At 46.2% G+C, this 71,741-nt stretch overlaps 1 long non-coding RNA gene across 1 annotated transcript; it reads left to right on the top strand.

Moving 5' to 3' along the window:
* Positions 1-11,789: 11,789 nt before the first annotated feature.
* On the top strand, positions 11,790-69,430 carry LOC118982923 (uncharacterized). Its single transcript, XR_005065617.1, has 4 exons — positions 11,790-11,940; positions 23,868-24,039; positions 24,143-24,215; positions 68,871-69,430. It is a non-coding gene; the product is annotated as an uncharacterized LOC118982923 (long non-coding RNA).
* The last annotated feature ends 2,311 nt before the right edge of the window (positions 69,431-71,741 follow it).

Genomic DNA, 71,741 nt, shown 5'->3' with positions numbered 1-71,741 from the left:
AAGGCTTTGAAAATGTTTCTCATGGGCACCAGATAGAGGGAACTTCAGCCTAGTTTTTAGATGAGGGCAACAAGGCTGAGAAAGATCTAGTGCCCCAACTAAGGTCAGCAGCAGCCTGGTGGGGGGCCAGGATCAGATATGGCCTTTGGCTTGCTTCACAGTGGACCCACCTTCCATTGTCCTCCTTGGGCCCTGAGTACTAGGTGGGAAGAGGGGCTCAAGGAAGGTGCACACGTGGGCTTGCGACAGGTGGATTAGAGGGAAGTGAGGGCCGAGGCAAAAGCAGCCGAACCTACAGCAGTGATTTAGAAGAGACCCCTGGCCTGGCTGGGGCAGGATCAGCCTCTGTGAAATTGGTAGGAAGCAATGGAGAGTGGATTTGAATTGAGTCTTGAAGAATGAGGAGGATTTGGAATAGATGAGCAGGAATGAAGAGGGCATCTTTTATCTGTTAGGATATTTTTCTTGTTATCATAGCTGTTTAAGATGGCAATCAGAACCACATATTTAAGTTAATGCTTTAAATTGTAACATACCAGATTTGACCAGAATCCAAACGATGACAGAACAGAGAATGGCAGAAACATCTGGAAGTATTAAGCATCTATAAGCACTGTTTTTTCTGATAAGCCCAAATCCATGGGGCTGACTTACAGAGAAACTAGCAATTTTCTAGATGAAGAAACCGAGGCTCAGAAAGAATAAAAGCTGCCTAAAGCTGCACAGATAGTGAGCGGCAGAGCTGGTTGACCCGAGATCCATCTGGCTGCCATATCTGTCCTCTTTTCCTCCCCCATGACGCTGACACTGGGTCCGTGTGACACTTGGATATCAGGTATCCATGTGGTAACTATATTTTCCAAACTCCAAATAGGGACACATGATCTGACAAGTGTGAAGGCACTTATGGGGACAAGAGACTAGAATGTTTTAAATTAGGACCCTCCCAGCAAATCCAGGACATCTGGTAATCATAGCTGTCTAGGGGCTGCCCACACCCTTGGCACGAGGCAGGTTTTTGCCATTTAATACTCTTTCCCATCCTGAATGCCCAAGGTCTATTTTTCGGTTGGAGCATATGCCACAGACAAGTGAGAGACATTTAAAAAGATCAAACAGCTGGAGAGAGATTGCCATGGGCATTCTTTTTAGGGCAACCTAAGGAGGGGAGAGAGCAGGAGAGGGCAGGGAAGTGGCAGAGGGTCAGAAGACTAACCCATAGAGTCTGAATCCTGGGAGGTGTAAGGCTCTGCGAGCTGAAGGCAGATTAAAGCTGGCAGACAGTTCGCCAGTACCAGGAATGTCGCTCTCCTTCCCCCCGTCTCTTCTCCTTGCCCTTCTCTTTCCTTGAACTCTAACTGCTCCCTTCCTGCCTCCCACTGGAGAAGAAGCATCTGCAGCTGTGCCGGTGGCCCCTCAGGGAGTGGGCAGCTGGCTTCTGTGGAGTGGAGACAACTTACTGGCTAGCTACGTGACTGCATTGAACCCTCTTTTGAAAAATAGGCCCAATAGTAACAGATTATTGTAAAATTTTGTGGGACCATATGTGAAACTGCCCTGTAAAGAATCAGACACATGTGGTGCTCAGTTTTGTATTTCGGGGGACTTGGGGTCAATATCATGTTGAAATTATTAGACTAAAATGCTAGTCTTAATAGCATTCACCTTGAGGGGCCTAACAGCAGTAATTTGAGGTCTCTGTGTTTGAGGTCATGGGTTTGCCTCATTTAAGATGGTCAGTTGCATCCTGGCTGGTGTAGCTCAGTGGGTTGAGTGCGGGCCTGCGAATCAGACGATCGCCATTCGATTCCCAGTCAGGGCACATGCCTGGGTTGCAGGCCAGTTCCCAGCAGGGGACGCATGAGAGGCAACCATACATTGATATTTCTCTTCCTCTCTCCTTCCCTTCCCCTCTAAAGGTAAATAAATAAAATCTTTTTTAAAAAAAGAGGGAAAGAAATGTGTTTTTTAAAAAAGATGGTCAGTTGCCTGCTAATTCACAAATATAGGGGGGAAAAGGAGAAGTGAGGTGGGAGGTGGTGTGTGTGTGCAGGGGAGCAGGATGGGAGGCGAGGAGATTTGGCATTTGCTAGAAATCAAATAATCACAGAGTATTAGGGACAGGCCTCAAAGAGTGTATTGGGTTGGCCAAAAAGTTCATTTGGTTTTTTCTAGTAGATGGTTCTAGTAAATGTTTAGTTGTCTTTAACTTAAAAATCAAAATTGGTGAATTTTTGTGTAGCCATTTTAATACTGAAGATGGAAGGAAATTTACAACATTTTTGACATGTTGTGCTTTACTGTTTCAAGAAAAGTAAAAAAGCAACAGAAACACACACAACAAAAGATTTGTGCAGTGTATGGAGAAGGTGTTGTGACTGACTGAACTTGTCAAAAGTGGTTTGTGAAGTTTTGTGTTACAGATTTTTCACTGGACAATGCTCCGTGGTTAGGTAGACTAGTTGAAGTTGATAGCGATTAAATAAAGACATTAATTGAGAATAATCAACAGTATACCACATGGGATTTAGCTGACACACTCAAAATATCCAATTGAATAAAGTTATTGGTGAAAATAAAAATGTGTCTTTTATTTTATGGAAAAAACTAAACAGACTTTTTGGCCAACTCAATAGAACCCATCTTCTTCACTTTATAGATGGGATGCTAACGTCCAGACAGAAAAAAATTACTTTTCCAAGGTTAATACTAGTCAGTGGTCACAGTGGACATGGTCTCCAGCTCTTCCAGTCCAAGTCTAGGGCTTCCCCTGGCAGGCCTTGCTCAGTCCATACTGTACAAACAGCCCTATTCTAGGAGCAGTGCAGGAGGCAGAGGAGAGAGGAAGTGTAATCTCTAGTGTTGGGGTCTCATGGACTAATTGGGAAGACCATGACCCAACCAGAGAAAAGCTCCAAACTGTACTGGGCGGGGTGTGCAATCCAGGGATGCAGCCCAGGGGGCTGTGAGAAGTTAAATAAGCCATCCAGGCTGGGATGGTTGGGGAAGCCTTGAGGGAAGAGTTGAAGGGGTGACTTTGATACTTGGGATGATGTAGCATTTCCCTCAATGATCCTTTTTGTTCCAACTCTTGTCTAGAAGTCATTAGGCTGTTGTTAGCATCTTTGTTTTGAATGAAAATATACTAGTACTTTGCTTTCCTTGAAAAGCCCATTAAAGTATAAATGAATGGCTCCTAAAACTTCTCTGCAAAGGGTTAAATGTCTGTCTCAGAGACAGAATCTCACCAGTTAATCCCTATTTCTTAATCAGTCCAAGGTGCTGAAGGAAGGCCATTTAGTAAGTGGCTGGCAAAGCTTATGTGTCATTCCAGTGTTCTCATCTATTGTGCTTTTAAAGTATTTCAAAAGTCTCTCTATGTAGTTTCTCTAAGGAACGACCTATTAGCAAGCAGTCTTTACTTGCCACACGCAATGAGTTGCCCTTAAAGTCACTCATGGAATATTCTTTTTCTTCTGGAAACTTGGTTGGGAACCTCTGGAAGAAGGAGACTCTGACTTACTCATCTCTGTGTGCTCCATAGCACCGCCCACGAGTTCTTGTCCAGGCTTGGCTCTGAGGCTTGAGTGGATAAGCTGGTGGAATGTCTAAGTTGCCACCAACCATCTCGACTGCCAAATCTTGAGTTGTGAGCAGGAAGATGTATCTACTGTGAAAGTGTGGCTGTAGTAATACCTTGTGTGAGTTTTCACTGTAAGCAATGTCTTGAGGAAGGGGATTCAGTCGTGTTCATCTTGCTATCTTTATGTTTAGCTTAGTGCCTGACATAGGGTAAGTGCTCAATACATGCTTATTGGTTTAGACAGGAATGGAACACATTTTCATTGGGCAACTTCTGTTCCCAAACTCAATCCACATATCGTTATAGATAAGAGAGATTTTTAAAAAACAATTTCCTGCTTTGGAAACTGTACTATCAGCTTCTTTTCTTAAGGTCAGTATTTCTGATCTGGTCCCTATAGTTCATACAAGAAGTGACAACTTTCCAGTTACTTCAAAGTCACTTTCTCTTACCTGGACTGATTTTTAATTTAATTTTAATTTTTTAAAATACAGACCCATCATTGATGTATGCAGGACAATGTGTCTGGGTTGACAACCTGTTTTCCCCAGTTTCCTCATTTAAGCAGGCTTTAATCAGCCTGTTCCTTCCTTGTTCTAGTCCTAAAATAATCTTTATTTATTTATTTGTTTGTTTGTTTTTCCCAGAGTTTGTCGTGGAAATTCACACAAGAGAGTATTTCCCCATCTTTCTGAGATTTTCGTGTCTAGATTCCTAGGATAAGCCCCCACCCTACCCCAGTTCTATGGGTGATATCTTTACTTAAGAACATGACCTTGGGCTGCATATTCACTCATGTGACTAGTAACTGATCCAGATGAACTTCACTGGAATGCAAATACTGTAGCTAGAGGGCAAGATCAAAACCATCCCCAGTACAGAAATGTTCATCTTTCCATTGCCAAGGAGAAACTGGTTAACATGTCAGGTGATTTCATGCATTTTTCCAGTAAGCAGAATTTTGTGTCCATTTTGCCGGGTTGAGATCGCTCCCAGGGAACAGGCAAAGGCCAACGGCCACCGCATTGCAGGGTGTTCCCCTTTGAATGTCAGTCCCACCAGAGATGTCTGGAGAAGTCGCTGTTCTGACCACAATATCAGCAGACACCACCTACTAGTATTTCATCCATCTCATTTATGTCACCAGAGGTTGAAAGGAAAAAAGCCCCTTTTTCATTCTTGTGCGTGGCGTGGTAGTAGGGTGATGGTTCTTGGACTTTCCTGCAAAGGAGAAAGAAGCTTAAGCTTCATGAACAAACTGTAACAGACTTTTTTAGAAAAAAATGAAACAAACTCTAAATTTCTTCTGTGTATCAGGAAATGGGTAGATCCTTCCATAAAGAAAAAGTAAATGTTTTTTTGACTTGTAAGAATGTTTGGCCTTTCCCTGGGTACCTGTGTCCTTGTGTCACATTTAGAGGAAGAGCTTTGAGACATTTGCTTCCCTCTATCGAATGCCAAGCGGGGAGACCAATAGCACGTGAAATGGTCCAGGGCCTTGCGGAATTCGAAGGGCTCCAGGCTGACCTCTCATCCGGACTTCCATACCTCCACCACCTTCTGCTCAACCCAGCCTCTGAGGCCAGGTCTTAAATAGGCTGTTTCCTAAGAACGATTACTATTACCCGTGGGTTATATAAATATTTTGTGTGATCTCTTTCACCTGGTCAATCAGTTATTGGGTCAGATTGACGTAGAACCTCTGGTTATTGTAACTCTCTTCTGTCTCTATCCTTGAGAAAGGAAATCATCTATTGTGTCATCAACAACAACATACACACACACACACACACAACAGAACATTTTGAAGCTATGAGACACACTTATTTAAGCAAGTTACACAAATAAAGAGCTCACATATGTCCTGAGATGGACTCTGGTAGCACTAGTGTTATTGGAGTTTAGAAAAAGGAATTCCAGTTACAGCAGCTACAGTTATGAAAGCACCACTGGGGTAGATGAAATTGGAGTAGTTCACCAGGTTAGGTCAATATTCCATCCTGGCTCCACATTCACCGGGGGAGCTTTTGAAAAATACTGATACCCAGGCCACATGTCAGACCAGTTAAATCAGAATCTCTGCAGGTGTGGCCTGAGCAACTGTATTTTTAAAAGTTCCTGCAGAAGACTCTAACGTGCAGCGAGTGCTAAGAACCCCAGAGGTAGAGAAATGGACCCAGGGAATCCGAAGAGCAGTGATAAATGCTATGTCATGTCTAACACCAGGCTGAAGAATCCGAGCTTTTAATTTAGGATAAGTCTTTAGATGACAGAGTTAGATAGGACTTTAGAGATAAGGTGCCGCGTTAGACAGGAAAAACTGAGTCTCAATGCCTTGTTAAGGTTGGGTGGCAAGACAAGATAGGCAGCACTAGCTCTTGAAGCTGGTCCTTCTCACTGTATGCCTCTTCCCTTAAAAGTCATATTGAAAATGGGAGGAAAAGGATCAGCTGCACCTCTATGTCCCTAACCATCCATTTACTTAGAAATAGTTAAACGTGGAAATGGTTTATAGTGGTGAAAAGAGCCCCCAGCTCCCAGATCAAGTGGTGAGAACATCAAGGCTACATCACTTATTAGTTATCAGTTATTCTCTTTGAGCCTGTCTTCTCGTCTGTAAAATGGGAGTTAAGAATAACTACTTCCCAATATTATTGCAAATGAGACAAGTCAAACATGTAGTGTGTGCTCAGTAAATTAAATGATAATTATAATTATTAGCTCCATTGAAAAAATCTTGGGCTTTATGTTAAAATAGCTGCAGAGGAGAATAAAAAGATGGCTTGGTATTTCTTTGCACAAAATACCTTAATCTTGCAAAGGTTGTTTTTGGTTTCCCTTGGTTGAAAACACAAGTAAACCCCAGCTAAAGTACTTACAAAGGAATGAATGGATTTCCAATCTGTGTTTTCTTGTTTACAATGGAAAATATGCAATCCAAGGAAAACACAGGTGGTTAAACTGTTCAGTGCCTCTATTTTTATCATACGTGGAAGGCTCTAAGCATACAAATGCAAACATTTTAAGCAATGGAAAATGTAGACTAACTTTCAAGGTTAAATGGCTTCAGGTTTCCTATGGCAAATGCAGGTTTTTCTCTTTCTGCCATTTATTGAAAAAGAACTCCATATCCAATAAAATTCCAAACACGTTTTTTTTTAAAGCTCCCAATTAGCATTTGTAAAGAAGCATTTCTTTTCACTTAGAATTTTTAAAAATAATATCACAGAGGAATGCCGGCTCTATGGTGAAACCGAGGGGAAGAGAGGCCAGGCAAGTCCCTGGAGAAGGTGACGTGCGCCGCGTCCCCCAGCCTTCATGCCAGCTGCCCCCTCCCCCGCCTCCGGCCTGTGCGGACGTGTCTCGGGCCTGACCTCCCAGCAGAGCAGCTGCGCCACCGCCACCGGCTCAGCCTCGCGGCGGGAGAAACCGGAGCTCCCAACAAAACAGTTCCATCTTTGGCAAGTCCTCTGGTATTTGAGGCGCTGCCGGTGGGGAGAGATGCCGCGTGCCTGAGAGGCTCTGGGAACTCACAAGCCTTGGCTTCCCTGGTTTTACGTTTCTGAAGGATCTGAACATCTGCAGCGGAGCGTCCAGTCCGAGGCAGAGGTGGGGGTGAGCGTGGGTCAAAACCAGCAAATGGATTTTCAGGGAGGCTCCAGGGAGCACCTTGGTCATCGCCCGCCCTGGGGTGGGTCCTTGGCCTTAGTTTTTCATTTCTTCTTTTTTCTAAAAATATTACCTGGTCAGCAGGGGCTGTGAATAAAACCTTAGAAGACGAACCCCCCTGATACAAGTTTTCACAATACTGAGCTGCCTCTACCTGCCTGAAGTGCTTGGAGGTGCAAAGGTGAAGTTGACAAAAAAGAATGGGTGGTTTCCTGCCGCCCCCACCCCAGGAAGTTTCCAGGCTACTTAATAGTAGTTAGTATTTATTGAGTGCTTACTTCATGTTAAGCACTTTCACGCAGTAACACATTTAGTTCTCACAACAATCCTAGGAAGTAAGAATTATTATCCACGATTTGCAGGCAACAAAACAGGCACAGAGAGGTTTGCCGACTTGCTCACGGTCACACAGCTAGTAAATGGTAGAGCCGGAGCTTAAATTGAGGCAGTCTCACCCAGGTCTCACACTGTAGCCCCTGTGCTCGCTGGGTGAAAGATGCTGCCTTCTAGAATCCGTCTTCTAGCCCCTCGGCTCTCAGCACGGTGAAGATACAAGTTCTGGAAAGTTGGGAAGTCAAACAGGGCAAGCTAGGAGCTTTGTAAATGTTCTGATTTGGTCAGAAAAAGCCGGGGAGCATGGGGGCGGCATAGCCAACATTCGCTGGGGGTGGCGCGCATGTTGTCTCTTTGGGACACATTGGCAGTCTGTTACCGCTCATCCGTTCAGTCTCAGGAAGGGCTTTGGGGAAATATGACTGAAAAGGGGTGGGGCACACAGGGAGAGGAGGTAAGTAAGGGTTGCTGTCAGTCTGTTGCAAGTGGTCTGAAAAGAGAAGGCAGAGGTTTGGGGGTGACCTGCCTTACCTGAGAGTTGGGGGAGGGTCTGGTCTTACCTTCCTTGCCCCTGGAAATATGCTGGACACATAGAAACCCCTACTCTGAAGCCCAAGTCTGACAGGCTTGCTAAACTGTCCCCATCTAGGACATCCCTTCCTGGTACGATGATATGAGGAGTGGATCAAGTCACTTGAGGATGCTTTTGGGGAGAGGGCAGTGAAACAGCCAAGATTCTAGGACTATTTGGGGGCTCATTTCTCTACAGCGTGGAAGAGCTAGGTGTGCCGCCTCTCACATGCGCATACCGCAGCAAGTTCCCTTCACACTGGTCTGCATGTCTGTCTAGGCGAATCCCTACTCTCTGGTTCCACTGTTTTTGTGCTCACTGCCCCTACAGTGACATTTTATACCAGGGAAAGTACCCAGCACATTTGCCTTCAGTCTGCAGGGAGAGCCTGGCACACAGAAGTACAGAAAAAGCACCCTCCACACCTTCAAAGGACAGTGATTAGCACACAGAACAGTCCTGGGACTGTATCTGAGTCACCTGGACTGCACCTGGTGTTCCTAGGCTAACCCTCAGAGTACAGTATCCCTTCAGATGGGGACACTGCTGTGGTGAAACAGGCACAACTTCTGTGGGATCCTACATGGCTCTGCCACTGCCCCTGACTTGCGTGGTTGCTGTGTGACCTTGGGCAAGTTACTGAGCTTTTCTGTGCTCTGGTCTTGTCATCTGCAAAATGGTGACAATACTAATAACCACTTCGGAGGGGCGTAAGAATGAAAATGAGTTAGTAAATATAAAGTGTCTGGTGCACGGTAGGTGCTTGATGAATATTAGCTCCTGTTTTACTACTACAAATAGTATCATTATGCAACTCCAGGCAGCTTACCATACCTCTCTCAATCTCCTTCTCTACTGTGTAGGGTGGTGTAAAGTATCTATTTTATGGGGTTATTGTGAGAGGTAGATAATGTTAATTACTGTTGTAAACTTTTCAGTAGGTGACTATTCTTTACGTATTGCTTTAGCCTGGTGTATGTCCAAGGGGATGATTTCATTTTCAGAGATGAGGACGTTTCTTGTAAGGGCTTCAAAATCCTGAGCATAACCAGCGAGGGTACTTGGACATTTTGCTTAAACTCAGCCACATTCCTTTTCCCAGCTGTAAAATGGTGTGATAATAACCATCCCTAGGAATCTCAAGGACATTATGAGGGAAAACTATACAATAATGTACAAAGCACTTTGAGGTCCTCTGAAGAGAGACGCACATAAATGGAAGGTGGTATTACAAGGTGGAGTAATCACTGGTTTCTCTCCCCCTTTTTTATTTAATTAGGAGAAAACTAATAATTAGGAAGCATGGTCTTGTTAAAGCTGTGGCCTGGGAAATCCTTCTCTTGGCACCTAATCAGGACTTGTGACTCGGCAAGTTTCTGCAACATGTGGGCAACAGGGGACCTTCCCCTAGGCTCAGTGACAGGTCTAGCGATTGTGAGGAATTTGCTGTCTGAAGGCCATGGCCTGAGGTGGCTGATGCAGAGGTGGCTGGGCAGCCTCCCTGGTCTCTCGCTCCTCAGGTGGTTTCCCTCCAGGTGAGCAAGGCGACTCCACCCAGCTCAGTAGCCTTAATTCCTGGGGGACTGAGGTCACTCTGATCTGCAGGTTTCAGCTGGCTGAAGACCTGGATCCAAGCTTTTCCACCACTAGGCTCTCGGGGCCCCACTGGGGCCACTTCAGGGCTCTGAAAGGCCCTCCCATCTGGCTTTTTCTCTCTAACTCAGGAGGAGAATCTGCTGGCACTTCTGCAAACGGGCCATGGCGGAGTCGGTGCCTGGGCCCTACGCTTGCTCCCAACTCTGCCTCTGTTCCTGAAGCTGTCCCCAGCTGGAGAAACCTACCCTCCTCTCTGCCAGACCCCACCTGCCCATTCCTGGATCCTGCCTGTGGGCTGCCTCTGCCAGGAGGCCTTCTCTCGTCCTCCCAGTTTCCATGACTCTATTCATCTTCTCCACTCTGTTGCTTTAGCACGATTTTTGTGTCAGCCCTTAACTTGCCTCACCTTTAACTGTGAGCCACTAGAAAGAGGGGAAAGAAAGTAAGTTAGAGAAGCGAAGTACACGCAGCCAGAACTCGCAGCCAGAATCCCTAGGCAAACTGATTGTGCTGATTTTCTCTTATGCACTGATGAACAAGTGAGACTTTCTGATAGATCGTGAGCTAAGCAGTTCTTTTCAAAATTAAGAATTATTTTAAACATACACAAAATATAACAGACACCTTCATACCCACCGCTCAGACTGCCAGATGCTAATAGTTTACCATATTTTCCTGAAACATCTTCTCACGTATTTTTAAAAGAAACACACCTTTTAGATACAGCTGAGGTGTTCCTTCTCCCCTGGGGTCACCACTTCCCTTTATCATTTGATAAGGGACCCTTCACCTAATCTGTGGAGGTGGGTGTTTAGGAGATGGGCAAACTGCTGCATCGTGGGTGTGAAATTATATATATATAATGCATGTGCATGCACATCTTTCTTGCACACAACACAGCTATTCAAGAAATTCTCTCGACTCAACCTTCTCAAGGTCTCCACTGCTACCACTGAGATCACGTTACCCCTTTGCTCAAATCCCACTAATGGCTCCTGATTTAACTCAGAGTCAAAGTCCTTGTGACCTACAAGGTCCTACGTGATATCCATCCCTCCTCACCCCCTTGCCTCCCTGACCCACTGAGACTGCCTCCTCCCTCACTCTGGTCTAGCAATACTGTTCTCACTTTCCTCAGTGGAAGGGCAAGCCCTCACCCTCAGGCTGTTACCTCTGGCTGCTATGCTCTTTCCCCAGATACCCACATGGCGCAATTTCTTACAGTGTTCAGTTCTCTGCTCACATTTCACTTTTCAGTGAGGACAGCCTGGCACACTTTATTAAAATTACAACCTTGGTCTTCGCTAATCTTTTACCCTGCTCGAGTTTTTTTCCGTAGCACTTCTTAGTAAGTTGAGTGTTTACTTATTTATCACATTTATTATTTAATGCCTGTCGCTTCCTGTTAGGATGTAAACTCCGTAAGAGTAGGAATTTTTGTCTATTTTGCTCACTGATCCTTGCTTAGCACCAAGTAGTGCTTGGCACACAGGTGCTCCATAAATATTTGTTGAATAATTAAATAAATAAATGGAACAAAATTATGAGTGTTCCTTGCTGGAGGGGGTCCAGAACTTTCATCAGACTTTCAAAGGTGTCTGTGACACTAGAAAGGGTAGGAACCGTTAACATAGTAAATCATCAGAAAGTTCACTGGAAATTCTTTGCTTGCCAGGTAGCTTGCCTAATGAAATAGAAACTCGTGAGGGGTTTTCCCCTTCTCCAACTGTGTCTCCCTGGACAGCTGCTGCTGGCAGGTCCTGGGGCCTCCTTCCCCAGGACAGGCATTGGGTCTTCCCGGATGCAACCCTGGTGCGAAGGAGGTCCAGAGCCAGGGAGGCATCGATGGAGAGTGCGGGCAGGAGCTCTGGTGGTGAGCCGGCTCCAGAGAAGCTGTAATTTTCCTTGCTCCTGTGTCTGGGGCAGAGGCTGAGCTGAAGGCGACCACAGGCTCCTGAGCTCCCTTGGGGGAGCTAGGCAAGATGCCCAGACCAACAGGAGCTGCTTCCTGCCTCACAGGCTCCGAGCGAAGGCAAGGAGCAAGACCAGGAAGTCTCCGAGAAGCGCCACTCAGGGAAACCAGACGTTGGCCTGTGATGCAGAGAGAGATAATAAGCGAGTGGGGGGAACCTGGAAAGCAGAAAGATCCCAAAGGCCATTTGGAGGTGATAGTGGGAGGGAACTGGAGGTGAGTCAGCCCGCTCTCAGGGCAGTTAAAAGATGAGTGGGTAATTTTGGGTGCAGTCGGCGGGTCACACAGAAAATGAGAAATAAGTGCCTAATTGGACCCACAAGCCCAGGATCCTGCCTGTAATTAGCAAATTGTAGGGCTTTGATACTTGGCTTTGGTAACAGCTTGTGGAGTGGATTGCCGGGAGAAAAACTGCACCCCCAGCCTGGGAAATGACCCTGTGTCTGTGCTCCTTGAATGATTTTCTCACAAACATTTGTAGGCAGTGTACACGTGAACATACTGCCAGCATTGCAGGTGCGGGCGCGGGGGACCTGCCCCTTTCTGAAGGCTGACAGCAGCCCACGACACTTTCTGCGTTCCCCTTTGCCCCTAGCTTAAGTTCTCGCCAGCTCAGGGCAGAAGCCAAAGCCTGGTTTCCTGGCACTGTTGACACTGATTCCTGTGTTCCCTTAAACCACAGCCCCTGGGGCACAGCTCCTCCTGCCAGATATGTGACTTAGTGGTGGACATGGGGAATTTCCACGCAAGTGCTGTGGCTGGGGAGGGGACAGACAAAGGAGTTCTGTTGCAGTATTGTTGACATTTTGTTCATGAGGACTGCTGAGGCTGGTTCCTGATCAGAGACTGGCCATCAGTGATGGGGTGGTTTCAGATCTGTGTCTATCTCTGCAAGTATCTGGCAGGTTCTAACTGAGGTGCAGACCAGAAGTACAGGGAAATTGCATTGGATTGTCGTGGTAAAATTGCCAAAGACATGGAGAGACTTGTAAGCACAGGTAATAGAAAGAGCACTGTGTGAAAGGGTCAGGAGACCCGGGTTTGAAGTTAGACTCTGTTCTAGTTACTTAAATACTTGTACATCATCTCGGTCATATACTGGCCTGTTTTTATTTACTGGTTTTTCTCTTGGTTGTAAGTAAACATTTTTCTGCTTCTTTAAGTGTCTAGTAATTTTTATTAGATTATAGATATCGTGAAACTATATCATTAAGAATTTGGACATGGCTGTCTTCTTTTAAAAAGTGTTAGACTTTGTTTTGGCGGGCAGTTCATTTACTCATGAAATAGTTTGGTCTCTCTGAGTCTTATCTTTATGCTTTGCTATGGAGGGTTGAAGATAACTTTCACTTTAGGAACAGTTTAGTCCCTGTACTCAAGTGTGGCCCCTCTGGGCTTCCCTGAATGCCCTAGGGGATCACCAAGGACTCTCCACTTTGATTGGTTGGTGCAGAACCATTTTTCCACCTTGTGAGAGCTCTGGGTTTTGAGCTTACTACTCTGTGCTCACCTCTTTTGCCTGGTTTTGTGGTGTTTCACTTTATACACACATGGCCTGAGACTCAGCAGACTCAGGAGGGCATCTCAGCAGACTTACAGTGCTCTTTTTCTGTCTGTTTTCTCTCCTTTCTGGAACTGTGATCCTCCACTCCCAGCCACCTCAGCTTCCCCAATCTCTGGTCTTTGTCTCCTCCAGTTACCGAAGCTGACAGACTGTGCTTACAATTCCCAGATGGAAATCGCCTCCAAGCATAAGCCCAGGGTTGTTTTAAGGCTCATCTCATTGATTCTTTCTCTCAGGGATCACAGTTTTGCACTGCTTATTTCCCAGTGTCTTAAAGCAGCTGTAATTCTACCAAGACTAGAAATTGATGTCTTCTCCAGCTAACAAAACTTTGATTTTCCCAAGTGTAAAAACAGAGTGCAAGACAATATTTTCTTCAAAAATTAGTTATATAACTAAAATGCATAATATATCTGAAAGCATACACAATGATGCACAAACTAAGCAATCAAACATACAATAAGAGCTGTTAATAGACACCATTTCTTTTTTTAAAGGTTCATTTTATTCTCATTCAAGAGAGAGGAGAAGGGAGAGAAGGAGAGAGAAACACCAATTGGCTGCCTCTTGCTTACATCCCAACCAGGGATTGAGCCCGCAACCCAGGCATGTGCCCTGACTGGGAATTGAACCAGTAACACTTTGGTTATGGGATAAGACTCCAACCAACTGAGCCACACCAGCCAGGGATAAACACCAATTCTATCTGTCATTTCTTTTGACACCAATAGTATAAATAAATTTAGCGTTTTCATGAAACTGTAGAATTTTAAAACTGTGAGAGATTGACATCCGAGAAGATAGGCTGGTCCAAATGCCATGTTTTACAGATGAACAGACTGAGGCTTAATGAGAAGAAGTAATTTTCCCAAGACCTCATGGCCAGTTAGTAGAATATGAGACTGGTACTTAGGGGTCCTGGCTTCCCGTCTACAGAACATCCATTTATTCAGCTCACATTTATTGAATATTTACTAAGTTCAGAGCACCAAACTAACGGCCCTATTGCCTCTATAGAATGTCCTCGTTTGTAGAAATGTTTAAAAATTGATTTTGGAATATTATAGCAAGTTCAATAAATCAGCATATAATTTTGGGCTTCTCAGGAGTGGGTGGATCTGACTGACATTAATTAGAGCAGCCTGCATTGTCCAATGCAAAAATGCAAAATGCTTCCAGTGTTCAGCTCCCATGGGATGTTCCATTATAGTACTCCAGACATATGAACATGTCAGGTAATTACTGTGGTTTTATGGCTCTGTCAGTTGTGATTATAGGGAAACTAAAGATTTACTCTGCTTGCAGTCATTCCAGGGACTCAGTGCAAAAAAATGGATGATAAAACTATAAGGAAAGTGTTGGACAGTAACATCAGGCTTGAAGTCCACAGGGGCCTTTTCTTGGGAGAGGCAGGCTTTGGGACAGTGCCCCATGGAGCTGCACATCTTCAATGTGATGAGCAACACTAGGCATTATTCCTCAGGCTCTGATCCCTGCTTGATTTGCACATTGCTCAAATCGGCCATTCCCTTCCACTCTGGCCTCTTCCCTTTTTCTCAGTTCCAAGGGACCAGCATCCTGGAGCAGGTGAAACCCTTCACTCAATTCTCTAGTGATGACTGGTGCTGAGAACAGCGCTCTCTGCCAGTCAAGCAAAGCTGGGAGCCAGGAGCACTGTCAGACCAGGGGTTTTAGCCATGCCGGGGCCCTCCTTTCCCAGTGTCGTCTCTGCCCATGTCCTAGGTCACAAATGCGTTGTCCTGGCAAAGCAGATGCAGCTAGAGTCTCATTCAGAGAAAGCCTACAGGATCTGATTTTCCTTCTTTGCTTCTAACTCAAACTGGATGTTGTAATTTTATGGACCCTATCTTTGAGGGGTTGGATCTAAGTCCCTTGCCCTAAAATCTAAGTGTGCTTGTGGCTGCTTTGACAAGAAGTATGGCAGAAGTGACACTATGTGACTCTAAAGCTAGGTCATTAAAAAAACATGCAGCTTCTACCTTGTTCACTGGAGACTTGGTTCTCTAGTCAACAGTCACCCTTCTAGCCATGTTCATCCATGAGCTTGAGATGTGAATGAAACCATCTCAAACTCTTTAGACCGGCCTGTCTGCCAGCTGAATACCTCCAAGTAAATGTAGCTGATGCCATGTGGCACAGAATTACTAAACCAAGTGCAGCCTGAATTTCCAACCCACACAAATCAGGTGACATAGTACAATGTTGGGACGGTTTGATATGCAGGAACAGGTAACTAGAACACTAGATATAAATAGAATACATTTTGCTGACAGCTTTTAATAAATTTAGGCTGATTTCATGTGATTTATCCTATCCATCTGTTCCTGACCATGATCATTCATTTTGCTTAAAACTTGGATCAAGTTACGTCTTGATTGAGCCAAAACCTCACCTGGGTTCACGGGGACCTGAGCCACAGCAAGGCTTTCAAGCTTCCCAACTCTGATTGTCGGCAAACTTTCACATCCAGCCACACACTCCACTTATCCCAACAGAACGGCTATGTGCTACCTCAGTCCAAATGATCTGTGAAAATTGTCATGGATTAGAAATGTGGCTTCATCAGCCCTGTTCCATGGGTCGAGACAAACAATGGAGAAAGAGCATTTTCTCAGCATCTCCACACACAGAAAGGATCCTGTCCTACTTCTTGGCTGACACCTACCCTCACATGTGGAGCACAGGATTTCCACATGGCTGCTTTTCTCCCCTGTAACCACCATTTCTGTCCTTACACTGAGAGCTGGGACTGAGATGTTTCTAAATGAACAGGAAGTCAGTGAGAATTGAGTGAGACCAAGTCATCAGATTACTTTCAGCCTCAGTTTGGGGAAAGTTCCCAGTTTCCTGAGTGAGGTGATTATAGAAATAGGGGTGGGCTGTGTCCCCAAGATCTAGTGAGACTTGTCAGTGTGCTAACAGGGCAGGCGTGGACTTGGAGTCAGAAGGATGTTGGTTCAGACCTCAGGGCTACCGCAGGCTTCTTCCTTGGTCTTAGACAGTTATTTAATCTCTTAGAGTCCTAGTTTTCTCACTTGTCAAAAGAATACAGTTTTACCCAATTTCACAGGAGATCTGATATAGCTGCCTTAGTTTGGATTTGGCCCGGAACATACCCATAAATGGAGAGTTAAGTGCAAATGTTCTGTTTGGGAAGGGGAGGGGAGCACAGGTAGAAGTGTGGGCAGTGATAGAGGGAAGGAAAGGCAACCAGGAATGGGTCTGTGATCAAGCCAATTACCACTGTGGGCAAGTGCAGCTCCATCCCAACAGAGACACTCTTGGAAAGTTATACAACACATGCCTCAGAAAGGATCCTGCTCAGAAATGAGCAGGGAAGGAATGGGGGTATTTAAACACCATCTCCTCTCAGTGGCTGCCTGAAGGCTTCCCCCCAGACAATGTTAATGTCCAAGTTCATCTGGACTGTTCCAGTTCTGGGAAAAGCCCTCTGGCTCAAATATGCAGATCCTAGTAGCTGGAAGTTCTCGGGAGGACACTGAAAGGATGAGGTTGAGGGTCTGATAGCCCTTGTTAGAGAGGATTGAACAAGATCCCTTTGAAAAGCTGGGATACAGCAGGCACCCCTACCAATGCCAGCTCATTTCTCTTCTTCCCTCTGCTGATTTCCTCAGCCCACAGTGATCTCTGCCTTTTCTCTTCCTCATTGAATACCTAGGTCACTTACTGCTCTATCCTGTTATGTACACTGATAGCTTGTCCCCCAGATAAATCCTTAATGCATCAAGGGTCAGCTCCTCCCATCTCTTACACATTCTTACATCTCCCACAGCACCTAGCTTAGCAAGAAATATATGGTTGATTCTTGGTAGTAAATATTAGTCAGACAACATGGGCCAACCAACCTTGGTTTACAGAGGGAAGGGGTTTGCACAGATCTGGTGGGGTGAGATATGTAAAAGTGAGTTGGCCTATGTAAAATATTGTACTAATTTTTATTGTAAAAATTATGTACTAATTAATTATCCAGTTGATTGTTCCTCTTTTATTTGTATTCCTGAGGTTAAAGACAGCAATAATACTTTGTGGCGACAATGACCCTCAAAGTGAAGAAGAAAGAAAAATATATTTGGGGAAAATTTTTCTAGTCTTCCTCCCCACCGGCTGCCATTATTGGGAAACAATTAAATCCTCTGTCAACCTCTGCTTGGTTTGTGTGGTATTTAGACATTGGCATTGGCCATGAAGTGTACATACAGGCTATGGGAGCAATGAATAATTTACTGTGCCCTCTAACAATTTACATGTATTAATTCTTATCATAACTCCATGAAGGAAATTCTGTTATTTCCATTTTACAGATGAGGTAACTAGGTCGGACCTGCCCAAGGTCACACTGCAGTTAAACGGCAGAGCCAGGGTTTAACTGGGCTGTTTGTTCCAGGGGCCATACTAATGAAAGCCCTTATCACTGTTTTCTAAATTAACTGTAGAGCAAAAGTTCCCCCCTGGCACCAGTAGTCAGTGAAGCAAATTCTTAGGTGCGGTCATTTGGAAATTGGTACCGATGAAGCTAATATTATGGCTTTCAGTATCCTTTCTCCTATATCGCTAATATGTCCATTGTGATCAAAGTTCACCGAAGTGCTGGATGCACTTCTGAGACTTAAGAAAGTTGCAGTGGAAGGAAATTTGAGCCAGAAGACCTGAAATCCCGTTGATGAACTCTATACTGTGTGACTTAGAAAATTATTCTAACTTCTCTGAACCTGAGTTTGCTCAGATGAGAAATGGGAACAGATAGCCCAACTGGTCTTAGTCACAGGGAATTGTGACTGGGATTGGAAAGATTATTTATTTGTAGCCACTCACCATATTCCTCCAGGGTGACTAAGCTGTGGTGAATACAGCAAGTTCAGGGCATCGTGATGAATATGTGGGAGGTCAGCCTCATAAAAAAATACATCTCCACATACAACTCTAATACCATGCATAAAGCGTCATAGAATACTGCCAACTGATTGACCAACCATGGTTCAGCCTGGTACCTGAGAGTACATCTGTTCCTTCTGAGGTCTCCAAGATTTGAGGTTTGTCCCCAGAAACTCAGAGGAAAGTATGTATTGATTGAAACAAAATATCCAAGTCATTAGAACTATTATATCCCAAGAATTTAATAACCTGCTTGGTCTCCTCTCTCTGCCTTCCTCTAACATTGCTTCTGTGACCTGGAGCCCTGGGGCCAGAACTCTCATTCCACCTGCAGCCTCACTCCCTCCCTTCAGGGCCCAGTGCCCCTATTTGTTGCTTTAGAGTCATGCATCAGCTGTTCTTTCTTGTACTAACCTCTGCTGTGGTCTTGAGTCAAGCATAAGGTTGGACCTGGGCCCTGCCTCTACCCTTCTGCCTTTTTTTAGAATCAGAGCTATGGATGTGGGACCTTGGAGGCTAGGGTCACATGACTTGAGCTCCAGTAGGTTTCTGTGCACCTGAGTCTCCTCTCCTGGGAAACCCAGGACAGTCAGAGGGAAGGAGGTTTGCATGACTCCTGTGCAGCACATTATGGGGCTTTCAGATTTTGGCTTTCAAAATTCAGTATGAAGAGCAGCCATCTAGAGACCATGTTAAGATGCAGTTTCCGTGACCTATACCTGGAGTTTCTGATTCAATACAGGCCAAGAATCTGGGTTTTTACTTTATTTTTTTCTTTTGAAATACTTTTATACATTTTTAATTTAATGTTTTTATTTTTATGTTTTACAGTTTTTCAAATTATTTCTCCCTTTGCCCCCCCTCCACCCAGCCCATCCCCCAGTTCCATAGTCAATCCTTACCCCATTGTCCATGTCCACAGGTCCTCTATATATTTTCCTTGACTAATCCCTTCCCCTTTTAATAATCCTCCCCCTTTTTCCTCCCCTATTACCACTGTCAGTATATTCTGTGATTCTATGCCTCTGGTTCTATTTTGCTCATTAGTTTATTCTGCTCATTAGAGTCTTCTTATAAGTGAGATCATATGGTATTTGTCTTTCACTGCCTGGCTTATTTCACTTAGCATGAAAGTCTCTAGTTCCATCCATGATGTCACGAAGGGTAGGAGTTCCTTCTTTCTTTCTGCTGTGTAGTATTCCATTGTGTAAAGGTACCACAGTTCTTTAATCTACTCATCTGTTGATGGACACTTAAGTGGTTTCCAATGCTTGACTATTGTAAATGGCACTGCTGTGAACATAGAGATATGTAAGTTCTTTTGAATTGGTGTTTTGGGATTCTTAGGATATATTTTCAGAAGTGAAGTCACTGGATCAAAAGGCAGATCCATTTTTAAGTTTTTGAGGAAATTCAGTACTGTTTTACACAGTGGCTACACCAGTCAGCATTCCCATCAATAGTTCACTAGAGTTCCCTTTTCTGTACATCTTCACCAGCACTTGTTTGTTGATTTATTAATGATGGCCATTTTCACAAGTGTGAAGTGGTATCTCATTGTAGTTTTAATTTGCATCTCTTTGATCGCTAGTGATGTTGAGGATTTTTTCATATGTCTATGGGCCCTCTGTATGTCCTCCTTGGGAAAGTGTCTGTTCAGGTCCTTTGCCTATTTTTTAAAATTGGATTGTTTGCCTTCTTGGTGTTGAGTCATATCCATTCTTTGTATATTTTGAAGATGAAACCCATCCGATGTAACATTGGCAAATACGTTCTCCTATACAGCCAGTTCCCTTTTCATTTATATGATTGCCTAGGTTTTTAAATAAGCTACTGGGTAGCTTCTACTGGGCAGGCTTCTATGCCTGTGCTCTGTGAGTTATATTTATAGAACTACTGCTGGGAATTAGGGCACTTTAGTTAGATATTCAGTCTAAGCTAAAAATATGGATCAAGTACTCTTAAAGACAGAGAATGTGTTATTAAAAAATAATTTAGTCTTTGGTGCTATGTCTTGGGTACTGTTCTTGGCTGAGGTAGTCATTGTTTAGAATTAAAACATGATTTGGATATTTTTCATTTTCTGACTGTTTGGATATTGGAAAAGAGGAAAATTGATGCAAGATCTTGGATACCTTCGCAAACTTTAATTCTGTTGTCCTCCTGACATTCTGGAAAGTGAGAGGCAGAGATCATAGTACCCATTCTCTACATGGGCAACTCAGCCAGGGCTTAAAAGAACACCCACCTCTGTGCATTATTTCACAATTTCAAAGCACCTGTACGCACACTCCCTTTTTTGGCCCTCACAGGAGACTGTGCTGTAGGTAATATCACTGTCTCCATCTCACAGGGGAGGAGCCTGGGCTCAGAGAAGTGACGGGGCCTGCTGCGGTCACAGAGTGATTATTAAATGATGACACGGGGCCCCTCTGGCTGCTCCAGCTCCTGCTATCACACTTCTCCATACACCCAACTCCCTCTCTAGAGAAGGCAACAATGCGACCCAGAGGGGAATCAAGCAACTCTGACTTGGGGGAAACACGTGGTTTTCCCAGGCCTGTGGACACCTCCGCTCCCAAGATTTAAGATCCACTGTAACTGTTTGCTAGATCCACCCATCGCATCACCTGCCAAGCAGAGAAAAATGAAAGGGTTCCTTGGCACTTCCTGGATAAAACAAGGACAGATGGTGACTTAATTTTTAAAGAGTAGAGGAAAATACAGAAGATAAAAGCGACAAATGGACCTGGGTGCATTCCTGTAGAGATGATGTCCTGGCTGCATACCTGCCTCCTGTCACAGCTCTTTCTGTGTCTGACACCTCTGTCTCACCCACACTTGGAGCACCCAGGGAGGCAGGTGGTGAGCACGGACAGTTGTGAGAATTTATTCGACCAGTGGAGCCCCTCCTCCCACCCCCCTGGTAGGAAGGGGAAGTGTGACCCATTTCCTCCTGGGTGAACATTGTCACAGGAAGTGTTTATCAAACATCAGCAGGGGCAATGGGCACTCTGAGGTCAGTCAGACAGGATCTGCTTCTCTTCTTCTCTCCCAGGCAGAGGCTGTGGGGTTTTTCCTGCACATTCACACCCTCCTGTTTTTTGTCCCATCTTCTCTCAACCAGCCCAACTGAAGGAGATCCTGGAGCACCCCACGTCCACTCCACCCTTTCTAATAAACAAAACTTCTATCAGATTGGGCACCTGCAATGAAGCTGATTGCCCAGATCCTTCTAGAAGAAATGCAGCTAAGGAAATCTCTGAAAAAGCCTCAAGCAAGTCTCCATCACTCCTCATGTGCTGCACCCTGAACGCATCCCCAGTACTCTGAGGAGGGCACCTGGGACTCATACTTAGTTCTCTTCAGGTTGTGGGAGGCTGGCCTAGCAGGACTCTGGACTCAGAGGCCTGGCCTGGATTTTCAGACTCCAGCATCCCTTTACAGTTGCAGAGGAGAGAAGCCTTCCCTCAGCACACCCGCTTTCCCCCCCTGGTGCCCACAGCCTGTGGTCTTTTATGAGAAGCCGTGTGAAGTAGTAGTTATGGCAGAGGGACCTGAATCTCAGCTCTGCTGACTATCAACTCTATGACCTAAGGCAAATTACTGCACCTTCCTCTTCTATCATTTCTTTTTACAAATTTACTGCGTGCCGTCTCTGGTCTAGGCACTGTGCTAGGTCCTGGATAAAAAAAATGTCAGCCCTTTATAGATTTGTTGTAAAGGTCAAATGAAATAATTCCATGAAATGCTGAGCAAATTTGCCATAGAATAAGTATTCAATAGCTGTTAACAAATACTGTTATTCTCACTATTATTACTTCTACTCACATTATGATTCTTTGTAGAAGAGTAGCGTTTGAAAGGTCCTTTGCCGTCTTTCACGCCTCTGTGCCCTCCTGGCCCTTCTTACTGGATGAGGGCTGCCGTCTGCCCAGACTCCTCTGTGGAACCACAACCACTTTACTCATTCACCCTGTATGTCAATCATTCCGGGAAGATGCAGTGAGTGTGTCCACTGTGCCGCAGAGTGGGGTGAGAAAGGCACCAGGAAAAAGGGGGGGAAGGAGCACCCCTTGGCGGGAAGAGGTGGTTATCTCCAAGGGGGTTTGATGAAAGGCTCTGAAGGCTTCATAGAGGAGGTGGCCGGGGGCTGTGCTTTGAACAAGGAGGGTTTGGTGGATTCTGAGGAGGTGGGAAGAAGGGCCATGCATGAGCTTTCGGGCCCGTTGCCAGGGCTAGGAAACGACTTTACCCAAGAATATGAAGTTCTTGGTCTTTAGGCTGCCAGTCCACTGTGCAGGCATTTGAAAGCTTCTCTTGTACTTGTGGGCTGTGTTTCACATACATTATGGTGTTTGCATTTCACATAAGTTGGGTGAGTCAGACAGAGCAAGAATTACTATACCCACTTTCTGGATGAGGAAATTATGACTCAGAGAGGCAAAGGGATCTGGCTAAGTCCACAAAGGTGACCAGTGGGAAGGTGGTCATTGAACTTGGGTCTCTTGGCTCCAAGACCAGAGCATTTTCTCTGACATAAAGTTGCTACCAGCCTCTCCCCATTCCCACCCCCTCAGGCCGGTAAAGCTGGTCTTTGGAGCCAGGAGAGCCTTGGGCTGGTTGCTCAGGCTCTGCTGATGTCCCATTAGCACTTGCCAGGACTCTGTAACAGCACTCTTAGCGGTCCCCTTCCTCCTTCGGGTGGCCTCCAATCCATCTTCTGCAATCACATCTACACAAAGGAAGCTTCCTAAAGCTTCCATGACCAAGCTTCCAGGCTTGATCATGCTCTGCTCTTGCTTGAGAACCTTTAGTACCTACCTGCCTCCTGTGAGCCCAACCCGAAGTCCATTTGTTCATCTGGGCCCTTCAGGGTCCTTCCTGCCTATCTGGCCTCCCCCTTGCTGGTCTCTGTTGTGCTTCCTCTGTGAGAGACACTGAACTTCTTGTAGTTCCTCAGATGTCCCCTCATAGCTTTGTGCACAGGTGAAGTCTGGAGCCAGACTTCCTGGTTGCAAACTCAAGCCCACCGCTTCAATACCTATGAGACTGAGAAAAATCTCCTTAACTTCATAGTGCCTCAGCCTCCCTATGTGTGAAATGGGCATAATAATACACCCCCTTGTGGGGGTGCTGTGTAGACCCATTGCCTTACTAAATGTAATGATTTAGCCAGTGTCAGTGCCCAGTAGGTGCTCAGTAGACACAGAGGTGGTTCTCAGTGCAGAAGCGACTTTCCCTGTACACATCGTCTAGTAAACTGTGCACACCATCTTGGGCTCCCTTCCCCTGGTTGCCTCTGGGAAGCCTGCCCTAACTGCCTGAGGTGAGCACCCTTCCCTACAGCCTATGTCCTGAGGTGCTGGGCACACGTCTTTCCTGCGCTTCTCACACTGTAATTACCTGCCTGAACTGGCTTCCTCGCCACAGTTGAGCTCCTTGGGGGCAGAGTCTTGTCATTTTTGAGAGGCAGGCCTGTGTCTGAGTCACTGTGGCACTCGCCACACCCAGGACAGCCCTGACACACAGTACGCCCTAGTGCAAATCTGCGGAGGGAGTGAATGGATGTGCAGGGCTGGCCCTGAGCACCTCGTTGGTGGCGCAGCCACTGATGTGTTAGGTGACTGACCATGTTTACCTCTCTATTCCTCTGTTTCCACAGAGATAAAGTGGACAATGGCCTCCCTGGTCTGACAGGGGACCCAAAGATTGTGGTTCCTACAGGAGCACACAGGCACAACCGTGGCAGATACTATGAGATTTGGAAATGAAACTTTTAGCTAATGTCCTATCACAGGACAGTAACATGTTGACCAGGGCAGATTTTCTGGGAGGTAAGAAAGCTTCTCCACCAGGCCCCTCATGGACCCAGGGTCCTTTCAAGGCCCTGGGCCTTCTTCGTGTTATACTTGTCATTTTGTATTCTTTTTCTTCAAGGTGCCCTCCCTGCAAATTTTACAAGCTTCAGGACCCCCAAATGCCGATAGCCCCTTGGTCCATCCTTCTTCCTGTGAGCTGCCTCCTGTCTCTGGATCTGGGACTCTGAGGTGGCAAGGAGGGCAGGAGCTGGCCCCTGTCATGCTCTGCCCCCTCCTGGCACCCCCAGTCTCACCGGTGCCTGGTGAGAGGTGCAGCCCTGGGGGTTGCCTGCGGTGCCCAAATCCATGCCGCTCACTGCCACCGCCCACGCCCACTCCTCTTCCCACGGGCTTCTCAGTTCCTCAAACCTCCCTGTTGTTTTTGGCTCTGAACCAAGTCCCACCCTTCCCCACATCTCTCCCCCACCGCACCCCATTTGGGGCCAGCCTCTTTGAGTTAAGGCCTGCTTGGACTTTGGGCATTCGAGCCTCTCCCTTCCAGGGCATGGCCTCCAGCTCCATAAACCACAGATATGGTAAACAGCTCCACCCCCAAGCCTCGCTGTAAGCCTGTGGGTCCCAAAGGCTGGCTGCCCCTTGACCAGTTCCCATGTGTGGGGTGGGGGAGTGGCGGGATGGTGGGGCGATGTTAGACACATTCAAACCATTTCCTTAGGGAGGAAATGTCATTTTCATAAATACGCTATTTGAAGGCTGCCCATGCACTCCCTGCAGGGTGCAGTTGTCAATCTTGGTTGCACTTCTGAATTACGTGGGGAGCTTTACATCGTAAACTGATGCCTGGGTCCCACTCCAGAGATGACTGGTTTAATTGCCGTGAGATGCAGCCTGCGTATAAGGACCTTTTAAAGCTCCCGGATGATTCTAACATGCAGCCAAGCTTGAGAACAACTGCTTTAGGGAACATTCCATAAACGGGAAGGCTGACAGAAGGAGAGGGTTGGGAGCAAAATGAGTTTTAGCATGACTATCATAACAGTGCTTGATTCCTTTGCCTCCCAGTTTGACTTGAAGGGATATACCCTTGCCTTTCCCTCCTCCAGCAGACAGGGTGGGAAGCAGGTCCTGGGGCTCCCACTGGTCCAGCTTGCCCCCACCCTCAGGAGGGCAGGAGTTTTAGGGCAGAAACAGTGACTTTTGGGGAAGCAGGGTCAAGTTGTCTTCATTTTGGCATGCCCTAGGCCTGAGTCAGAGGTCATGGTCTTGCTGGGAGTTCCAGACAAGGGTTCAGTGTTCATATTCCAGCTGAGGCCCTGGTGCCACCCCACCCTTCTCCTCCTCCTGGCTTCTCAGCTCAAAGAATTGCACCATCATTGTTTCTGCTGTTTATCTCTAAAACACACTCACTCTGGACTCTGCCTCAACTTCCCTCCAAGTCCAGATGGTCACTACATTCTGCACTTGTCCCCCAGTCATTCTCTAAACTTTAAACTGCCCTTCCTCCGCAGTCCTGCCTGGGCCTTTGAGTCATGTCCTCTCTTGCTTCTTCTGTAAGAAGCCACTGCATTAGCTTCTGGGCTGCTCTGGGCTTCCTGTTTTTTTTTCTCTCTCTCTCACTAGGTCAGTGTTCCTATCTCAGTAAGGCTCGCTTGCACGCTCTCTCTCTCTCCCTCCTATCCCTCGATCCGTCCATGTGATCCAAGAGCCAAATCCTTCTGTGGTTGGACCAGCAGCATCAGCATCATTTGGGAACGTGATGGAAATGCAAGTTCTTGGGCCCCAGACCTACCAAATCAGAGCTCTGTGGGTGGGTCTGGTAATCTGTTTTAACAGGCCCTCCAGGTGATTCTGCTGTGTGGCCTAGACAATTCAGGCCACACTCCCAGGTGCGGCATTCACAGTTCCCTCACTCTGGCCCCAATCCACCCAGTTCTCAACTGTTACTTCTCTCTCCCATATTCTTCCCTAAGGGACGGGGCCCAGGCTGCTCCCTCCCTCAGAGAGCCTTTTTACCAGTTCCAAGTGCAAGTTAATTTCTCCTTCAAGATCCAGCTCAGACATCATTTCTTTAGACAGATCCCAAGATTCCTCTTACAGGAACATTTTTCTCTTCCCTGATCTCTGCAGAATTATTTTCTTCCCCTCTATCTCCATGAGTTTTGCCTTTAAAGCAGGACTTCGCCCAGTCATGACTACATATCAGAATCACTGAAGGAACTTGGAATAATATGTATGCCCAGACCATACTCCAGAGCAATTAAACCAAAATTTCAGGATGGAGCCTGTCATCACATATTTTGAAGGTTCCCAAGGTAACTCTAACGAGCATCTGAGATGAAGACCTTCTCTTCTACAGCAGCCAGAAGGAAAACCGCGATAGGAAGAGATATAAATTCAAAGTTAGGGACCCCAAATTCTTCTGCCCATGACTCTGTCCCAACCGGCCATTTAACTCTAAGCAGCTCCCTTCCCCTCTGTCTGGGCTTGCATGTCCCAAGCTGCCAACTGGAGCATTGTTTTAGATCAGTGACTCTCAAACCTGGTCCATGGCTGGATCCCACCCCTAGAGGTTTCCAGGTAATTGGTCTGGGGGGCTGTCTGGATTCTAATATATCGCCAGGGTTGAGAAGCGCTCTCTTACAACTTATCTAAGGGCCCAGGAAAATGTCCAATGATTTACTTTCAGGAGCAAAAGCATGTCTGCCTCTTTAAATTCTTGGACTTTTGTGCCCTGATATTAATCTTTCCTCTCCCCGAGGATAACCCCCCACCCCTGGTGTCAGTAGTGAAGGGCAAGTGGAATTTCCTTATCTGAAAGCAGAATAGCCAGGGACATTCTGAACCCTGCACACTTGGCCATGTTGATTGTGTCTGGCCATGGTGGCAAGAAGCGAATTAAGAATTACAGGAGCATCCTTACCAGAGGCCTGGTGCAGGGTCCCTGGGGGGGCCTCTGCTTCAGCAACCTCAAGGCTTCGACACATGCTTCTCAGCTCCAAAACACCTGGCCTCACCAGCATAGCTGGGGAGACAGGTTTTCTTCACGGTCGGGTCAGGTTCTGATTTAAAGGCAGAAGGCGGGTTCACCAAGGGCAGCTGCGGTCCAAAACTGCATGAAAAGTCAGGCTTCAGCCTGAGAAAGGCTAAATGACCCAGCTGGGATGGGTGGGTCAGGCGGAGGAAACAGCCTGCTTATTTAGGGGGTGGGGGCAGGGAAGGGAAGTGAATGCTTACATAAGTGCCTCTCTGATGGAGGTGTTACTGTCCCCAGAGACACCCTGCAGCCATCCACAATGAATCCCTCTGTTTATGGGCACATCGGGTCGTTCCCCACGTTCCCCACGAAGGGACCGGGCCCAAGGGCTAGGGAGCCTGAAGTAAAGCCCCTTTACCTCAGGGCCAGGATTGCGGAAAAAGTGAAGATGGGAGACTCTCCCTGAAATCTTCATTCCCCCTCCATCCCCTTGTACAAGGAACCTTTTTCTTCATCCCTCCTGTGTCCTTCCACACCCTTCTCCACACTGATTCCTCTCCCAAAGATAGGCTGGTTCCTAAGTCCGGCTGGCTGCTGGCCACTGCCGGGAAGGAAGGGCTGTGTTTTGCCAGGAGAGGCGATGGTGACCTAGGGAGGCCTGAGTTGTTTTGCAGATGAGAAAGCAGGCCTGGGGGTGTGGTGTCTGGCCTTGGCCGGGCCAGGGAGCCAGGACAGAGGTCAGGCTGTCTGTCTGGAGCTTGGAGCACTAGACCATGCTTCCTGATGACTTTACAGTCTCAGCCATTGAGGAAGAACAGGCACATGGAAAAGCAGCTTTGTTTTGACTCCTTGGCACTGGCTGGGACCACCTCTCTCTGCGGGTGCGGCTGGGGGCAGGGTGGGATGTCACAGGGCAGTGAGCATGCTGTGTTCCTACTCTACCGGTCCCTGAGAGGTGTTTGGTGAAGGCTGAGGTGTTTGGTGAAGGCTTGGTGTGTATTGTGTGTGTGTGTGGGGGGGGGGGGGACGGTGGGCAGTTCTCCAAGATTAAGACTCCAGGGGTTGCTCCAAGCAAACTGGAAGATTTGGACTTGATTATTGATCAGGTAAAGCTTTCCAGTCCCTGGGAGGGAGAGAAGTCATAAAAGTCACTCCCCAACTCCTGGTGCTTCACTCACAGAGGGCTCATCATGACTTTGAAGGGATTGGACCCCTGTGCTAGGCTCTCATTTCATTGCCTTTGAGGTAAGTGGATCTGAGAGGTCTGAATCTATTTCCTTGGCATGGACTGGGGTGGGGAGACAGGAGACAAGGATGGCGGGGGGAGCTGGGTGCAGCATCTGAGGTTTGCTGTACCGCCAGCACTTCATGAGAATGGAAAAAAACCAAGGGAGTATATTGTCATTACTTTAAATTGTAGCGTAGTCACAGAATCTTAAAGTTGGAAGCGAGCTTAGATCACTTTAGTATCTGTCCACCACAGAAGCCCCACTGGTGTCCAGATGAGGAGACTTTTGCCCTGGGACGCACAGAGACGACTCTCCAGGGAGCTGTCCTCAGAGTCAGGCCCAGGGCACACTGCCCACTCAGACTCAGGCACTGGCCTCAGCTCCCTGGACGGTTTCGCCTCAGGATTCCACTGTGGGCCCTTTGGCCTGTTCATAATATCCCTGCGCTCTGGGAGGGCCATCCCCAGCTCTGTGATTTTTGGCAAATCTCTTAACCACGCTGTCACTCAATCCAACCCCGCTGGGAAGCCAGGCATGACCCAGGCTCCTGGGAAACCAGCTGTGGCACCCAACTGGCCTTTCTCTGCCAAATCCTCCACAGTTTTGGAAAGAAGTACTGGTTGGGGACAGTTGGACATGGCTTAGCAACACCCTGATCAAGGCCCCCTTCCTTCCCAAACTAGAAAGAACTTAAAGGAGAAACGTCCTAAACAATGAGCCTTCACAAGATCTTTGTTAGTTTCTTCCTACACTAATCCACAGGATTTGTTTTGAGAAAAAAGAAAAAGAAAAGAAGGAAAAGGATCGAAATGATGCCAGACACGGTGAGAGTCCAAGAAACAACTGCCAACTTCATCATTTAAGGCTGCCCACAGAAGCCCATTAAGGGACCTATAGTTTAAAATGTTATTTTTTCCTCTAGAGATTTTTAGAATTGGCAGACCTCTAAGGTCTAGCGCACCCTAAAAGCAGAAAAAGAGGGTTTGGAGAATGTAGGGATGTTGTCCAAGGTCAAGGAGCAGGGTGGCAGTGGTGGAGTCAAGAGAAACACCAGCTCTTTCCTGTCTGTCTGGGACTTGACTCTGTCACATGGGCTGTTTGCACAGGTGAAGATCAAGGTCCAAGGTCACATCTCTGTATTGCTCAAGCAGCCACTCGGTAGCCTGCCAGATGAAAACATGGGCCAGACCCCTGGCCTGCTTCTCGGCTAAAACAAACTTCTTTGATCGATGGATCATGCTACTTTTTGAGCTTCCATGGGAGGTTAGGGGAAGCCGTATGTCCTGAGATGTAGGTACAATTCTAAGTCTCTTCCAGAGCTCCCTGAAGGGAAGTAATCAAGGAGGAGAGAGGATTTGTAAGGGTAGCTCTGCCACCCGAGGCTCCTCTTAGCATCCCAGAGAGACCTCCTTTCAATAGTGGAGTTCAGGCAGCTGCTGAGCAGACTCTGGCGGAGCCTGGGAACTGAGATGCACCAGGATGGGTTTTGTGCTGAGGAAAGGCCTGAAATCCTCCTTGAAGGAAAGAGCGCTCTGCTAGGTGGCCAGCATGAGTGGTTCTGGCAAGGGAGACAGGCACTCCCCGTTGAAGAGGAAGGAGGGCACAGGTGCAAGAAGGTAGGCAGGTAGGGATCCTCCTGCCCCACCCAGCAGTGGCCAACTTTGTCAGAGTCATAGAGCTTAGAGGCTAAGAACACAGGCTTAGCAGTAAGACTGAATGCCCTGACTCAACCTCTTTCTAGCAGCGTGGACATGGGGTGGCTAGGATGGGGGTTAGAATACCTACCTCACAGGTGGGTCATTGTGAGAATTCAGGACAACAACACAGGTCAAATGTTTATCACAGTGCCTGGCATTCAGTGATTATCATTACTTGTTTCTTTCAGGGATTTTCCCCCAGATCCCACGCAGCTGCTGGTTATAGAACAAGAATCTTTCTTGGGAACCCAGGAGAGATACACTAAAGGAGGCCAGAGGTGACAGTGCCTTTTTGTGGGACACCCCCTGTCTGCGCTGTTCTTATTATCAGCTAGAGTGTGTAGGAGCACTCAGGCGGCCTGTGGCATCTTACAGATGCTTCCAAAGCACGAGGAAGGGCTTCCTCATTCTTAGGACCTTGGCTCAAGATGTGGACCCTTCATTTTCCACGCTCACTCAGGCCATTGTAACCAAAAAGTCCCTCTCATACTGTAACATTGCTTTCAAGTTCTTCACAGTTGGCCTCACGGTGTGGGAAGGGGCTCAGGACAGCTAAAGTCAGGCCCAGCTGGGCGTGGCTTACCACCCATTTGCTTCTGGGAGCTGATGGGGTTTCCAAATTCCCTACCAGCAGCCTGGTGTCCTCCGTGCCTCCCCTCTCTGAGGGAGTGGGCTTGCTGAGCCTGTGTGGTTCCCCTGGGGGATTCTTGGTCCTCCCAGAGGCCTGAGGACCCTCTCTCAGCCTNTTCACAGTTGGCCTCACGGTGTGGGAAGGGGCTCAGGACAGCTAAAGTCAGGCTGGATCCTGCCTCGCCCAGCTGGGTGTGGCTTACCGCCCATTTGCTTCTGGGAGCTGATGGGGTTTCCAAATTCCCTACCAGCAGCCTGGTGTCCTCCGTGCCTCCCCTCTCTGAGGGAGTGGGCTTGCTGAGCCTGTGTGGTTCCCCTAGGGGATTCTTGGTCCTCCCAGAGGCCTGAGGACCCTCTCTCAGCCTTTGGGCTGCCGTACACCCAAGGGCTCCAATTCTCACAAGGATTGGGAAAATGTCACATTTATAGGCCACCTGGAGAGGGGCTGGAAATCTGTGTCAGATCTGGAGGTGGCTCAGGAACCAGAGCAAGGGTTTGGGCAGGATTTCCTCAGGTCAAAGTATAGCTTTCTAAATCCCTACCTCCACACAGATCTATTTTGCATCAAAATAAACTTTGAACAAATATTTAAAGAAGCAAAGGGGAGGGAGCAAGTTATTGATCTTTATGAGGCAGTCACAGGTCTTGGTATGAACCTTATGACATGAGTCTTTTAAGCAAAAAAACTGTGGCAAAGACTGCTAGCAGTCAAGGAAATCTTGTTCCCTTCTTCCTGGTCATCAGACAGACTACATTTCCCAGATACCCTTGAAGCTAAGCATGGCCATGTGACTTAGTTCTAGCCAATGGAATTCAAGCAGGAATGATGAATGCCACTTCCAGGTCTGGCCAATCAAAACATCTCTGATGCCCTTCTATATGTTCCTTTTCCCTTTGGGCCAAATAAGGATTACGCCCAGGTTCCCTTTTGACCCATGTATTGTAATGGCTGTGTCCATCCATCCTGAATTCCTAAAAAGCCAAGTGTGGGAGGTCATGGGGTTGACTCATTCACCAACTCAAAACTGATAGGTGAACACGAAAGAAACATCTATTGAATTCGAACTGTTATAAATTTTGGGATTTGTTTACTGGAACAGTATACTTATACTAATTCAGGTAGGAACAAACGTTTGAGCTAGAAAGACAAGCTCCGGTCCTTGTGAAAGAACACAGTCCCTTCTCCTTTCTCATGATAATTGTGTTCTCTGGAGTTACTCTGAACACCGAATAAGCAAACACTGAGGCATTACTCCTAGGAGAAATTCAGGGCTAGCTTCCTGTGAACCTCTGGTCACAACATTTTTGTCAATCAACACACAATCTAGTTTTACTGGTGTTTCTGTTGAAAGACACTTTGTTTAAATATAGCATTGATTCCTTAGCAATGAGTTCTCAGCCCACTGCACTGTACCTCGTGCCCGAATGGCACTTATCTAACACACGTATAGTGTGCTCCGTGTGGCAGCCTCCACCTTCTTGTGCTCAGGAACATGGGGCAGCACTTCAGCGCCACGCTGGGGGATCTTTTCAAACAGTGAAGTCACTTTAAGGAAGCACAAAAACAAACACATGCAAAGAGTCACACTAAATAGATTGTGAAAAGGACAGTGAACAGTATGAGAGCTGAAACAAGAAGGCCCAGTGTGGACCTCAGCTGGGAATGTGTGCGTCGAGGGACTCAAATTTTTCATTCCTCTGCAAATGTCCATCAGTGAATGTAAGAGCACCATGAGTACCGGCTTTGAGTTGATAGATGGGTGGATGTGGAAATGATGAAAACAGACTACGGCTAGATAACACCAAAGCTCTCTGGAAAATGCATCTTGGAAAAATCCTGGCTGGTAAGACAGATTTGAATCAGATGAATCGAGGGAGGTCTTGGGCTAGTGTAGGGATTGAGGCAGGGGGCGTAGAGACTGTGTGGGGGGCTCCCAAAGAGCTGGTGGGTTCATACCCACTGCTTCTACTTGCACTGCTCATGCAAGGATGCTTTGGAGTTGAATATGGCACCAGGGTGTGGCCATCAGGCTACAATTAATTTAAAAGGAATGGCATGATCCCTGGTAGGATCCAGGGTAACCACACTCTTGGTGGCTGCTTTTTAAGACAGGACCAAATCATGGGATGGTTTTTGGTTGCATGAAAGTACCATATTCTTCTTCACTTTAGGTCTTTGTACATATTCTTCTGTGTGGAACTCTGTAACCTTCCTGTTCTTTCTTATTTCTCTCACATTGCCTGACCCATCAAATTTTGGTCAATTCTTCCAAATTTGGACTCCCAGTTTAGATTAGGTGGCCCAGCTCTCTGGGCCCAGCTCTACTGGGCCTCTCAGTATCTTATACTTTCTTCAGTTTAATATTCATTATATTATGCATTTTTTTCTCTCCTTGACTGGAATATAAACTCACCAAAGGCAGAATTTTATCCCAAATCGAACTGCCTAAAATAACGAAGATGTGCATTGGCTCGTAGAAATAAAAATTCCAGAGGGTAGGCATCAACATGGCTTTAATTCAGGGGCTCAGGGATATAAGCAATGACCTAGTTTCTTTTGTTCTCTCTTCTCTGCCTTCTGTGTATCAGCTTCATTCCATGATGGGCTCCTAATCTGGTTACACGGTGTCTGCTTAGAGACCCCAGGATACCTACTTTCTTGTTCATGTGCAGAGAAAGAAAGAAAGCACAGATTTTTTTCCCCTCCGACCATCAAACAACAGCCCTGGGCCTTCTCTGATTGAATGATCCGAAGTCATATGCCCAATTCTGAACCATGGGAAGAGGAAGATTACCACAATTGATTTAGACCTTGCAGCTGGGTTGGGACCAGTTGTACACGACTGAATGACTATTATAAAGTAGAGGAAGAGTGGAATGGGTGTTGGGAAGCCAACTGTAGTGTCCAAGAGAATAGCACTGATAGCAAAGCTCCCTGAGAGAACAAGTCCTGGACAATTTGACAGAGAAGAGCATCATACTCCCATGGACTGAGAGTGGAACTATTTCTTTCTCACTGAAGTAGGGGATTTGCAGCAAAGCAGGTGCTACTTTCAGAATGTAGGCCCATTAAGGCTGAAGCTAGAACACAGTGATCAAGAGGACAATAGCACTGGAAGATGAGGTTGGAGAGCTTGGGAGGGGCCAGATTATGTGAGGTTTTACAGTCCATTTTAAGGTTTGAGAGATTAAGCACGAGCAGATCCTGTTTCTCCAGCATCCCCGAGAGGACTGCGAGGAGGGAGGGCCAGCACACCACAGTCGGAGAAAATTCCTCCTTTGTTTGGAGTTACAGGACTGTCGCTCACCCACCAAAGGCCTGATTTGGTGACAACTAAAAATAAAATAGGTGGCTGCCTAAATGTGTTTCCAAAGTGATTGGCCAGACCTTTGCTTCTCAAAGAAGTAATCACTGCTTTTAAGACTATGCTCCTTAAACAAAAGGTGACACAGTCTCCTTTTGGGGTGGTGACCAAGCAAAAAATATGACAGCATAACTGGGTACATCTTCATAAAATGTAAGTTCACTTAGTGGTAATTGGAAATATTTTTGTAGTGAAACAGGGATATATTATGGAATAGTAAGATACAAATTTTTGCATGCATTTTTAAGCTTAACCGCAGGCTTTAGGGAAAGTTTGGGCTTGAGTTAAGTGGGAGGGCAGTTGGGGGCAAGTTGCTGGCAAGTCTCTAGGTAGGGGTATGCTTCCAATCTCTTCTCCTGTCTGGGAAACTTGAGGGAGAAATGAGAAGTCATGAATGTCTGTGCTTCAGGGTTGGGTGCTAACATCATACAGCCAGGTGAGGGGCCAAGGTACCTCCTCTCCCCACCACACTATAACAAGATCCTTCAGGGACTTTTGGCAGCCAATGCCCCTTGGATTTATCCGAGACAGAAGAATATGCATTAGAGTGAAATCTGTGCTTGAACTAGTTATCTTAAAATGAGGTAGGTGCTAGAGTTTGCTGAAGCTCATATGCGATGCCATTTGAAGTCCTGGCTTCGACCCAAGGAAAAGGCAGGGGTGGGGATGGGGTGTGGGCACCTCATAAACATTCTGCCTGTCGTTTGCCAATGACAGGCAGCAAAGGTTATGCTTATAGGAGGTCATTGCTTTTTTGGCTTTATTCTCTCTCTTTTCTTTTTGATAAATCTCAGTTCTTGGCACTCTACTTCCCTCTCCCAGTACACTCACTGCTCTCTGCATTTCTTCTGAACAATGGGTGCTAAGCTTTTTAATCTTTGTGATTTTTCTGAGTGCCCACTCAGGTCAGCAGCAAAGCCTCTGTTTGGTTACTCAATGAGTTTTTGTCCCTGAGGGCTGTAAGGAGGCAAAAGGATTTGGAATTCTTTTTCTTTTTTGTGAAGAACTCTCTCTGTTCTTCTATGGGTAGTTCTTGAATGATCAAGTCCTGGGGCTGATTAACCTCTTGATATCAGCAAGTGTTTGGAATTTCCTGTGTGTGCCCCAGCAACAGCCTTCCCTGGAACGTGTTCTCGAAATTCTGCAGGGTGGCCTCTCTCCCACAAAGTGGGACCTGTTCTACGTGGGTCAGAGAGGAAGGAAATGTCAAACAGGTGGAGTTATGAGAACTACATGGAGGAAACAGTCAAAGTGTCACTCTATAACTAATTCAAGTGCAATAGAAATTTAATAACGTACAGTGACCCATTTTGCATTTACATACCATCTTTCATCTGACCATGGAAAATATTAATCTTTTCACTCCTATGGTCTGGTTTATGTGAAGAGTCCCGTCTGTGTTTTGTTTTGTTTTTTTCCTTCCTCCCCAAGGCAAAGAAAGAGTAACTGACTTATTCAAGTTTGCACAATAGCTCCTCAGATTTGAGAGAAGTTGGTGTTGGTGTTATTTTCAGGCCCTGGGGACAGGAGAGGGGGTTGAAAACAAAGATGGCTTTGCTCTGGCCAAATGGTCACCCAGTGAAATCCTTTCCTGATGGGCCGGTTCTTTCAAGTGAGCACACCAATTCAGTTAAAAAATATGAAAACAAAGCAAGGCCAGTGTGTCTGTACTTTCCATACATTTCTGGTGAGAGGCGAGGGCGCGGCACGACCTCTGGGATCTCTGACTGGTGGTTTAGGAATGTGTCTGGCTTATTTCGTGAATGCTGCCGAGCACTTTGGCAGGACATGTTTGAGGGTCTGAGGTAGGTCTTTGAAGGGGATGGAATCGGGGTTTGGTGATAACCTGAAAAGGTTAGCAGCATCAGGAAGATGAGGTGGGGCATGTTTTATTTCGTGTTCTAGTCTTCTACCCAGCCCCAATTAAGCTATGTTTGGGGAATAAATAAAGGCTTCTGAAGGCTAAATTCATATTTTTATTTTATGTCTTTTAAAATTATTGTTCTTTTATTACAGTTGTCCCATTTTTCCCCTTTGCCCTCCTTCACCTAGCTCCCCCCTGCTCCACAGTCAATCCCACACTGTTGTCTATGTCCATGGGTCATTCACACATGTTCATTGACTTGTCCCTTCCCTTTCTAATGAGCAAAATAGAACGAGAGGCACAGAAACATGGAACAAAGTGACAATGGCCAGAGCGTAGGGAAGAGGGGATTAATAGTGGGAGAAGGTGAACTCTAAATTTAGATCACTGTGGATCTTGCTTGGTAGGATCTATGGAGATGAATTGATCTATGTGTCTGCTTGTTGGTTTGTTTATTTATAATTTACATCTCAACTATTTCCACAAGAGATATTAGGGGCCTTACAAAAATATCTGAAATGAAAATCAAAGATCAAAAACAGTGGAAAAGGGAGAGAAAAAATGTACTTCAAGTTGTCAGCTAGTTGGTCACTATGATCAGGTAGGTAGCTTTCACTCTGAATCAAAAGGCATTTGTGGAGAGCAGGGCCATTCAGCAGGTTCTGCGATGCGCTTTGACAGAAGGAAGCGTGACAGGTGTCAGCTGCGAGGCCCTTCACCTGGCACTGTACGGATTTCTGAGATGCGTGTATGTCAGAGACCCGTTCACAAGGCACTTTGAAAAACAGGATGCCTATCCTTTTAGTAGCACTTTTGCAACAGATGCAGCTGTGTGTGTATGTGAGGGGGACTATTGTGACATTTCATCGGATACTCCTAGGAGTTCCCTTCTGTCCTTCCTCTCCCTTCGAGGACAGGGGGTTTAGGGTGGTTGGAGGCAGGCAGACATCTCTGTTAAACTTTTGGGTTACCCGCAGTAAAGCTGCTTCTGGCCAGCTCAACAGAAGAGGAAGCCTTTCAGAGGAAGAAGAGTAGGACCCATCCTGGTTATCTCCTGGCATCTAGGCAGCAAGTCCTGGTGGACAGTCCTTCTGGGGCTCAGCAGCTAGATGGGCGACATGCAGCTCTTTCTTCCGGTATCGCTGTTCTTGGGACAAAAATCCCAGCAGAGCGTCCAAGGGGCAAAGCATGAGTCACGTGGCAGCTCCTTGTTAGGGAATGTCAAGGAATTTTGACAGTCTCACCAAAACTGCCTAGACTGAGGGCATAGGACAGATCTCTAAGGGAAACTAGAATGCTGCTGTCTAGCAGGGTACTCCAGCTTCACCCCACGCTGCCTTTGCTTAGGGAAATTTCCTCATTCAAAATGCAGTTGCTTTTTGCTGTTGTCCATGATCTGAGCTTATGCTAGAGATGCTTTTCTGTTGAACTGGCCTGATGATTATCCAATGATCAATCTGAAAGTTAGCAGGGTACAACTTTTCTATCATCAAGAAAGGGACCTGTTGGGGAGCTTCCTAGGGTTACCGTAATACATTATCACAAATTAGGCGGCTTCAAACACCAGGAATTGATTTTCTTACAGCTCTGGAGGCTGGGAGTCTGAGATCAAGGTGCCAGCAGAGCCACACTCCCTCTGAAGGCTCTAGGGGAGAACCCTCCCTTGCCTTCCCACTGCTTCTTGCGGGGGCCGACAGTCCTTGACATTTGTTGGCTTGCCCTGCATCACTCCAATCCCTGCCTCCATTGCCACATGCTCTTCTTCCCCATGTGTCTGTGTCTTCACCTGGTGGTTTCCTCTTTGTGTGTCTCCTCTTCTTTAAGGACATCAGTACTTGGATTTATGTTCCCCTCTAATCCAGTATGACCTCATTTGCTGTGTTCTGAACGTTTGTGCCCCACTAAAATTCCTATGTTGAAATCGTACCCTCCAATTTTGATTGTATAAGTAGGTGAGGTCTTTAGGAGGGGGCTAGGCCATGAGGGTGGAGACCTCATGAACTGGATTAGTGCACTTAGAAAAATCCCCACAAGAGCCTAAGCCTTTGCCCTACCCCTTTCCACCATTTAAAGACGTTGGCTATGAGCTGGAAAGAGGACCCTCGCCTGACCGTACTGGCACCCTGACCTCCAGCTTCCAGAACTGTATGAAATAAATTCCTGTTGTTTCTAAGCCACCCAGGCTGTGTTTGTTATAGTGGACGAAGGGTCTAAGACAGAAAACCAGTACATGCCCACCTTCACTTATATTTTGATTTTAACTGAAAACATCTTCTTTCCAAATAAGGTCACATTTACAGATTTCAGATAGCTGTGCGTTTTGAGGGGACACTGTGCAACCCAGTACAGGCGGAGAATGGCATTTGCTCCTCTGCTGGGTGATGAACTCCATTTCATACAAAAAAAGCCCCAACCAAATAAGTTAGCTATGAAATCCATGAGAAGTAAACTTCCTGCAGTGAGATTTAAGAGAGACTTGTTTTTCGACTGACCACCTCTTCAGTCTTTGGATTTTATAACTCGGAAAACAGGTAATATCAAGTTCTTGTACTAGTATGCCAAGACTTAGTTTTTAGGTTTTCTGATATCAAGTCTGTTTAAGTTGCTGTGCCATCAGAGGGGAAAAATGTTTGTTTCTTTTCCTCCCTTTAGAGGAGTTTGTGGTTTGGAGCAGGGCATTCCCAGCCCTCAATGCTTCCCATTGTCTTGGTGTGCTGTCCTCTTGGCTTCAGGCCTGCTTTTGTCTCTGTTTAGCCCCTTCTCACCTTCTTTTCCCCGAATTGAGAACCAACAATTCCTTGAGTTACTTTAAGAACACGAGGGGTCTGGTCTCTAAGGGAGACTCAGAAAGAGAACAGGAACTCAGATGCGCAATGTGTTTTGTCCTTGTCAGCTTTTCAGCTCTCTCTGCGCTAAGTCACAGAGATGTGGTTTCCATGGTGACCCACCGGCATGACCACGGAGACTTTGCTGGTTGTCAACTCAGCTATTTTTTCTAATCTCGGGGAACACAGCAGTCGTATGGAGAAATGCAATTGGGTTTGACTTTAACATGGCTTTTTATTTTTCCTGAATCAGGTCTGGCTGGCAGGATGAGGGGTGGAGTTTTGAGCAGTGAGGCTGGAGTAGTGGACAAGGGCCAGAAGGCCAGGGTCACTGACAGCCATGCTGAAAGTGGACTTTATCCGGCAGGCCCCCTTTTCTTCATCTGTGCTGTCAGACCACCAACATCTGAATCCCTTGTGGGAACATGTTAAAATGTAGATTCCTGAGCTCCATCCAGACTTCCTAAACCAGGATGCAGGGAGTGGCTCAGAAGTTTGTGATTTTTGCAAGCACCCTGGGGGACTCTTGTGCGAACTGGAGTTCGAGAACTACTGCTACAGATAATGTGGATCCTGGCAGGTGGTGAGCAGATTTGGGTTTTAGCAAGAGTCTTTTGATATTGCAGGAAGAGAATGAAGCTGTTTAATAATCCAGCATTTTATGAAACACTTACATACTGTGCTTACTATGTGCCAGGCACTATTTTAGTTGCTTTAGAAACACTGAGTTATTTCATTCTCATAATAACCCCAGGAATAAGTTCTGTTATCATCTCCATGTTCAGGAGGAGGAAACTGAAGCACAGAAAGTTGCCCAACGTCTTACAGCAGTGTGACGTTTGAGCTCATCTCCTCAACTTCTACGCTCTGCTGAGATGCCTAAGTGTGGCAACCTTTTGGAGGAGGGACATCAGGAAGGAAAAATCAAATGCAGACAAGAGGCTGACGGAACCATTAGCTAGAACCTGGCAGTGCAGATGCCCCGGGTTTTATGTGCTTATGTTACCAGTGCCTCCCCTATTCGTTGTGAGCTCTTTACAGGTGATGACACAGAAATCACCAACAGCTTCCAAAATGTCCAACTGCACAAGCACCAGATGCAAAGACAGGGGGTCAGAATCCTGGAACCCACTCTGTCAATAACCGGCTATGTTGGGGAGTTGCTGAATATCAGTTTCTCTAGCTGGCTATGTGATGTTTCTTCCACTGCGAAATGGGCAAGTCTTCAGGGCTGTGTAACCCCAAGGCTGCCATTCACTCAGTACTGTCCAAGATCATGTGCACAAGGATACCTGGGGTGAGACAAGGCAGGGTTGCTGAGGAGGAGATGGGGAGTACCTGCTGGGATTCATTGAGTTAATACAGGTAAGGTGTTCAGATCTTGCCTGGGGTAGGCAAGTGTTGGTTATGATTCTTACTTTCTTTCAATTTATTCCAGCTTGAACTTCCATTGTCTGAGATCCTTTAAATGATTTTTTTTTTCTCCCAGAAAAAGGGAGGGTAGATTTGAACTTGAAAGGCAAAAGTAGTTTGTGGGCAACAATTTTCTCTCTTGACTGGTTTGTTCTTTTTACAGTTACCTCTTTGAATTCCTTTGGCTTTCTAGCATCTTCTTCCCTGGACATTTTCATTCTCAGGTAAGTGGGGAAAGCACAAGCCTTAGCAGAGGCTGCCTTGACTTGGCTTGGTCTTCCTCTGCCTGCCTGGCTTGGTCTCTGTAGCTGATCAAAGTCATCTGTGGACAATAAATTTGCCCAGTGGGGGCTGCTTTGCTTAATGTTAAACACTTGCTATAGGGGTGTTTGTGCATTGTTGCAAAAAGCCTGGAGGAGTAGAGACCAGTGTTCACAAACTACTTCTATACAATGATTGTATGAACACACCTAGGCTAAAGGATGTGTTTCTTACTTTTTCTAAATAGTATTAATCAGGCAAATACAGTTTCCTGAGGGTATTTCCTGAGGATGTGTGGTCTCATACTTACATTTGGACATGGTGTTTGCTGCAGAATTTCAAGAACTCCAGTTCCTTCTTTTTCATTCATTCATTCATTCATTCATTCATTCATTCATGTATTCATTCATTCAAACAACTTTTATTAAGTGTTTGTTGACTACATGCCAAGCACATATTACATGCCAATTACCCTGTGTATTACTGATGTAGACTTGAGGTCATAAGATGGTTTTAAAAATCCTCTACAAGCCACTAACTGTGCCAACTCTGTGAGCCTCAGTTTTCTACTTTACCTCACAGGATGTTGCTGGGCTCAAATGACTTTTAGATACACTGTGGACGTCCTGTGTGAATGGGAGGTGTCAATACTAGGAACGTAAGGAGAGTGCTGTTGGGGCGAGCTCTAACCTCATAGATAACCACAGAGTTACTTCTGATTGACCACACACTTCTGCGACTTCCCTCTGGACAGCCAGCAGAAGTCCATGTTGTTAGAGCAGGGATGTGGGCATTAAGTCACTTGCTTTATCTCTGGGCATGAACTAAACCTTTCAAACTTTGGGGGAGTTGACAGTGCCCCATTTCCCATACAATTTTCCAAAGTCAGTAATCCTGTAAGGCTATGTGACTTCACAAATTTCTCCTTGTTTGCTTCTATTTCATTACTGCAACATACCTGCTAGTCTTCAGGAACCCCACCCCCTTTTATTTCTGAGGCGATGGACTCCTAGAAAAAAGCCAGGACAAAAGGAAGAAGTGGCAAGGGCAGGTAGCATAACAGTTCTTATCAGGCCTATGTGATTCCTGTCGCACGTGGGCGTAGGTGATAGGGCCAAACTTCTGGCCTGTTGGAGGCAGAAGAGAAGGCTGAGGTGAGTGCTTGGTCTCGGTCCTATTTACCAAGTCAGAGCTGAGTGGTGTAAGAAAGGTCAGTGTGCCTCTTGGCTCTGCTGCTGAGTCAAACCCTTGATCAGCTCATACAGTCTTGAGTTTGGAAAGGTGCAGTCTGACGGGGCCCCATTCACAAGTCTGTAGGAGTTCCAGAAGGCACTGACTACTCTTGAGGACCTCCGGAAAATCTCTTTGATTTCTGGCTCATCCTGCTCAAACATGAAGCCCTCAGACTTTTGTTTGGAGCATAGGACACGTCAGTTTCCTGGACCGCTGTGCACCTGACCACTCTTCAGGCCTGCATGGTCTAGTACGGCAGCCACCGGCCCAAGTGAGTATCGAGCACTAGAGTGTGGCTAGTCTGTATTGACAGGTGCTGGAAGTATAGAACAGTCACCAGAGCAGAGCCTGCAGACTTCAAAATAAGAATATAAACTATCTCATGGACAATTGTGAAATATTGATTTCATTTTGAAATAATAATATTTTGAATATATTGAATGACATAAAATACATTTTAAAAATAATTCCACCTGTTTATTTTTTTAATGTGACTACTAGAAAATTAAAAATTCCCCGTGTGGCTCACATTATGTTTCTATAGCTGAGTGATCGTCTTTGTCCCAAGGTTCTTATCCGAAGAGTCTGAGAACCCAGATCGAGGGGTGTGGCTAGAAGAGACAAGGCGTGGGCTTCCTTAAGGACATAGGCCATCATCTGTCACTTGCTTGCTCTTGGCTCAGGCCCCTTTCAGCCTGAGACAACATCATGAAGTCAATCACACTTCTCATTTGACTTGTTTAAAAACTCTGAAATCTTACTACTTGTCTGGATTTTAATACCTTGCTTTAAAAATACTCTTTCTAACTATATGGGTTGAAATGTACCCCCTCAAAAATCATATATCGAAGTCCTAACTGTGAATGTGACTGTATGAGGAAATCAGGACTTTAAAAAGGTAATCAAGTGAAGATGAGGCTGTTAGGCTGTCGAGTATTAATCCAATCGGACTGGTGTTCTTCTAAAAAGAGGAGAGTTGGACCCAAAAGGAGACACCAGGGTGCCTGCGCAGAGGAAGACCATGTGAGGACGCAGTGAGAAGGCCACTGTTTGTAAGCCAAGGACGGAGGCCTCAGCAGAAACCAAACCTGCCATCACCTTGATCGTGTACTCCAGACTAGGAGAAAATTGATTTCTGTGTTGTTTAAGCAACTCAGTCTGTGGTATTTTGTTATGGCAGGCCAAGAAAACTGATACATGAACCTATTCTTGGTGGAGTTGGAAAAAGCTTAGCAACAAAAGAAAACAATTTCTCCAAGGCCAGCGATCTGGCTTCCTGCAACAATCTGCCGGGACCTCAAAGAGAACTGTGGACATTTCTCTGTCATGTTGCCTTTGCCTGAGGTCAGCGTCTGTTTTCTAGTCCCGTGTCCACACTGCATGTTTCTGTCTCCTCTTCTATTAACAGTTCTCTTTGTTCTCTGACGGAGGAAGAAAATTTAAGAAGCAGTAGTGTCAGAGAACTGGCATTTTGAAGATTTGAGGGAAGTTCTGGCCTCCAGGTTTTATAACTAGGTCAATATAAACACACAAAATCCTTTATTCCTTATCTAAAATTCTTTCAATAAACTCATTTGAATGAAAGAGAAAGTCATACGCATTAAAATATCTGTGAGCCCTGGCTGGTATAGCTCAGAGGATTGAGTGCGGGCCTGTGAACCAAAGGGTTGCCCGTTCGATCCCCAGTCGGGGCACATGCCTGGGTTGCAGGCCGGGTCCCCCGTTTGGGGCATTCGAGGGGCAACCACACATTGATGTTTCTCTCCCTCTCTTTCTCGTTCCTTTCCCCGCTCTAAAAAAATTAATTAATTAATTAATTTAAAAAAATCTGTGAAATTCTGAACATGTTTATGGATAGCAAACATTTTGTTTTCTAGAACACTTATTTCTGCTAGACAGTAGGGGTAAGAGTTCAAAAAGAAGGATGCTGGGCCAAATGACCTCTAGAGTTTTCTTGTAGCCCCAGGATCAACCAGGCTAACTCCCTGTCCCGGGGTTTCAGGCACTCGGGGTGGATGAACTTCAGTGGAAGCTTTGTCTTCATACACATCTGCCCTCTAGGAACAGAGTTAAAGTCAACCAAGAAGATCTTTGCCAAGAAGTCAACCAAATGCCCCCTCAACTAGGTCAGTAGAATAGGCATAAAAGGCCTCAAGTAACATCAAGTCTCCTTAGAGAGACTTTCTGAGCTTTTGGAACATGTGTCTATAATCTGGCCTGGACCCAGAATGCACTGAAGAAAGAAAAAAGACTGTGATAGACCTAGGGATTATCTTCTTGGCAGTCGCTAGAACAGCTGTCTGGCAAATGTTACACCACGTCTGAGATTATTTTAGAAACTGCATCTTGAAGAAGAACATCTAGGGAGAATACCTGACAGATTTGCCCTAAGTTCAAGGATGCTTGTACTTTCAATGAGATGTCCTGGTGATAGTCTTATTTTTTGAAACTTCAATCATGTCACATAGTAAAATTATGATCAACTGCAGGTTCAGCTATGAGCTGATACCATGAGTTGGTATTTAGGTCTTCTTCTTCCTCTTCTTGTTCCTTTGCCTCATTATCATGCTACATAGAATATTCTAAAATTTTTTTAAAGAAGGGGATTCCACCAAGTACCAAGAGAAGCCCATCCTAATGAAAAATGTCTTTAATGCTAAAATGATAAATGATATCTGCTTTCCTAAATTTTCCTTCAGGCCACATTTTCTGCCTGAATATCATATTTTGCAGGCTCAATGAAATAGAGAGAGAGAGAGAGAGGAGAAAGAGTGAAAATTGGGGAAGTGGGGTAAAATACAGCAAGATGCCCTGGCTGGCATGGCTCAATTGGTTGGAGCTTCGTCTCATAACTGAAAGGTTGTAGGTTTTATTCCGAGTCAGGATTCATAGGTTGGTTGCGGGTTTGACTCCCGGTTGGGCACAGGCATATGTAACCCGCAGTCCCAATGGAGGCAACCAAATGATGCTTTTCTCTCATAGTGATGTTTCTCTCTCTCTCTTCTTCTCTTTCCAAAAGCAATAAAAAAATGCTCTTATTGGTGTGGCTCAGTGGGTTGGGCACCATCCTACAAATTGAGAGGTCACTGGAGTCCCAGTCAAGTACACGCCAAAGATACAGGCCAGGCCCAGGGCTGGGGGCATGTGAGAGGCAACTGATAGATCACACAATGAGAGGGACATCACTATGTGATGTCCCTCCCCCTCTCTTCCCTTCTCCTTAAAAATAAATGAATAAATGAATGAATGAGTGAATGAATAAAATAAATATTAAAAAAGAAAAGCAATAAAAAAATCCTTGGGTGAGGATAAAAAATACAGCAGGACAATGATCAGAGTATTCCTCGGGGTCCGTACCTGAGGGGGCGACTGAAGGAGTGGTTCAGCATGAACCCTCACCCTGTTCTTGTTCACATCAGAATTCCTAGTGAAGGAGCCGCTTGTCAGCGGGGATGGATCCTTTAGGCTAAGGCGGTGTCTGAACTATGAGCACTTGACTCCCAGCGATTACCTGAAAATGCGACCTTAGCAGTTCCCATGCAGTATGTATGTGTGTGTGTATGTGTGTGTTGGGGGGGGGGGTTACTTTATATACTAACGTTATGGGGAGTTTTATGGCTAACCTGGAAATCAAACTATAATTTGTAACATTATTTCTGAGCTCTGAAAAATAATTCTAAAAAGAACTTTTGGAAGGTAGCGGGATTGTGAATTGGGGACTGGCTGTTCCACTTGGAAAGAAAGGAGGGCCAGGATCGCTTCCTTTGGAACACCTCGGAGATGCGCCAAGCTCTCCCCAGCGTGGCATTTCCCTGAGAAAGAAGAGCTGAAAGAATTGGAGACCTGAGGGGGACCCAGCACACAGAGAAATCTGGATGTTTGCAGACTTTAGTCACCTTCTCACAAAGGAAATGGGTATGTGCTTGTCTCCTCTTATTCACAGCCTTCATTTTCTTTCTCTCCTGCCTTCTCCAGGAGAGAATGTAAGCTTAATTACATGAAGCTTAATTATAAGTTCACTAGGTATTGTTGATTTCCTAAAGTTTGCAAAAAAAAAAAAAAGACTTTCTGATCGACCCAGGCAATGCTGAGTGCATTTAGACGATGAGGAAGGAAGGAAGGGAAAAAGAGAGGGGCAGGGCAAGCCAATCATCCGTAGACAAGAAGACGCACGCTGTTTAATATTTCACTGGAAACTCATACCTTAGCAGCAAGGCAGTAGAGGGCACAAGAGAATCCAGTGCCGGAACATATATCATATTTTTCTGCATGGTAGTAAGTTGGTGATTTTCATCTTACACCCTGATGGTAGCCCATCGATTTCTGGTGGACCCCCTTTGAAGAAAACCAGCATTCACATTACCAAAGTAGATTTTAAAACGTTTATTAAAGTATTTTAATAGATGGGGGACCATTTCACTACCCTTAAATGTTTCATTCTTCAGAACTTTTTTTTTCATTTGAATGGGTCAGGTTTACAGGTAAAAATAGAAGCCGTTGCTCTCTGAAGGCTGACTGTAAATGATGATCAGGCATCATGAATTTAAACTGTGTTTAATACTCACTACTTTGATTTGCTTGTGCCTAGATGTCTTCTGTAAGTTTTTACTGTAAAGTAATTACATGTTTACACAAAAGTTGCAAAAATACCATAAAGAACATTTTTCTGAACCAGAATATTTTAGTGTGTAATTCCTATAAACAAACAAAAATTCCCCTAATAATTATAATGCAATTATCAAAATAAGGAAATTATGCCCTGGCTGGTGTGGCTCAATGGACTGAGTGCTGGCCTGCAGACTGAAAGGTCTCTGTTTCAATCCCAGTCCTTGGTTGCGGGCCAGGTCCCCAGCTGGGGGCGTTCGAGAGGTAACTTGACAGACGGGTCTCTCACACATCTGATATTTCTCTCCCTCTCTTTCTCCCTCCTTCCCCTCTTTCTAAACAAAAAATAAATAAATGATTTAAAAAATAAGGAAATTAACACTGATACATTACTACCATCTGTTTCTCAGATGCCATTCAAGTTTTGACATTTAATTATACAATATTTGTTGTAACAAAAGGATGCAATTGAAGATCACCTGTTGCATTTTGTCGTCATGTCTCTTTAGCTCCCTTCACTCAGAACGGTTCCCTCAGTCTTCCCTTGACTTTCGTAACCTTGACACTTCTGAATATTCCATCCGAACATGTAGAATGTACCTCCGTTTGCATTGGCCCGATATTCCCTTCTGCTTGCGTTCAGGTTAAGCGTTTTTGGCGGGAGCACCACCAAACTGATGCTGTGTTTCTGTTGCATTCAACCAGGCTGTACATGATTTCAGTTGTGTATTGGTGATGTTCACTTTAATCACACAATTGAAGTTGTGTCTGTTTGAATTTTTTGTTACAAACTTACTCTTTTTCTCTTTATAATTCATAAGAATTTTGTGTGGAGGTACTCTGAAACTATGCAAAGTCCCCATTTTTTGTTAAACTTCTACCCTCTAGCCATAACATCTATGAATGTCTCTTGGCTGAATTAATTATAACTATGATAGTTGCTAAGTGCTGATTTTTCTAATTCCATCGTTTCTCCAATTATTAGTTGTCAATTTACTGTAAGGCAGGACGTGTCAAACTAATTTTCACCGAGGGCCACGTCAGCCTCGTGGCTGCCTTCAAAGGGCGAAGATGTAATTTTAGGACTGTGTAAGTGTAGCTACTCCTTAACAGTTAAGCAAGAGCTCGCCACTGGGTAGGAACCAGGCGCCGGGCCGATAAAACAAGGTGGAGGGCCAGATTCAGTCCGAGGGCCTTGTGTTTGCCACCTGGGCTGTAAGGAAAAGCTTTCTCTTCTCTCCATTTATTTCCTTGTATCAGTATGGACTTAACAGATTCTTATTTTACTCAGTGACTACCATTCACTAATATAATTATTTATTTTGATATATAACTTGTCCCAGATTTAACCAGTGGAAGCGCTTTCAAGCTGACTTCTGTGTCTTTGGCATTTTCCCATCATCCTTTGAGAATGTTAATCTTTTGAATTGTAGCTTTGCTGGGCTCAAGGGAAAAGGTCTTCTTAAAGTCTCAACACCTGAGTTGCAGTCTTCTTGGCTGCTTTCATTCCTAGTTGAGTCACCTTGGGAGAGTGTGGGGACAATTAGTTCTTCGGACCATCTGGAGCTGTTGCTGTGAAATTCCAGCTAAAGGGGAGAGATTATAATATAGGCTGATTTCCATTTCGAGAGACTTTCCAGAATCATTCTGTGCATTGATGGCCTAATGAGTTCCAGAGGCACCATTTGAACAATCTGTTTGCCTGCTCTGCTTGTAGCCTGTGAGAGTTATATGTTTCAGTGGAATAAATACATGCTGAGTGGCTTTTTCTTCTCCCAAGTACTTGATGCCACGTAGGCTGGAATCCTTCCCACAAGGGTGCTCCGGCCTGAGTGGTACAGAGGGCAGTGCGGCAGAGTCATTTCCTGGGAGGATCAGCCCAAACCACGCTCTGATGCCCGTCTTATCTCCCATCCCCAGCCAGGCCCTATCTCAGCTGGCTTTGGTCCACACAAACAGATGGAAATGCCTGTGGCTGGGCATATGACTCCTAGTCATTTCAAGTGAGCTGTTTGGAGGCAGGAATCCAGAACCAGAAACTCCCCCGGCCCATGGCTGCCCAGGGTGCAGGTGGTGGTGGAGGTAAGAATGGCAGGTGAAGTCATTTGCAACCTGGCCCCAGCTTGGTTTTCAAATCTTAGAGGTGAGCATGGATATAGAAGTCCCTGGCTCAGTGTCTGAACTAAGTGTCAGTTACCTTAGAATCCAGGCCCCTGCTAATATCCTCACCTGCACTCAGCCCCTGAGCCCCATGTCCCCACTGAGTTCTTTTTTTTTTTTAAGATTTTATTTATTTATCTTTAGAGGGGAAGGGAAAGAGAGAAGGAGAGAAATATCAATGTATGGTTGCCTCTTGTGAGTCCCCTGCTGGGAACTGGCCTGCAACCCAGGCATGTGCCCGGACTGGGAATCGAACCACGGTAGTATGGTTCGCAGGCCCGTGCTCAATCCATTGAGCTACACCAGACAGGGCCCCACTGAGTTCTGACTACCTTATCTACCGTATACTGTCCTTCACGGGAAGGCGTCTCTGATCACTTCCCAAGCCAAACATTAAAAGGCAAGCTGAAAATTAATGTCTGTATCGATTGACTTAAATCTGTACCAAAGGAGGCATGGTATCAGTCTTATTAGCCATGAAATTTAGTACTTACAAATTTCATTGCATTTGAGAACAATCTATGGTTAGATTTTCCTGAGTCTGTATGAGTGATGCTGAGTACACACACAGTAGTAAATCTAAAATCAAGAAAGTTACCTATAGGCAATTACTTTCAAAAGCAAAAAAAATCCTAAAAGAACCATAAATTAAAAAAAAAAAATGCCACTCACTGTGGGGTGAACATACATTTTAAGATATTTAGAATGATAAGGAGCAGCACCCCCAAACCAGGAGAGTTGAGGCCTTACACGGGACCTCAGCCAGCCAGAGCAGTTAGGTGGTGAGCCCCACTTCCTGGGGCAGGGGACAGGGTGTTGGAGAGTCCCACAGAACCGAACTAACTTCTTTATGGGGAACTTTTTGTGGAGAACTAAGCATCTTCCTGTGCTGGATGGTACAGCAGAACGGGAATTGGCTCCTGATTAGTTTGTGTCCCTGGGTAAATGGTGCTCATCTCTGGGCCTCAAGGTCTTCCGTGAAACCAAAAAGTAAACAAATATGTGAAAATCCTTAGAGCCCTAAAAACTCCGTCTGATTATGCTGGATGACGCAGTTACTCTCTCTCCTAGGAACTCTGAAATCCTACGCACCGTCCCCTGAGCTTTGATTCCAGGAGCTGGTATTTATTTTGAGCATCAGTTTCCGTGCAGCCTGTGATCAAGGAGGCAGCCTCTCTCATTGCTGGTGTCTCCTCTGCAGAGAAAGGGGACCAGCTGGGTTTTGCGAGCTGACATTCTCCCCCCTTCAAACATAACTGTGGCCCTGTCCTAGGGATTGCGTGGAAAGAGGGGCTTTCTTCCTAATCCACAAGTGTACTGGTTTGTAGTTCTTGCCTTTAAGGATTATATCAAAGGGAGCAACTCATAAAGAAAAGACATTTTTTAAGGTGGAGTATTAGTTTTCTACAACTACCATAAGAGATGACCACACACTGTGTAGCTTAAAACAGCAAAAATGTACTCCCTCACAGCTCTGGAGGCCAGAAATCTGAAGTCAGGATGTGGGCAGGGCCACGGCCTCCCTCCAAAAGCCATAGGGGGGAATCATCCTGTGCCCTTTTCAGTCTCTGGTGCTCCGGGTGTTCTTCAGTCTGCGGCTGCAGCACTGTGGTTTCTGCCTCTGTCTTCTCGTCCTTGTCTCCATAAGGGCACTTGTCACTGGACTTGGGGTACACTCGAGTGATCCAGGATGACCTCATTGACAGATCCTTACCTCTGCAAAGAACATTTTTTCCCAAACATGGTCACATTCACAGTGTCTGGGAGTTAGGACATAGACACCTTTTGGGGGGCTACCATTCACCCCACTGTAGGTGGCATGACTGATGGGCCACTGGCTCTTAGCAGAGCTCAAGGGTGCTTGGGTGGTGGCGGGTAGGGAGGGCGCTGTTAACGGCATTAGGGAGAGACAAGGGTGAAGAGAGTGAGGAGTGTGCACATGGCCTCTGCTGACATTGGCTGTCGACGTCACCAGCAGCCCTGCAGGTGAGGGGGGGCCATGCTGAGCACCCATCCCTTTTCCTTTCCCAAGAAGGATGCTGTATCAGTAGGTCAAGGCTTGGCTGTGCTACAGTCAAGAACGACTACAACCTCTACGGCTCACACACCAAGTTTTTTTTCTTGCAGTCACCTGAGGTCCGTGACAAGTTGACCGCAGGTCACCTACACTCAGGCCCAAGCTGATGAGTGGTACATTGGGAATACGGCCAGCCCTGTAGCAGAGGGAGAAGAGTGCATGGTAAACCTCAGGCTGGTGACTCAATCCTCTGCCTGGAAGTGACAGATGTTACTTCTGCTCATTTCACTGGCCAGGGCAAATCACATGGCTAAGTTTGATGTCAACGTGGAAGAGAAATGCCCTCTTTTCCTCAGGAGGGGCACTGAGTGTTTATGAACCACAGTGAGGCTGGCCACAGGTGCTTCAGAAAGAGCCCTCTGTCTATTGAGAAGTTGCGTAACTTCTTTTACCACCTTCCACACAGGGAAGATTGCTGTGCATCTGGGGTTTTGAGAAAGCCTTAGCATTCCTCCAAGGACTGTGCTGTCTGCATGTTGTGACTGCAGCCTGCTCTGTACCCTGTACTCCCCAGGCCTGCTATCCATCCTCATTCTCTAGCTCCCAGGGGGAGTGAAAAAGCATCGAGTTATAGTTTCAGGCCACTGTCTGGGAGAGCTGCTGTTGGAACTATGCTTTTCAAACATACCCTACATAAGGTGTTTAAAGCATGGCTCTATTCACAGTAGCCATAGGAAGAACCCTTTGCGCCTTCCTCTGTTTGCAGAGGCTCTGAGCAACGGTCAAGGCTTGGCTCTGATTCTGTCTGTAGATCCCCAAAGTCTTCAATAATTAAGGCCTTAGAGAGGTATAGTGCAGCTTCCTCATGTCTGGTGGTCTGCAAGACAGGCTGCCAGGGTTCTGTAGGGTGCCTGAGTTGTAAGTGAAATCATGTAAGAGCATATATCCAGTACACGCGTATTTTCTGGGACCAGGGACTGTGGCTTCCATCTGATTTCCAGAGAATCTGTGAGCCCAGGAAGACTAAGGACCATGGGATCTAATCCAAACCCTTCATTATATGAATAATAGAAAAATTGAGGTTTGGTTCCTTGCACCAAATGGACTGATTCTACTTAATATATTAGCTGACTACTTCATCAATAATTTTTTCCTAAACCTTGGTTTTGTCTCAATGAGTTAGTTTCTCTAATAGTGCGACCTACTCTGTGAAAAAGGAAGACTCTTTGGAAAGTTACATTGACTTTTAAAACCACAAGGGTATAGTTTGGTACATTCCTACTCCAGCAATTATTACCCTTTGAGTGCCTACAGAGCTAGCCTGAGCATTCCCTTTGGTCTCTGTGGGGATTTATTACATTTCTAACAGGCAAGTCTGAAGACTTCCAGTGCTGGCTTACCAGAAGGCTTTGCTTTAGGGATTTCGTAGACACGGCTGCTTCTGTCTTGTAAGGAAATTTACATCCCCTGGAGCGGAATAGGGAATGACTGTGGCAGATGATGGTAATAGGGTTGCATCAATATTACATGTCTACCAGGCAGAGGACCAATATGTTTTAATAGCACAGGTCTATTTATCCTCGTCTTCTTCCTTTATGAAGCTGGTTGGGAGTGCGTAGTATTTCCTCTTTACAGATAGGGAAACAGAGGGTCAATATTTTATTACCCTCTAGAGCAGAGATTTTAACAGTGTCCTTGGATGGCGCTTCGGGGGTCTATAACCCCCTGAAATGATCTGCAAAGACAAATATGTATTTGTGTGTACCTTTGGGAGGAGGGGGACAGGAAAGAACACGTGATTTTCATTAATTTCTTCAAAGTTCTGCGACTATAAAAGGTTTAAAACCATTACCCTAGGGCTTCTATTCTTGTAAAATAATTGGTATATTAGCCCAATCTTGACATTCAGCCCTTTTTTGATGACTTCTAACATTTTAATTTTTTTAAAATTGAGGCAACAGTGGTTTGTAACATTATATTTCAACATCTGTATATACTACACTGTGCTCACCACTAAAAATCCAGTTTGTGTCGATCACTGTACTGCTGACTCCCATCACCCACACCACCCTCGCTCCACCCAGTTCTCTCCTTGTTTCCTTGGTTGCTGATCTCCACAAGAGTAGACTAAGTAGAAAGCAAGAGCAGTTGTGGAGGAGTTACATTTACGTAAGTTCCCCCAGCCTGTTTGAAAGGCGGGTTAAAATCTTACTTCTACTCATGGTCATCTTACATACGTTAGAGCCCCCGTATGATAGAGCAGAAAAAGCCTTAAAAATACTCAGGATTCATGGATGGTAAAACTGAAGTCCAAAGTGTTGATCACATTCACCCAATAAATCAGTGATCGAGTTAGTGTCTATTCATTTTGAGAAATGAACTCCAATCTTTGTTGGGAACCTCTTGCCAATATTTCTCAACAAACAACAGTTCAGTATGACTCATTTTTCTTGACATTATGCAAATGAAGGAAACAAGACTGAGTGGCTTTCTGTCCAGAGAACAGGAAATGAAGCTGGTCTGGGGCCACATGTTCCCTTGAGACACATTGTAGTGTCAGAACTGGGTTCTGGAAGAAGCAGGCCTTTGTTTTCTTCTGGTTCATGAGTAAGCCCCTCCTCTTGGCCATGGCAGGAGGGGTGTCTCCAACCCACATTCCCCTAGAAAGAACCCCCATCAGGTTCTGCTGCCCCTAGAACTTCCCTCCCCGGCCTTGCTCCCCATTGAGGGAAGTGTTGAGTTTTCCCGATTACCTATTCTGAGCCGACCAGTCCTTCTCATAGGACTGGTTGAAGCAGAACTACAGTCAAAGGGCCGCTTAGACCTGGGGGCCGGAGAAGCGCTGAACTAATGCAGTTAATTTGCTGTATTTTATTTTTAAGTCTTTTGGCCACTCAGGTGGACTTCATTCTGCCCGGAGGGACCCTGGAATTGTGGAACATCTGTGAGGGGTAAAGACTAGTGTTAATCTCACTGATGAGGGGGTCAGTTACAGAGAATGGCCACACACTGGTTTCTTCCAAAGTGCGTGTATTTCTTAACAGTGCTTCTTCAGAGGGGTATGTGATAAGATGCTTCAGAAATGTAGTGATTTACAGGCTCTGGCTGGCGTAGCTCAGTGGATTGAGCGCGGGCCTGCGAACCAGACGATCGCGGTTCGATTCCCAGTCAGGGCACATGCCTGGGTTGCAAACCGGTTCCTTGCAGGCTAACTACCAGCAGGGGATGCACAAAAAAGGCAACCATACATTGATGTTTCTCTCCCTCTCTCCTTCCCCTCTAAAAATAAATAAATAAATAAAAATCTTTAAAAAAAAAAAGAAATGTAGTGATTTACAGGAGGGATATTAATTACTGCAAAACAGGAAAGCTGGAGGATCCTTTTAGATATTAGTCAGTCTTTAAACAGACAGATGAGGAAACTGAGGCTCAGGGAGGGGCATTGGCTGCCCCAGGGCCAGGAGGTAGCAGAGCTCGGCCAGAGCCCTGAGTCTTGTGACTGAGCTGGGATGCCTTGGCCACTCTGCACACCTGTCTTTCTATATTCCCTCAGACCCATGGAATCTTCCTCAAACTTCAGTCTCCAAATCGTACCACAGGTTAATTGGAAGGCCCCCAAATCAACATTTCAGGAATTAATCTGGTAGATCATGAGATCTGCTAAATAACATCTAAGGGACTTTTGAACACACTATCATTTACGTGAAGAGGGGGACCTCCCTTCTTCTGTAGTCAGGGTATTGCAGGCTCCCTCTGCCTGTAAATACCTGAGTGCCTGCCAATGGCAGAGCCTGGGGCTTCCACTATGACTTAGCTCCACCAAGTTATCCATCTACACAGGTTCAAGGCCACCACTGTGGGAACCGACTCTCATCTCCTGCCCCTAGAGACTTCAAAACACCCCTCCCCACCCTTCTCCCTAGCCCGTTCCAGCCCCTCTCAGATTGTGCAGGAGCCAAAGATTTGTGATAACAAGAGCACAGGCACAGACCCAACCCAGGCCAGAGGAGCTTGACCAGGGGCAAGTGCATAATAACCCAGGACAACGCACTCAACTTCCCCGGGAGAGGAGGGGTAGCCCCACTGGCGGAATGAACCCCCCTGGGTTGTTTTTTCAATGCCTAACCTAAAACAAAAGGTGAGGGGTTTCTGGCAGGGGAAGAATGTATGATTATTTATGGTGCTGGTCTGGAGAGGAGGAGAAGGTGGAATTCTTTCCAACTTGGAGCGTGACTCACTTCCCCCCGGGGGGTGGTGGGAGGGGGGCGGCCAGGCGCAGCGGGCGGGCGCGCGCCGGCAGCCTCGGGCCACCGCACACTCCAGCGGCTCGTTTATTTACGGTGGTGGGTTATCAGCGGCTGCGCCCGGCGATAAAGTTTATGAAAAGAGGCGGTGTCTCCGGCAGGCGGGCGGGCCAGCGCTCCTTTCCCACAGTGATTAGGATCAGCCAGGGCTTTGCAAGCCGCAGTTAAGGATCTCTGGTGCCCGGAGCCGCGTCTCCCCCTTCCTGCCCGCCCGCCGGCTGGCCGGCTGCTGCCCCGCGTGGGAGCCGAGGTCAGGGCTGCGGCAGCCGGTCAGGGGGAGGCGAGGAGACCGGGGTGGGGAGAAGTAGCCTTGCCGGGGAGGGAGCGCCAAGGCCAAGGAGGTTGGAAAAGAAGAGAAAATTAGCATCCAAATAAAAACGCGGAGTCCCCATCTTAAGAAATGGAGGAGGGGTGGTAGGAATTTTTCTCCTCCAAAGGGGTGGCAGATTCTCATCCAGCATTTGATTTTCTACAGTCCTTTGCCATCGTTTCCCCTATATTTCCCTTGGTTTGCACTTGGCCTTGACTCACACTTTTCCTTTCCACGACCATGTTTTTTCATCCCTTCAAAAGACAGCAACTGAACACCTACTCTCCGGGACATTTACTTGTAAGGGGGTGGGTGGGGTTGGCCCCCGGGTGGGGGTGGCCCCCGGGGTTCTCCATCCAGGTCACAAGGGCCTGCAGGGGAGTGGAGCACTGGCAGCGCCCGCCCCCACCCCGCCCTGTCCCCAGCCCCACCTCCCCCAGCTCTGTGGAGCCTGAAGCTTAGGCAGGAACTGCCCTAACACTTGGGGCACTAACTTGTCTCATACTCCCAGTCCCTTTTAGAAGGTACCATTATAATGCCATTTTGCAGATGGTAAAGCAGAGGGTTTGTGACTGATAGGAGGGAAAGCCACGAGGATGGATAAGGTAGCTTCTAGTAGAATGGGGAGAGCCCGCATTCACTGTAGGACATGGCAATGAACAGTGGCTTCAATAGACAGGCTGACTGGACTGGTGTCATTGCGTCTAGAGAAGAAAAGGACAAAGGGTGATTTAATTATATAAGTGCATGGCAGATTGAGCTGAGTGCCCCCAGGTCTCACCAGAGGACAGATATCTTCTTGGTGGCACCGTAGGGAAGGTTGCCCAGAGCGAAGGCTCCCCAGCCCTCTGCACAGCCTCTTGGAGTTGGTCCCCAGAGCCCCCAGGGCCTGTTCCTCCTCATCACTCCAGTTACCACCGGACTCCCCAGGCCAATGCTGTGGGGAATGAGGAAGCTCTTCACTCCTCTTCCCCCTGTGAGATGGGCCTGTAGTGCAGCCCCAAATCTCTACCATCTACCCTTTGATTTTCCACGAAACTGGAACAAATTGGTCTTTCCAGTTTACCCTCCTGGTCTTGCTGCTCTTGATAGGAGTCAGAAACATGTTTGGCTGGGGGACACTCAGAGTTCATTGCTCTTCTCCTCCCTTGATCAGGGCTGTCTTCCTGGGTCACCAGGCTTCTCAGGCCTCCTTTCCCACAGAAGGGGCTCCTCCCAGGACTGACTTGTCAGACGTGCTCAGGCACAGCAGGCTCTGGCTCAGGTCCAGATTAGGACCTTGGTTCCCCTACTACTAGCTAGCAAGTGCTCAGTCATTCTGACGCAAGATTCCGATCAGTTGTTCTGCAGGAAAGGCCAAAACGAGGCTGGGGGTATCAACAGCAGAAAAGGTTTTCCGAGTGAAAGGAAGGCTTACTTATAGAGGCATGCTAACAGGAAAGGTATTTCAATTCCTCTAAGGACAAGTCGCCAGCCTTTCTTGAGTAGTTCAGGAGTAGGAGTTCCCACTTCCTTCCAAGTGGAGCCCTCAGATTCCTGAGGAGGACTGAGACCTTCTCCCCTGACAATTAAATAGTAGTGGCCTTTTCCTAATTCAGGCAATACAATTTTTCCATGTAAACTTTTTCCCATACCCTTTTTTTAAGTCTTAAACCTTTAACACCTGCAGGCAACAAAACTAATGAACAAGTAGTAAACAGATATGAATGGGAAAGCTTGAAAACCGCGGATCATGCTGAGCTTGTTGCCTTTTTTAAAGAACATGTGTGCTTGTGGTTTTATACTGCTTACCCATAATGTAGCCGTATTTTCTGCTATTAAAGTCGTTCCTAGTTCATGGATGGAATGAAGCAGACCATTATTCCCCAGTGTTCCAGGAAGAGCCTCATGTTTCAGGAAGCACACTCCTCGGCTTTGAGTTCCCCACCACCTGAGTGCACTTGAGCTCGGCTATTGTAGACTCTCCAGGGTTCGTTTCCCTCCCTCCCGCCCCCTCCCCCTGCTGTTTCCCATCATGGCCCAGACTGACTCCCAAGCTCTGCCAGGCTAAAGATAACCTCTCCATCTGGGATAACACCCACAGGCTAAATTTATTCTCAGGGGTGAGTTGGGGTTACCCTGACCGGTAACTCCAGGCAAGCACTGGAGCTCCCATGGCTCCGTGCCATCCCAAGAGATGGAAGGGGCATGGGAAGCACAAGGGACCCACAGGTAGGGGTTGGGGGGAGGGGCGGGAATGAAAGGAGCAGACTGAGATGGACAGGAAGCTGACAGAAGGGCTTCAGAGCAGGGACTCTCGACATAAGCTGAGTTAGTCTGAAGGATTTGACTGCTTCCAGCAAAGATTCCTTTTCTGTCAGTTAAAATGTTACTGTAATACAACCCCCGGAGGGAAAAGCCCAGTGCTAATCAGGGATCAAGAAGGCAGTGGACTTGATGTACAGAATGGGGTGTTTAATTTTATGATGTGGCTATGGGTTACATGAGAGACTCATAAAAAAAACTCCATAAAATGTGGCTTGGAGCAGTGGGGTTGCAGCCTCTGCCGGAGGGTCAGCCCTGCTCAGAAGTGGTTTCAGAGCAGGGCTGATGTCTAGCTGGTGCACTGGGATGGCCCCTTTGATTCTTACACTGTTGAAAGCCGTCTGTGCTGGTCGTTAACTACCTGCTGCGTTTAACTTTTGTTAAGCACTCCTCTGCCACGCTGGCTGCTCGGGCCCCACTCTGGGACTTCCCCAGGATCCAGCAACCAAATACAGAGACCTGCAGATCCTGTTTGTGCCGTGTCCCCAGCATCTCATCGTTTCTGAGTGCCTGGTGCCCATGAAGTGTCGGTGGTTAAAAATTTGAAATGTCCCCCACCCTACCCCATGGCTTCCTGGGACTGGGCCTATCAGATGCCTGTGTAACAGCCCAGGGATGCAGCTCCTTAAGACTCCCCTTCATGGCCCCCAGGCCGGTCCAGGGTGTCCAGAGGAGGCTTTCTTAAGAGATGCCTCTTACTTCCCCAGTTGTTGCAAGAACACATCCAACCGTTCCCTTGAATCATAGTTGGCTGCCTCAAAGGAGAATTTTAATAGGCACAGGAATGACTTCAGGATTGAAGAATAGTTTTGGAAGAAAGAGACAAATTTGCATCAGGTTTTCCAACCAGGAATTACATTTGCTATAGAGTTTGGACTAGAAGGGTACTTAGAGGACATCTGGTATCTCTTCACAGCCAGTCTGGAACCCTTTTATATCCATCCCCCTCGGAGGATAGCCAGCCCCTTCTAGGTCATGTCCATTGGCAGACAACTCAGCTCTTTGAAAGGAGCCTAGTGTATGAACCAACAGGGGCTGAATTCTTCCTAAGCAATGAACCCCCTTTACTTCCTATACATCTCAAATGTTGGTCCCTCACTTATGTGGAATTGCAAGGTTAACAATAGCCCCAAAACAAGTAGTGCCATCTACTAAAGCGTCTTATAGTAGCACCAAGTGAGCTGAGAGGTCTCGCAATCATTCATTCATCCAGCCAATGTTTATAGAGTAGCCATGAAGTGCCAGACACTCTGATGCAGGAGGTTTAGCAGTGAACTAGAACTGGCTGCACTCTGAGAAACTGTCCAGTCCCCAGGGGCCAGGACTAGAGAGCTGGGGAGACCAGGAGGTCAGGAATGGCTGAATGTTTCCTCTGAACCCCATTCCAGGCCTGGGTCTGTCTTATGTAACTGTGGGCGAGAAGCGCCCGTAGGTGGCTCTCCTTTGCTCCCACAGGTTGCTAACTGCCCGGTGAGCCCAGTGAGAGCCTGGAGCTCCCAAGGTGAGTCCTCACTGTGCAGATGTTGGCACGGACAGGCCACCTTTGTGTCTCTCCCCACACTCTCTAAAAGTGCTTGCGAGCCTCAAACAACATTTTCTAATGTATTTTGCTGAATTAGTAATTGGACAGAATAATTCTCCTATCTTTATCAAGAAATATCAGATATCCTAGATAAAAAGACAATTGAAATGATTTATAAATTCATCATCACATTTCTGCGGGCATGGAAGATATATACACATATGTACATGCACACATACATGCATTGTTATGATCTACCTTTTCCAACCAGCTATTTTCCCAAATGAGCACAATTTTAAAGTAGATCCCTTTATTCAAAAATATTTCATTAATGCACATAACTCTGAAGGACTTCCCCAAAGAAACCAGTAGAGAATCAAGAGTTTGATTATCTTAGGAGTTAATCAGGCATTTGCCAGGGACAGCAGATCAAGTTTGTCCTTATTTATATCGAGAGGTTGGGGGTGAGATTTTCATGAGCTGGTGCCCTGGCTGCCCTTGACTTCCAACTCCAGTCTGGTAGTTCTCCTGATGGGGCAATTGAAAATGATGGAGGTGGAGTCTGAAGGAGCCAGGGCAAGCTTGGCTCTGTTGGGGACCTCCTGAAGGGACCTGGAGCAGGACTTCTAGTATTTGAGCCAATGGATGGGGACTGTGGGACTGAGGCTGTAAAAGTGGTGGGCCTTAGGTTACATCAGCATTCAAGAGTGAGTTCCCCTGGTCCCAGGACTGAGAAGAAGCTGAACCTGGGGAGAAAGCAGAGCTGAGAGGCTTCCTTCTTTCTGGTGCCTTGATTGGGACAGACTCCCTATGTGCAGTTACTCACAGGACTATTGTCACTTAAGGAGTCCCAGAAGCTGGCTATAGGCTTTGAAGAACAGATAAGAGAAAATCATGCACTTTAGGGGTCTTAGCAGGTAGAGAGAGGGAGAAGGAGAACCCATCGGACAGCAACTCAAGGAAATAGCTCAAGTAGAACAAGCAGCCTGAGCAGGGGCAACAAGGACATCAAATACAGTATCAAAAATAAAAAAAAAACCTAAAACATACTTTTAAAAGATTTTATTTACTTATTTTTAGAGAGAAGGGAAGGGAGGAGAGAGGGAAACATTAATGTGTAAACATCACTGTGTGGTTGCCTCTCAAACACCCCCTACGGGGGATCTGGCCCGCAACCCAGGCATGTGCCCTGATTGGGAATTGAACTAGCGACCCTGTGGTTCACAGGCCCTCACTCAATCTACTGAGCTATGCCAGCCAGAGCCAAAAACAAATTTTTAACTAAACTACTCATTGGATGAACTAAAGCAGGAAGAATAGGGATTTAGAAGGTCAAGTGCGAGAATATCGCAAACAGAACAAAAATACAAATAGATGGAACTCATGAGGGCAAAATAAGAGACTAGGAAGTCAGACTCAGGCCACTTAAGATGTCAGTGATAGGAGTTCCAGGAGGAGGAGAAAAATAAACAGATGAAGGAGAGGGGATAACTAGGCAGCTGATAGAAGATCTCTTGTTTGAGTGAAAAGGACCTGGATCCGATGCTTAAAAAACTGATGGAGTCAGCCCTGGCTGGTGTAGCTCAGTGGATTGAGCATGGGCCTGCGAACCACACGATCGTGGTTTGATTCCCAGTCAGGGCACACGCCTGAGTTGCAGGCTAGTTCCCAGCAGGGGACTCACGAGAGGCAACCATACATTGATATTTATCTCCTTCTCTCCTTCCCTTCCCCTCTAAAGATAAATACATAAATAAGAGATAAAAAAAACCTTACGGAGTCATTAGGACTGAAAACCATGTACCAAGCCCATTCCTACTAAAATCCTTGAATAACAAATATAAAGAGAACCTCTTGTCCATTTCGATAAAAGGGGAAAACTTTAATTACAAAGGAAAAGGAAAGAGATGGGTGTCGCATTTCACATTTGTAGTCATGGGAACCTGAAGACAGATGTCTATAAAATTCTAGAACTAGCCTAAATACTTCTTGCTTGTCGGGGGAAATATATTATCTAGGTATCTAGGCACATGTATGAGAAAACTACTCTAGAAAGAAACTTAAGCAAATGAAGAAAATGAACTGAAATAGATAATGCAAGATAGGAGGAGATGATAAAGAGGAGAAAAGTTGATGGTGGGCAATTGGGTTCAACCTCTCTGTCTCTGGGTTTCTCTCTCTCTTTCAGTCTCTCTCTCTGTATACTTGGAGTTGGAGTTGCTCTGAATTGAGATGGGGCTGGCTTCCTCACCCCCTGCATTGACTATTAGTTGTGTGGAGGGTGCCAGAGAAGGGAGCAGACCTCGGTGTGGCGGTTGCCGTCAGCCCCTGGCGATTCCTAAACAGGGAGACTTAGCTGGGAGCTGTCAGCAGCCAACACTCCTTCAGCTGGAGGTGGGGGTGGGAGGAGGCAGGGGTGCTGCACAGGGGCTCTGTACCCCGCATCCTGCACAAGGCACGCATGGTACCATTTATGTGAAATTATCCATGCGTACTTCGGTATGTATGTGCCATGGTGTGCTGGGAAAGGTTTAGCCTTAACCCCGGGGGAGTGGTGGTGTTTGGGAGGCTATAGCTTTGATCTGTAGCTCCTGCTGGCTTTTGTGGTATAAATACTCCTTCCATAGCTGCTACCAAACTACCCATGTGTTGTCACTGCACCCGGAGCTGGGGCAAGATGCCCTCACCTACCTCTCACGAGCCGGACAAGCTGGCTCCTGTCCACCACCGTGTATGCACAAGGAGATTTAGGGATGTGTGAGGAACAGCAGTCGGAGTACCTGGATGTCTTGGTCGGTGGGAGTAGTGTGAAACTGGGAGCTTTTGCCCATTGGGACCATTTCCTCCCTTTTTTGTCACCTTTTTAGCTGTTGTCACTACAGGCCCCCAGCCGTTCTCCACCTTCACCCCAGTAAGTCGGGTATTCTTTGTAGATAGTATTCCAGAAGGAATCTCAAATCCTTGTATGTACTGAAGTCCATATGACCATCAAAACAGGAGGCTGCTTCTTGGTAGGTGGGTGTGGGGATCACGATGCGGGGGGGGGGGGCGTTGGCAAACCTCTGGAAGGGGCCAGTGGGCACATATGTTTGGCTTTGTTTGACATATGGTCTCTGTTGCAACTAGGAATTCCCCGCAGGACATAGTTCGCTGACTTGCTATAAATGATACCATTGTATCATAAACCTCTGCGTAAGTGTTAATTATGGCTATTTCAAAGGGCCCAGAGGAAAGAACCCCATAACTCCAGACATGCAGACCAGCCAGCTCAGAGGAGGGATTTAGGCCTTGGGGGAGGTTTGCGGTTCAGCTAGCTTTGTGAATTAGCCTCGCTCAGGAATGTTTTTTAACTTCTTTTTCTCCAGGGTTCAAGTAAGTGAGGGAAAGAGAACCCCTGGACTGGAAAAAGAAAGAAAGAAAGGAAGGAAGGAAAAGAGAAAATCCCCCTCCCCAACACCCCAAAACCCCCAAACCTAATTCTACTAACAAGCCCCTTTATTTATTTACCAGGATTATAGACGGAAGAAAGAGGCGGGCACTGGCCAGTTCCTTATCTCCAGTTCATTATCTCCAAAGGAAGGTGGAGTAAACAGATTAACAGAGTCAGCAGGTCGGGCAGGCAGAGCCTTTACGGGGTGAGAAATAAAACCCCTTCAGCTCTCTAGCAAGTGAATGATTTGAATGTTAATATGAAAAAATGGATTATGGAGGACCGTTTTTTTGGCAATGCTTGATGAACATCTCTAGCATGTTGGTGCAGATTCTAAACTACAGTTCTTTCCTTTTCACTCCCCAAGGGTGAGAGTATGAGAGGTCAATTGTATTTTGGCCTCCAGTTTTCTGAGAAAGGGAGAGAGAGAAAGAGAGAATACAGAGAAAGATTTTCTGATAGAAATCCTTGCCTTATCACTACTTTGTTGATTTTCTCCCTGGGGACCAGGAAGCTCAGGGTTGAATTTGGTGTCCAGACAAGCCCACCTGGTCATGTGGCAATTACCTTTCAGTAATTCTCAATTTTTTGGGTTCATTGATGTCTATGGGAATTTGATGGATACAAAGAGGCAACCTCCCAGGGAGCATTTAGGTATTCTCACAAACTAGACATAGAGTGGATTCTGATCACTTCTTTTGGAAATTTTCAACTGCCTTATTTTATGCTTAATTTGTGTTACTTTCTGGTGCCCAAATTGCTGATGTACATAGGACTTCAACACACAGGAGAGGCTGGGCAGTGTTGGACAATTTTTTTTGTTTGTTTTCATGTGACGGGGAAGAGACTGTGAACTTTCTTCGGAAGAGTATTTCTCCAGGAAGGTATCGTGGCTTAGTCCTGTAGCATAGGGGAGAGAGTGCTGGGCTAAATGGATGCCTGACCTCATCACTGGCCAGTTCTGAACTTCCACGTACCTGTCCTTTCTCTTCAGGAGCCTCCATTGATTAATTTTTTATTTTGCCTATAAACTGAGAACAATGCAAAGTGGTGGAGGATTAAGTGAGAGACTCAGTATCAGCTGTGCTGGCCACTCGGCCACTGTAATGTGTGGTGCACATGAGGCCATCTGGTAAGTCTGGTTTCTCAGGATCCACCATTATCAGCACTTGGGTGAAAGCAGGACTGGGGGATGGACATGCAAAGGCTGCCACCTTGCCTTGTGCAGCAACTGCCACCAATGCCCCAGCAGTGCTGTGCCTCCATTTCTTCTTGTTGTCCCAGAAAAGTGTACGTGTGCATTTAGAAAGGCTCCAACCTTGGCCTCAGAAAAAAAAAAAAAAAAAAAAAAAAACCCCACCAATCCCAGATGNAGAAAAAAAAAAAAAAAAAAAACCCCCCCCACCAATCCCAGATGTAAAAGACAGTCCCTTTCCTGTAACCTACGTTACTTTGGTTATTGAACCATTTCTTCTTTGCATAAAGAATGCATACGAAAATGTGAGTGCAGTTTTTTTCTCTGCACACTTGCTTTCCATTAAGGGGATCTTTTGTGCTGAGACAGATCCGCAGCCCTGCCAAACCAGATAATGCTGCTGGCAGAGGGGCGTGCTGCGTGGTCTGGTGTTGGTGCAAGAATGAGAAGACCTCTGTGGCACAGCCCTGTTGCAGGAGGTCAGACCATACACGGAATTTTCTTTTCCTCCTTCCCCTTCTTCCTCCCTCCTTTCTTCCTTCCCTTCCTCCCTCCTTTCCTTTGTTCCTTTTTTTTTACTTTTTGTGAGTCTAATGTGTCAGAAATGGCTTAACTCCTTAGACGATGCATATTTTTCAGAAAGCGTATATTTTATACATTTCCCCCAGGTAATATAGATTGCTGAAAGTACTGAAAGAATAAAGACTTTCTTTTTGAAATCCATTCATAAGATGTGCAAGAAGGATTCATCACAGAAATGTCAATCAATCTTTAGAAAAAATAAGCTTCAGCCATTCCCTTGAGGTGGGTGTTAGCATTATTTGCCTTTACAGGATGAGGCTTAGAGAAGTTCAGCAACTTGCTCAAGGTCGATACCTCGTGAAGCAACAGCACCAGAAACTTGGACCTGGTTCTGTGGATGCCTAAATGCATGGTCCATCTCTACCCCTTGTCTAGTCTAATTAGTTATAGTTCTTAATTATGTGCGATCAGAAAGCCCAGAGTGTACCCACGATGCAGACCCTGCAGGGGGCAGTGCGCAGTGGTGGATGTGGGCCAGGGTATTGGAGCATGGGTGAGGAGGGTCAGCATGTCCTTGGATGGAGAGAATCCTTCGTGGAGGCCAGAGTGACTGTTTTCTTGGCCAAATGGCAACAAGGGGAAATTGGACACATGGATAAAAGAAGACAAAGAAGGTTGGTGAAAGGAATTAAGGAGATTCCTTTTTCTACTCAAAGACGTCAGGAGCTCTGTGTGAGTCTGTTTTGGAGTAATTGGGAAAGGTTGTGAAGTTTGCTAGGACTCCAGAGGAAGAACAGTGGGCCCCAGGGAGATGGAGAGGAATAAAGTGCAGTTCTACCAAGATGCAGAAATAAGGACCCAAGAGTCAGGGGCCAAGTTTCAGGCATGGTGGACCTGAACAGGGAGAAGGCACCCAGTGGGCTGATGGGAATGGATGCTCGTTGGTTTCATATGGCAACTTCTCTCACCAGGTGGGTGCTGAATTGCTTCCATTAGTTGAGCTCCTCATCATTGCTGCAAACAGTGGTCTTAAGAACTTGGACTTGGACAAGGGGAAGGAGTGCTTTCTGTTTTGGTGGCATAGATTCTCTAAGACAGTGGCTTTTGTACTTTTTCAGGTAATGACTCATAGTGAGGAGTTACTTTTTCTATCACAAGCCAGTGACACATAGATGTATATGAAACTAAAGCAACATTTCATAGGATAGTACTTACCCTTACTATGCAAGATACATTCTGATGTTTTCTATTACCTTCTATTGCAATTAAGCAAAAGTGCTGGCACCTCTCACACAATTGATTTCTCAATCCATTAAAGGGTTTTGACTTATTGAGTGAAAAATCACGGTTCCAAATCGTATCACGTGTCAACAAAACAGATTGTCCACAGACGTCATTATTTGGGCCCTTAGTAGCCACAATCAACATTATGGATGTTGCATATAGAATTTTTTACAAAGAGGAGAGATAAAAAGAGAGAGAGAGAGAGAATGAAAGACAGAGATGTTTTAATTCAGGTTAACCTCTGCCCCTTAGCGCCTGCAAATAGCTTCCACTGCGGCAGGTTTGGGATTGTCCAGGATGTGACTCCGTAAGGCCAGGATTGGAAGCTTGTGCTGCGAATGTGCAGGAGTTTCCTGAGTGCTGTTTAAGCTCAGCCTTGCTGTGTCTGAGACAGGTCATCATGCCTCACAAGCTTCCCAGGACCCCTTGGCTGTACGCACAAAGAGAACCAGGCTTTTCTTGTTTGGGCCTTTGCTCCTTCCTATTTGATTGAATTTGAAGAGGAACTGTTTGCCTTTGGCCGCACATCCTGAATCATAAGCAGGATGCTGCTGGCACGGAAAACCTGCTTCCACCCTTGCCTGAAATAACTGAACAGGGAAGTAGCATTCCTCCCCTTTCCAACCTTAAAGAAAGAAGCTCATAATTTCTGGTGTGTTGGCAATTTATCAAAAGTCAATTCAGTCACTTACAGTAAAATTGAGAAGGGCAGAACAATGAATATAAAGTGAGATTCCAACACCTCATTAAAGGAATGAATTGTTCAGTTGACACCAGAACAGTGATGCTTACCTAGTTGTCAGCCGGAGTCCAGCAGCCTTCAGAGATGCTTCCTCACCTAAAGGGCATGGAGAAGGCACAAGACCACATCCCCAGCCTTTTTACTTCTTCAGCAAGCATGCATGGCTCAAATGACCAGCTGCAGATGGTGCTGCTGGGGTACGCCAGAGTCCTAGTGCTGCTGTGACAAGTGGGGGCTTAGAACAGCAGGAAACTGTGGAGGCCAGAAGTCTGACATGGAGGTGTTGGCATGGCCGGCCTCCCTCCCTCCCTCAGAAATCCCTAGAGGGAAATCATTCCTGCCTCTTCTAGCTTGTGTGGCTCCGGGCATTCCTTGGCTTGTAGCTGCATCACTGCACCCTTGCCTCTGGCTTTACACGACCTTCCCCCTGACTATCTCTCCTCTGTGTGTCTCTTGTAAGGGCATTTATCATTGGATAATCCAGGCTGACCTTCCTTAGAGGTTCTTAATTTAATTACATTGGCAAAGGCCTTTTTCTCAAACAAAATCACATTCATAGGTACTGGGGGTTAAGAGTTGGACATATCTTTTGGGGGCCACCATTTAATCTATGATACAGGTATAAAGTTGGAAAGGACAGGGTTGTCGTTCCAAGTTGCTTAGGCTAGTGGGGGAGACACATTATTAAATCAAAATGTCAAGAGAATAACCACAAACAGAGTTGCATTCCTGGTGCTGAGGGGGCCTTACAAGAGTTTGTACTGGGAGTTGTTGACATGGAGGTGACGGCATGGGTGTATTTTTGAAACCTCTGAACATCACAATTTTCTAGCATCTAGAAATCACTATAGAAAGCCAACAGGTTGAAAAAGACACGCCCAGTTTGAAGAGAGAGAATTGACGCTACCCTGGTCAGGCCTGTTGGGTCTGGCTGAGTTCAGCCGACTCTGTCGTCTCCAGGTTTGGGGGAGGTGGCAGGAAAACGAGGGAAAGCTGAAGCCTTGAGTTGGCCGAGATTTTTAGTGCCTATATGGCTGGTAGGCGAGGAGCTGGACGCCGTGAAATCGGTCACTGGCCTTCTCTGTGGCAGAGAATGGAGGAGAGGAGCAATTGCCTCTGCTGCCTGTCCCAGGTCAGAGCATGCGTGCCCCCGAGGCGGACGCTGCAGGCCCAGGCAGCCGCCCCAGGGAGGGGTCCAGCTTTGCTCCAAGGCCTCAGGCCAGTGCTCCCCTCGGGGCTGGTGTGGTAGGGAAGGCAGCTACCGCCCCGACATGCCGGAGGGACAAGATCAGACACTTTTTGCTCACTTCTCTTTTCGGGACAGCATTCTTACCGTGCTCACACAACATCCCCTGTAGCTCTCACACTCCCCGAGGACTTTATCTTCTTCCCGATTGTTTATTGTATTAAAAAGTGTCTTGATAATAGATATTCCAGAATTGTTAATATTCTTGGGTATAGTATGCTTGTTGTTATGAAGAAGAACATCTTTATCTTTAAGGAGCACACCGAAGTACTTATGGGTGATTTGACAGAGTGTTTACAGTTTTCACAAAAATGTTAGGAATTGCTAAGTCTAAGTGGAAGGTATATGGTTGTTGATTATTCTATTCTTTCAACTTCTCCCTGTGCTTGAAATTATTCATGATTAAAAACTTGGGGAAAAAAATTTTAAGCAGCTTCTTGACCTGTGTTTCATGGATTCAGGGGGCATGGATGGATGGGTGTCAGGGACCAGAAGCTTCTGAAATTCTATACAAACTTTTGTGGTGTGTGTGTGTGTTTCTGTCATCATAATGGAGGGAAGATTTATTGTGTGAGGCTGTCCTGGGATTCTCAAATAGGTCCATGATTGCCTTCTTCAAGGTTAAACAGTATTGCTTAAAACTAGAGATATGCCCTGGCTGGTGTAGCTCAGTAGACTGAGCACAGGCCTGTGAAGCAAGGGTTGCCGGTTCAATTCCCAGTCAGGGCACATGCCTGGGTTGTGGGCAAGGTCCCCAGTGGGGGACAACATGAGAGGACACTATACATTGATGTTTCTCTACCCCTTCATTTCTCTCCCTTCCCTTCTCCCTAAAAATAAATAAATAAAAATCTTCAAAAAAAAGGAACAAGGAATGGCCTGAGTTGAGGTCTGATACATTATATATATATATGTACATTGATTATATGTTTTATAAATGGATACAAACAGCCAATCAGGAATTCGTTGCTGAAAACCTGAGCTACTTTATAAATATAAATTATATACTACTTTCCCTTGATAGTCATTAACTCATTTCTTAATTTTTTTCTGAACTAGTTCTTCTTTCATTTTAGTAGAATTCTTAGACTTTTTCAGTTTAATTTTGGTTATCTTTCTAGATTAGAATAATAACATAAACTCACTTATACAACTTAGACAATACAGAAGTGTATAAAGGAGGAAATAAAATTACCATTAACCTATGCCCAGAGATAGCCACTAGTAATATTTCTACGTATTTCTTGCTTCTGGTATGTATGCATACACACGAAACAAAATAAAAAAAGACTGAATGTGCAGGTTTATAATATGAAAAAACCCACTTCAAACTTCTTTACCTTTTAAAGCCGACCCACTTTTTAGGAAGAAGCGTTTGAATGGATTTCTTCAGTCTCTGCACAATATTAAATACAGCTGTTCAAATTGCTTTTTCAGGTTGCAGTGAGACATCTTTCCCTTGAAATCTCTTATCTCTCCCGAGTGCTTAGTAACCTGAATGATATTATTTATGTTAAGTACATAGAGTTACACTTTGTTCTTCCCATTGGGTTGCCTCACAGAGACGGGTACAAAAATAAAATTAGGTCCATGCTGGTTATTGAGGATGGGACCAGGCTGCTGGTAACACCGAAGGGTGGAAACCCTGGGTGGTTGAGGTTGGGGTGGGGAAACCTAAATAAAATGCTTATTTATGACTGGCTTATTTTTACAGGTTTGCCATTTGGTGAAATCAGAACAGTGCAAGGGAAGCATGCCGCGGCTGCCCGCCAGAGCCCACTTCCAGGCCGGGAGGTTGCCCGACCTCCCAACCCACAGAGACACCACTGCCAAGAGGAGGAAGCACGGCTGGTGGGCCCTCAGAGTCTGGCCACGCGACACTCACCTTCTGACTTTCAGTGGCACTAGGTGAGGCCTTAACCACCTTCTGGCTTGAACCAGTTATCTGTTCACTTACATTAATGCATGTAGAGCCCCAGCAAAGTGTCTTGCACTTAATAGGCACGAAACAAATACTAATTCCTTCCTGTCATATAAGACTATGAGTTCTTGGGTGGCATCTGCATTGTTCTGAGCAGCAAATAAGAGCATGGGGCTTGGATCCAGACTACCCTGTTTAGGGTCTTGAGTTTGCCTCTTGTAAGCATTGTAACCTTGGAAATGTGCTTAATGCCTCTGAACCCATTTTCTCACCTGTAAAATGGGGATAGCAATAGTTCTCATCTCGTGAGATATTGAAAGGATCAAGTAAAATATTCTTGTGTTAATGTCTAACGCTTAGCAAGGGCTTACTGCATTCTGAGCACTATTTTAAGTGCTTTAGGTATAATAATTTCAAGCTAGATGCTAGCATCTGTATTTTGCAGATAAGAAAACTGAGGCACAGAGAAGTTCAGTAACGTTCCTAAGGTCACTCAGCTATTAAATAGGTGAACTTGGGTTTGAACTGAGGACGCTTAGTACTCTCTCTGGTATCTTTACATCCCACTTTGCACAGTGCCTTACCCATGGCCATCCCCCATCATGTGTTTGTGTGACTCCACATCTGGTAAATGCTTGCTGAATAACATCTACAGGAACGTCTTTCCAGGTTGCTAGTCAGAAGAGCACTAAACGTGCCCTTGTCGTGGATGAGAAAATGCTCTGGGTTAGAAAAGAGACACACATATACAGGCCTGGCCTTCAGTCCTTTCAAACAGTAGCCTTGCGTTTGAATAACCTCATGGAAGAAGGGCTGGTCTGGTGAAGGTTTCTGCCTTTCCCAGTTCCAATCAGCTGCTGAGCTGGGCTGCTGCCAGATTGATGACTCCTCTTCCAAATGCACGGGGGTGAAGCATGAGGGTGTTACCAGGAACTGTGAGACCTGGACGGGCTTGCAGGCCTGGGCACCCAGCCGAGTCACACCCCAGGGGTGGGTGTTTGCCAGCTTCAGGGCTAAGCTATTGCCCCGGAGAGGCTGGGCAGGGCGGGCAGCTCTTTGCTTGCTGATTCTCTCGTCTCCCTGGGTAACAGTCTGGAGCAGACTGTGGTCACCGTGGGAATGCTCCTCCTGAGTCAGCGGGGCCTGCGGTGCCCCAGGGTGTGGCTGGCTGTGTGTTCCTTTGGGCTCCGCACAGATGCTTTTCATCTCTGAGGATGTCACTGCGCCATCATGGGTTTGGGGCTGGAGCTGCAGGACAGAAGTTGCTTGTTTTTAGCCCCATTAAGTCCCCAGAAACTATCAAGTTTTAGCACTTTTGAGGGGGCAGCCTCTGCAGTCATACAGTGTGTAAGATGGGAATGTTGTAAGACTGTTAGTGTATCAGCACATGACCTTCACAAAGAGACTGGAGACCTTGGTTCTAGATCAACTCTTTCTTTGATTTGTTGCATAAATTTACAAGATCAATTCCTTTTCTTGGGACCTCAGTTTCCTCATCCACAAAATTAAAATAACTCCAGCCCTACCTATATCACTGGATTATGCTGAGAACTGAATGAGAGGAGGAATGAAAAAATGGTCAATAAGTAGGAAGGTGTTGCCCAAGAGCAAGGAGCCATTTATTTTCATGTGTGTGCATCTCCCAGCCCTGGCTCCTGCTGGCTGCTCTCCTGTTTGAAGGAAGAGTCTTTGCACAGCCAGCCTTGAAGGTCTGGGTTTTGATTTTATTATGAGAGATGGCTGGTTGCCCAAACCGACACAGCAGCAAGGTCCTCTAAGAGGAGGGAAGGTCTCAGGGAACCAGCTTTGGAGGCCAGAGGACCCAGTACCCCCTGCCGGGTCTGGGAGGCTCCCTCCATTTCCAACTTCAGGGGTCGGGGCTCTCACTTTATTAAGGGGAAAGGAAGTTTGCTTACTCAGTACCTCTCACTCTTCCATGGTGTTCTCTGGGAACTCTTCTATTTTAGGGGCACATACTGGGAATGAGGGGCAGTCTCCGAGTGAAGATTTCCTTGGGAGGGTGAGCAGTTGCCCCTATGGAGAACTGAGGAGGAGGGAGACACCCCAACAAGGTTAAATCACAGCATAGTAAGGACCCTGGTGGGGGTGGGGGTGGGGGTGGAGAAGGGTGAGGCTTGTCCAAGGGCAGCTATGCTTGCTCTGATATCTTACCATAGATCTGTGGCAGGAACAACACAAACTGTACAGCGGATTTTTTTGGTGGGGGGATTCTTGTTCTTCTGGCTGCTGCTGCACCAGAAAAGTCCACTGATGGCTGCACAATGGTAGGCAGGGGTGAGGTCTGGCCTCCAGGAGTTCTGCACTCAGTTCCAACCGGAGCGTGTCCCCAGAATATTGTCCCCAGGAAAAGGAGAATGACAGACTGCAACTCGCATCCCAGAAAGTAAAGCAGTGTTTAGTTTGGGTGTTAGACTCAACTTCATATACCTGGGAACCCACCATGAGGAAGAGCGGCCCCCAACTGTTCTTCCTCTTCCCCTCTTCTGCAGGGGGAGAGTTTGGATCATTAGGAGGGAGAACTTTCTGTGAGTCAAGATACTTGAAAGTGGTGAGGCAGAAACCAGCTGACCACCTGCAGGAGCCATGCGGTGGGGATTCGGAGAAGAGGGCTTGACCCGGGAGATCTCCCTCCAGGTCCTGGAG

The sequence above is a fragment of the Sturnira hondurensis genome, unplaced genomic scaffold, assembly GCF_014824575.4.
Source record: "Sturnira hondurensis isolate 20B ecotype Veracruz unplaced genomic scaffold, ASM1482457v3 Scaffold0000396, whole genome shotgun sequence".
NCBI lineage: Eukaryota > Metazoa > Chordata > Mammalia > Chiroptera > Phyllostomidae > Sturnira > Sturnira hondurensis.
Note: the sequence above shows the minus strand (reverse complement) of the source record. Positions and strands in the feature narration are given on the sequence as shown.